Source organism: Diadema antillarum, unplaced genomic scaffold (assembly GCF_040938485.1).
Source record: "Diadema antillarum isolate AM-2024a unplaced genomic scaffold, OU_Dant_1.0 scf00000226, whole genome shotgun sequence".
NCBI classification, from domain to species: Eukaryota; Metazoa; Echinodermata; class Echinoidea; order Diadematoida; family Diadematidae; genus Diadema; species Diadema antillarum.
Window position 1 is genome coordinate 560,498 of NW_027271115.1, and position 72,089 is coordinate 632,586.

General features: G+C 40.2%; 1 protein-coding gene across 1 annotated transcript; it reads right to left on the reverse strand.

Annotated features, from left to right (window-relative positions):
• Positions 1-2,203: 2,203 nt before the first annotated feature.
• LOC139724732 (phosphatidylinositol 3,4,5-trisphosphate 3-phosphatase and dual-specificity protein phosphatase PTEN-like) lies at positions 2,204-46,930 on the reverse strand. The gene is made up of 9 exons (XM_071635854.1): positions 46,797-46,930; positions 24,721-24,805; positions 24,069-24,113; positions 19,614-19,788; positions 13,500-13,607; positions 9,483-9,683; positions 8,319-8,426; positions 4,268-4,489; positions 2,204-2,638 (listed from the first exon to the last, which is right to left on the reverse strand). The coding sequence occupies exons 1-9, from the start codon at positions 46,873-46,875 to the stop codon at positions 2,468-2,470; spliced, it is 1,194 nt and encodes a 397-aa protein (XP_071491955.1). The 5' UTR covers positions 46,876-46,930; the 3' UTR covers positions 2,204-2,467.
• Positions 46,931-72,089: the final 25,159 nt, after the last annotated feature.

The following is a 72,089-nucleotide window of genomic DNA, read 5'->3' on the forward strand; positions in this document are numbered from 1 at the left end:
ACAAAACCACCAAAATTTGCAAATTTTTTTTACAAACTATTTGGCAAGTTGTGAAGCGTTAACAGCATCCGCTTACTCATTCGTATATTCATGTTAACTGTTCAAGAACTGTTCAGTGAAAATTAGCAAAATTTCACAATTTTACAACTTCCATAATTTTAATCAAAGTTGATCAAATTTTCACTCTTGCACTCATTTTACTCTTTCTTATCAGACTAACTTTTAACTGGTCCAAATTTCCCCTGTAAACCACTTTCAGGATTTTTCTGAAAATGTATGTATGAAGATTTACACAAAGTAGACTCAAACAGACACATAATTCTGAGGAAATGGGAATTACAAAGAACATTGTGGCATTATAAAGATGATCACTTGCAATGTCATGACACAATGTTCCACAACGAACCAAGCAAAATCAACACAAAATTAAATAAACTGGCACCCAGCTAATCACATATGAGTATCACACTGCTCCCTTTGATTGTCCAGCATACAGATAAAAAAGATTCACTTTCATGAGTTGTTCAATACAGAGGTCGGTTTGGCAATCTACGTACCACACAACTGCAGACACAGGTCTGCGTGTTGGGCACACTGTTCTTCCAATTGTACAGTGATAAAAGCCTTCGCACTTCCATGCAGGTATAATCATTTTCATTAACGCACTACTACTGAACGAAGTGCAAAACTCCCAAATGTCCCCGTGACCTCGAACTATCATCACTACATTTGGCATTGCATTCATGTGTTCCCTCAAGCCCCCATCAAGATGGTGAAGAGTGATTACTATGTCCATTCAGGTAAGAACGCTTCTCATATAAACCTAGACGGACACCTAAATGCTGTCGTGACCTAATGGCGTACAATCTGTTTAGAATAAAAAGCAAGGGGGTTGAAAATCGTGCACACCTTATACTGCGGAGTATATGCCCTTATTACACAAGCTGTGAAACTGGCTAATATTATCCCATCTAAATTCAGAGCGTGGTAAAAAAAAAAAGATTTCCATCTTCCCTTCTTTGAATTTAGTTTATTCTTTAAGAAGGAAATAAATCAAAAGAGAAGAAAAATTAACAATAACAAAGGATCAAATTAAAATAAAATGACTCATTAAAAACAAAAAATCAATTGTAACTTCACTGCTAGTGAAAGAAGTCTTTTCACATCGAGACATTTTCACCCATCCATCTTGTGTGAAGAGTCCACAGCTATTGCCAAAATTGTGTCTGTCACAAGGTTAGACCTTCCACTTTCTTTATGGGGCAGCAATCAGTATTTAAAAACATCTAGAGTCCATTTATATGCACCAGTTTATCTCATTTCCCTCTCCTCATAAGGAAATTGATTTTGGATCATTGCACTGAGAGGGGGGCAGGGAGGAAACTGCTTTTGATGTTTTATGTCATTTACTATTGATATTATTATTTTTTTTTTTTGCCAACAGGCAAATCTAATGACCATGATTCAGAGTTTAATATCATACTGATTTTGTCAACACCTTCTTGCTCCATTTTTCAACATCAGAATGTCAACTATGTAATTGCCAACTATGGAAATTACTGTCACACTGAACGTCTTCCAGTCCCTTCTTTTGTTGAATATTGCGGCAGGAAGGGAGTAGAAAATCTGGAACATTGAAAAGGCTCTGCTTTTCCCCTTATTTGGTTTCTTCAGCGAAATTTGTTGAATACAAAAACTATAAGCCCTTGTGAGCATCAGGAAACCAAACCCCTACAGTGTCTTTGACGAATTCCTAACAGAGATTTATTGATTGGAACAGCCAGTGGAGGGCATAGTTTCATCTTCTGGCGTCCTTTCGGTTTCCTCTGAATTGCAGACCTCGACAACAAGAGTGTTGGGGGTTCTGTGAGCTACAGCTGCAGCCTCTGCAGTCAACTGCAGCAATTCGCAGCAGCTGTGATGAGGCGTGGTGTCGTCTCTCGAGATGAGATGCTCCCTCCAGAGCAGCATTGTCCAAGCTCTCTTTACGAGGGGAGAATCCCCCACCCTTCACCACCCGCACCCGAGTTATCCGTCCCCCACTCATCTTTGGATTTCAATTATTGGAGGGTACAACCGGTTCCTCTCGATCGCTAGGCACACCAAAACTGCTCCCTCTCCTCGAGATGATAACATCCCATGCAAACCAACCTCATTCGAACAGGCACAATTCGAGTCTGTGGCTCTGCGATGGCCGGCAACGTCAAGTTCACACCAAAAAAGAATTTTTTTTTGTTTTGACTGGATGTCACACGATGGCATCGCTGTCCCTGATTGGTCGACACGAATGCATGCTGGAGGACGGGTCGCGGATCTGTCGTTGTGGGGAGACGCAGCACTACCTACTCAGTCAAAAAGATTAGTATGAACATGCAAAGGCAGGCGTGCAATCCGCAGAGTTGCCTTGTACGTTCTCCAAAACCGCACATTGTCCTTGAGATGTCCCGGCGCTGTGGCGAGCGCTGCGTCATACACGCGTGATTTCCATCTGATCCCATTCTGACTCGGAGTCTGTGTCTGATATGTCCTCGCCATCGCTATTTTCATGGTCGCTGCTCGTGCCTGACGACCGATCGTTGCTATCGCCTGATGGTCTCCGCGACTTTTCGCTCTCGACCCGCTTGAAGTAACACTTCACCTGTAAAAACAGAAGGGATGTAATATTGCTAAACATACGCATAGATGTACATCAACGACATATGTCATTATACATTTTTCTTATAAATAAAGAATGAGGCAACAGAGATTCAAAGTAATCGAATGAAATTTGCTCATTTGGATTCACACTACACGTTTTGTCATCAGTCTTGCAAAGAAAGGCGCAAGTGGGACCAGTGAAGCTTTATGGTTAAAATAAATTTGTAAATGAAAACTAAACTGTCTTCTGTCATTTCCCTTGTGTGGACTCACATAAGGGAGATGGAATTTATTTTTTCTTGCACCTGACTGACAAAAATAGATGATTGTCATTCCTCAACATAAATAACTATTTATGTCCGTTGCAACAGAGACATGTTGCGCAACAACTGAATAAGAAGGCACGTGTGAGCAAAAACATTTCGCTACCTGTTAATTTTCTTTTTCATAAGGGGATATCATGTTACACAACAAATTCATGTTGAGCTGTTACGTATGGTTCTTTTGTTTTTAACTGAATTCATCCAGTAGAATTCTTCCCTGAGCATTGATCCTCCTCCATGAATAGACCTACTCGGTTTTCAAACACTGTAACTTGACTCGGCCATGACTGGGAGGGCTTCCAAAGAAGAAGAAAAATGATTCAATGGGTAATGCAATGAGTCAGGCGCATTGCTACAGTATGTCAGTGTATAAATACGGCTAAAATAGACATTAACTTTAGAAAACAGAACCCAAAATGAACAGGTCTAATCATAAAGCATTCTCCTATGTAAGGTCAACAGAGCAACAAGTACTTCATGAAGAAGGCAACAGCACACAGGTGTCTGAACAGCACCCAGTTGCTGCGGTGTGGGGAAGTTCTGTCCCTTAAGGGTTGATGGAGCTAGCCAAAGCCCTAGTGTCAGAAACTCTCCATTTGACAAACCTTCCTGTAGTATGGGAATCAAATGGTTCCTGCGCTAAATTATAATATCTGAGATGACAAGTTTCCCTAAACACTTTGCTTTTATGTGTGGATTTTGGGATACGTGGTTGTTTTGAGGAGGTAAGAGTATCAACTTTCACAACATTGCATTCTCAAGAGTGGAAAACGAAGCTCAGGGTATTCAGCAGCACCGTCCATGATATGCACCACAGTAGTGATTGTGAGGACATGCTTTGTTTGTTTTTTATATCCAGAGCATCGCCCTCTCAGGTGACTGAGGCAAAGTTGTGTTTTCGTAGCCGAGGAGTCTGGGGCATGTGGATGATTAACAGCCGGCAAGTTTCTGTTTCATTCAGTTTCATAAACCTTCAAACAATGTTGAAGAGTTAGCAAATGTGCACTGCAGACAGGTACGCTCGAGACGGACAATGCAAAGCATAGAGAAATCAGATTGCTCTCTGTTATGCATTCACTTTCAGGATGAAATAAAGAGATCTAGATAAATGGATAGACAAACCTGTTCATTTTGATCCAGGGACCAGAAGGCAAATGGGGGAGGGGGGGAGGGGGGAGATGGTCCAGATAGAAGATGAAAGAGAAAGTTAGAAGCATATTGATGAAACAAAAAAGAAAGTAACAACTTCCCTTTGTAGGAAGTGCTTATGAAAGACAAATATTGGGGATTGAAAAAAGCTTACTTACCTTGAAGTTGGGTGAATACAACTTGTTGGTTTTGTCCTTGTTGGCGCGGTCGAGTTCGTCCTTGTTGAGTCGGAGGACGATGCAATCCGAGTCGAGGACTTCCAGGTCCTCGCTACACTGCGATGAGTTGTCGGACCCGTTGGCAAGACGCTGGTGGGGGGCGGAGTTGCTGGGTGAGTTGGCCACGAAAAACGTGTTGAACCAGAAGTGGAACATCCGGTCCTATTCCAGGAGAGAAGAAGAACATGAACAAGAATAGCCGAATGTTTACTAAAAATACATATCTCTCATTTTAATATCTCAGGTTCAGGTCATGGGTGCCTATAGAAATCATGCCCCTACGTCACACATGTCTGAGTCAGACCTACGTCCTACTGGTCCCCCCGTCCGTGTCCTCAACGAGATGTCATTGATCACTTCACTGTCAGTCCATGCATTATCCGTCGTGTTAATCTGCGACCTATCGCTCCACTCAATCTGGACGGCACATTGTCTTCACTCTGACCTTTCGGTCAAGGCATGGAAAACAGCTGCCCAATGATGAGAAATGGGGAGAGACAGACAGACAGACAGGCACACAGACACACACACACACATACATATACACACACATACAGAGAGAAAGAGAGAGAGAGAGAGAGAGATGGAAGCAGGGGAAGAAGGCGGCATTCACAGCTGAAGCAATCTGGTGTCATCGACTTCTGACCGAGGTTCGATGCCGTGACTCAAGGTGGATTCCGAGAAAGAAGGCTCTCCTGTCAAGGCTGTCGTTCGACAGATGACAGACGTGTTGAGGGGCCACTGTCATGCGACAGACAGACCATGTATGCTCATCTGAAGCTCCCTCTTCCCGATCTCGCCCCACAACACTACTAAATGGAATACAGTCCAACCTCCATTATGCGGCCATCTCTTATCATCCGGACGCGTTCAGTGAACACGAAAAATAAAGCGATTTCAAACTCAATCAAACCTCCTACAAAACTCACAGGATTTACCTGTTAATTCCCAACAGAAACATAATATGAATTTTACATTGAAATGTTTCAATTTCCGCTAAAAAAAAGGCGGACTACAATTTCAAGAAGTTTAGCCTAGATTACACCACTGTTATGATGTATGCTACCTACCTAGCTACCACTGGGTCTGCAGTTACATGCTGCATACAGCACATGAACATTGTTTCTCCCATGTCTAGCCAAACTGTTTATCCAATGCCAATGGGCGCCAGCCCCAACATGGCCAGACAACGGAGGTTGAACTGTATTGGGTGCTGCTTATGTATAAGTGTGGGGGAGGGGCGGGTGGAGGGTAAGGGAAGGTCTGGAATAGAAACTACCTCATTATCTCACAAATGGACAAAGAAAGAGACCTGACAATTCTGATCAAATTTACATAAAGGTACATGAAATCGCTTTTGCCTTATTTTGTGATACAACATCTATGCAGGGAATCAGATTCAATGCTTCATCGTCAAAGTGACAGTAAGATGCCTTTGGGATTTGTAAAAGGAATCATGTGATGTGGCAACACACAATGCGGCATGCCACTTTCCCTTGTCAAGATAGCTACACACGAAATCAACTTACACATCAACCAAAGCAGAGAGCCTAGGGGAACCCAAACAACCCCCTGCCATCCCCTACAAAACAAAAAACAACTAGAAATGTCGCTACAGCGACTGGTTATACCCCCGCCAAACAACATTTCATAAGCTTTGGTCAAAACAACATTTCATAAGCTTTGGTCAAAAAACTGAGGAAGTAGTTAAATCCGCAAGATCTTTCCTTGATCTTCTGCCATTAATATGCCGTTACCATGGCAACGTACTTTCGGGTACTGTCAAAAAATGCATCTTGCACATCTACAACCAAAGGCACACATCTATACCAAGTTTCATGGAAATTGGGCAAAAACTGAGGAAGTAGTTTGCAACACAAAATTTTCCATCATTTTGGCTCATAATATGTGAGCTGTTACCATGGCAACATACTTTTTGTCACTGTCAAGAAATGTGTCATGCTGACCTATATCCTAAGACAAACATTCAATATGAATTCCATGAGAATTGGAAGAACACTGATGAAGCAGTTTTGCCATGAAGCATTTTGCCCTATATTTTACCAATAACATGCCGTTACCATGGCAACGCACTTTTTGCCACTGCGGAAATATGTGTCTTGCACATTAACATATTCAGATGAACATCTGTACCTAATTTCATAAAAATTGATCAAAAACTGGGAGGAGTTCGCTACGCAAGATTTGTACCCATTTTTGCCCATAATATGCCGTTACCATGGCAACGTACTTTTGGGTAGTGTCAAAAAATATGTCTTGCACATCTACAACCCAAGGCACACATCTGTGCCAAGTTTTATGGGAATCGGTTGAAAACTGAGGAAGTAGTTCGCGACGCAAGATTTGCAACGGACCGACCGCCCGACCGCCCGACCGCCCGACCGACCGCCCGACCGACCGTCCGCTGATTCCTATATACCCCCTTCAAACTTCGTTTGGCGGGGGTATAAAAATCAAAAAACAAATATTAATAATAATAATGATAATAGGGCCCACACATGCAAATGTATGAGGTCATTGCCCTCTGATATCTTGCAATCTAAGCATAGGGGCGTTTCCCATGACTGGGACGGACACACAAAACAAAACCTTGAATAACTTTCAATTCGTGACCGCAGGGAGGTCAAGCGAGAGAATGCTCAGGGAGGGGTCCCTAAATAACTTCATCTGTAAAGATGACTTTAACAGAAGATGAAGAATGACCATGAAATGTACCATGTCACTGACCACGCTCAGTGTGCCTAGACAAGAACGATGATCACAACGAACAGCGTGCCAAGTCAGTGGTTATTCACAGAAGGGATGTGGGTATTTCTAGAGGCAGGCATACAGAACATGCTAAATCACGGGGACAGAATTTTATTGTTCCTATTGTCCTAAGAAAAGATTTTGTACCGCCCGAGCAGATGATCAGGTGGCGTCACATCAGTGACGTGCCACCGTGTGCCATTCTTGAAGCAACAATAGGGTGTGTTTCTTGCGAAGGTCAAGAGTAAACTAGCACTCCATGTGCTCCAGTGACTAACATGTCCATGACATTCCCGCTTCGAACATGTTCTACGTCATGAACGCATAAATCACAGCACCTCGTGAAACTGAAACCGAAAGTTTGGGGCGAGTCGGTAACAGCCTAACAGGACTTGCTCCCTTGGTTCAGGATCATTTGCAGGAAGTGACCATCGTGGAGGACTTGGTAGTGTGGGATAGATGATCGTACTTGGCTCGTTCAAAATTGCTTCAGTTTTCATGTAGTTGTACTTTGTGTAGATCTACAAGGTTTCCAAGTAGGGCAATCTACTCATATAGCATCATATTGGCCCATTCAAGAAGATTGATTCTGAGGACACCCGGAACTTTTTTTTTTTTTGAGCTTCATCTTACAGAAAAGTTGCCCCACACAAGTATTTTGGTGTTGTACATGTTGTGCAATTCTGTAGAGTTCAATATTCAGATGCCAGCTGCTATGTTCTACTCTCTGCATGGCTCACTGAAATATTGCAATTTACGATCCTATTTTTATTTTGAATCTTCAAAATGGCATTTTTGATGAACCCAATCCCATGACAATATGCACAATAGCTGAAGTGGTCTCTTTCCAATTTCAGTCAAAAAAGCACAACATTGTGATAGAATTTACTCCCATAGTCCACTGCAAAATGGGAGAAACGATGGAATCCATTGCTAAACCAAATATGTCATATGATACAGAACCAACTAATCAGAATTTGCGATTATGAGATTTTTATTATACACTTATATACACTTATTTAACATATCATCTGTGTGCAAAAAAAAAATAAAAAATGTGTATTAGGAAATTTGACTTTACAACCATTTTTGCTCAGGTTGGTCAGTCTGGTAAAACTGGGGGGGGGGGGGAGAAGTTTGGGAGATAGTGATTGAGGGGCCAAATGGGGAACTCCTTTACCAAGTGCCATCTGATGGATGGGGGTGGGGGGGTGATGTTTACCTTTTTCAGCTTGTTCGGTTTGTTGAAGAACTCTATTTTGATGTCCCCGCATATTGGCACTGGCAGGGGCACCTCGCACCGCACAAACTTCTCCCTCCGTTTTGACACCTGCAACGGGGATCAACGATGGAGGGGAGTGGATTACTTAATTCAATTCAGTTCACTTTATTGATAATCATAAAAACAGAATATGTATGTACAGTGTAACATGTGTCAGGGGAAAAAAAAGCCAAAGGCTAGAGGCAAATGTGATCAGTAGTGGGTATAAGCAGACAGCACAATACATTGTGACATTGTGCTACAGGACATTTTGCTTTCAAATTACTCACAATGATAATTTCTCAAATGGCCCCTGTACAGTCAAGGATAAATGTCACATAATTAAATCCTTTAATGCTTCAGGAAGAAAGAAAACAACACATGAACTCATGTCATGTACAAAGTACAAGTTGTGACGCCATTACAAATTGTTACAGTGGCAGCTTCATTATAGCGCTCTGTACACTAATAATATGAGAAAAATTCCAATGTTAACTTTTGCTTTCGCAGTTATAATCACTCTTGGTTTTGCCAGAAGCCGCTCTGCAAGACACATTCGTCGAACAGTAGTTCATTTTTGCACGGATATATATGACATCTAATAGAATGACACTTTTGCTTCTCCCTTTGTTGTCTTTTCTAGTGAAGGAAAATCTTTACACAATGCAGCAAATGGCATCCCAAAGGAGTCTAAAGTGCCCCACGTGAGAACTCAGCTGGCAGTGCACAAAGGCAAAAGACGAAAGCAGTACAATGTTGCGGGTCATCGAACTCGGGGCAGAGGAATATTGTGAAACCATAAGAGGGGAGTCTCTGCTCATATGCCATTTGAAAAGAAGGTTGAAAATGAAACCCACAGCATGCGTCTTCTCTGTGCTCAAATACCCGTATCATTTTTGTCAAAGAGAATGTAAGTAGCTGCACGTGCATGTTGTGCAATTGAAGTGCATCCATGATTTTTTTTTTTTAGCCGTTACTACTGGTGTAAAATTTCAAACATGGCAACAAGGCATCGGATAACTTTGGGGCGTGGGCTCTTGCAAAGGAAAGTTGACACACCCCTGAGAAGAGCAATTAATCGACAAGTTGTGTTGGCTTTTCGTTCGACAGAACCGACACCATTACCTCGTAGGCTTGTGAGGAGAAGATCTTGACCTTCTGCTGGTAGATGACAAACGCCGGCGCGCACGAGCCGCTGTTGAACAAGGGCACGGTCTCGAGGTCGATGCGCGTGAGGAGGAGCGTCGTGGGCTTGTACTCCAGCTCCTTGACGATGAGGTCGCCGTAGTACTCCACGTACCGCCTCTGGGACGGTATCGTCACACCCTGCAGGGCGGAGAACAGAAGTGAAACATGCTTGAAAGAGGGTTGTTCAGCCTTTTCTCTGATAGTGTCTTCAAGTGCTTAATAGATTAAACATAGCTTCCATATGCCTGCGGAAACTGTTGATTTTTGTTCTTAAATGGACACATATGCATAAAGAAATCTGTAAAATAATACTGTGATCACACAATTTCAGTTGGTTAATGATAAAAAGTGATGTAATAGGCAAAATGGTACACTGACTGTATTGCAATCTGAAAATATTTCTGATAGTGGTTGCTACATAACTTTTCAAAATCTATAATTGATAACTGACAAATCAGCCCAAAGCAATATCCATCGATCTTCTGAGCGAGAGTGAACCAATTGACCTTGTTGGGAAATACAACTGCCAGAGCATGATCAATCATGATGTAACGTTCTACCTATCCACCACTAAAAGGGGAGGGCTCTTAAGGAATTGAAGATGTACAGTGTATACTATGATCTAAATCATTTTACACACTTGGTCTCAAAATACTCCAAAACAATTCATTATCCTGCCAAATCGCGTCAGCCAGACAAGTTTCTTGGTAGACCCTTTCAATGGCATAATCACCAGCAAATTCCAAATGGTGAAAGATGAATTTTGAGCCCTCCTGAAAACTACGCTTCATCTTCACATAGTGTACATGTATCTTTGAACATTCAGGATGACTTCAATGTCACAGGGCAAAATCAAATATACAGAGTGGCAAAAGTCTTATCAGAATGAGACATGGCAGGAGAAATGAACAAAATTTCACAGTTTTATGAATCCTTGGTATTGATGACACCACATATACATATGCAACAAAGCTGAGGAGATGACATCACCACCTTCCAACTCTTCCTCCAGTCTGGATACAAAACAATTCATAGAATTACATTTTTTGGTCCTTACTTAAAGGAGGCACTATCCCTTTGCCTAAAAGTCACTATAATTGGGTTATTACAACACAACAGCCTTCTGATACAACATTTCTAATTTCATGCCAAAAGAGGATATTTTGATAGTAACATTTTTGAAGGTAGGTCAATGGGGTGCTTGTAAAGTGGTGACTTCATTACCCCATCTCATTTGGAGAGGGGAAGGTTGTCTCCAGGTATTGTCACCTTTCTTTTATTGTGTCATCGCATACACATACAGATTGGGAGAAAGAGAGAATTGCACAGATGTACATCAAACATGAAATTAGCTGGCAACCCTACATCAATGAGCACACAATCTATTGCAAAAATGGCAATAATGCATACTGTCTCGCTTTGACATCTGAAAGAGCCATTGCGACAGTCAACGTTTGAGAGGTTGGAGAGTGTTAATGAGGTCGGACACCATTTCAAACGGTACATCTCTCTGCGATGCATCATCAGTAGAGAACTGAAGGACTCTATTTCATTCAGGTTTAATTCAAGTTCCACAAAGACACACACACACCAACAAACACACAGAGAGGCCTGCTTAGACACACACATACACACATAATGAACACCCCGTACGGTTCTCTAGATGACAAGCTTGCGACTGTACGGGCGTTCAACTCTACCAGGCACTGCTAACAAAGTGAGGTCACTAATACAAGCTTGTGGTCATCGGGGTAGATTATAGCTGGGACTAATGGATATGGGATACAATCCTTGGACGTGGGCCAACACAACGGCAGGATGTCGACAATCATCTTGCCCTATTTCAGCACACTCGCTCGCTCTTAATTTCGCTCGTCTGCAGCAAACTGCCGGCAGTAAACAAACCATTGACAATGAAAGCTACTATTCGCTGATCCCACTACAAATGCAACATGGCCTAAATGCTTCCAGTAATTTAATGGAGGTATGTGAGAGGGAGTTTAATCTAAATCTGCGCCTTTGCAACAAACAGGCAAAGACGGGAACACGTTTTAAAGTAACGAAGTCTTTCCAAGCATATTTCGTCAGTTTCGCAAAGTGCAGCACATAGTCCTTTGAATGTGGGCCAGAATAACAGATTTTTAAATATTATTTCCATGGCACAAGCACAGGCTTTCATATGCATGGCCAAAGCACGAGGCAAAAGCACTACCACTTTCCTTCCCGTTACTACGGTTCAAATTTCCTAAAAATATATGTGAAACAGTTTTTGACGAATCAAGCATTCATTCTCAATGACTGAGGTGCAATTGTGAACAATAAGATGATTAAAGGCATCCATCCACCCATCCTTGGGTCTGTTCCGTACTGGCAACTTGGTTGATCATGGAAAGCAGAAACTCATTCAACTGGCATTCATGGCTTCCATGATCTTATTAATGGGGGGGGGGGGGGGGGAGGAGGGGGAAGGGGGAAGGGGAGGGGGTTTCACCACTTGGCATATGACCATTACCACTGGCTCCACCCACAGTGGGAAGGGCCAATAGACTCGCTCTTTGTGTCATTCACAGTGATTGATGGCCGACATGATGTCGATGACTCATTGCAAAGCAGACCGAATCTGTGATTTCCTCGCGAGAATCTGCCACAAAAATCTAGATCAGACGAACCTTTGCCACCCATACTGAAGGAACCAGGTACACTGTAAAACCGGAAATGATCTCGCCCATTTCAATTTTGCAAATTTCGAAAGAGCTAATATTCGAAAAATTAAAATGCACACAAATGTTCTTGTCTACACTATATGCATTGAATGCCAGTGGCAATTCGCGGAAATTTCATGCCGCGAAAAAGGCAGTTCTGAATGTATTTTTTCCCCCTTGTACATGTGAATGCAAGAATTGTCCTTTTCCTGTATATGATCGAGGAAATGGAATAATATTTGGATACTATTGTATGAATAAAGTAGAAAAATAGATCTTCTGTTATCAACAACAACAAAAAACAGATACATTTGTGAGCACATTTTATATACACATATATCTGTGCCTGCTGTTTATGATGTACAAGTTTTGTTATGGTTTTGCTTTCCACACAGTCATTAATATACGAGGGATGGCAACATTAAAGTGTTATTCCACTCTTGTTCACACTTAATGTTATTAAGAGAGTGAAATTAGACGAAACCTCACCAAAATGGCACACGAAATGTGAAAGCGGGTAAAGTTACACACGCATACAGCGAGCAATGATACAGTCACCACCAGAAGTGTGATTCGGAAGAGGAAAATGTGAAACTTCAGATTCCATCATTTCCTCACTTTCAGTCCAGATTCAGCAAAGCTTTTACCTTTCCATTGACCTAATTTCACTCTGACTTCTTGATTTAACACGAGTAAAAATGTAATAATGCTCTTTACCCGTCAAGAAGAAAATGCCGCCAGTTTCTCTTTCAACAAAATCTCTCTCCCAAAAACACCATATCCAGGCTACGACAGGATCTGAAATTTGATAGGTTTCAATTGTTGAGCAATTGCACCCAAGAAGAAGATGAAAACGAAGTACAAGCGATCTAAGTATCATTCTGTACGCGCTCAAGCTTCCGGTTTCACATTTCAGATTTTCACTAATGTCTCCAAAATGACTTGCAATTTCGGTGAGCACTTTTGATCTGTATAGTAGGGATCACTTTGTTATTTGTAATGGAAGAGATGCCAGCCATCCCTGACAATGAGAGACTACTTTCCTTTTTCCTGGAAGACTGTCTAGAATTACCCTGCAAATGAACAGGACCTGATGGCTATGCCCATTTTTTATTTCACTCTGAACTTCTTGGCTTTTTTGCTCCACCATACATACATACACACATACAAATATACATACATACATACATACATAAATACATAGATACATACAAGTGTATGTACAGACATACAGACATACATACATACACACCTTCCTATTCTTGGTCCGCTTTGAGGCGTAGAAGTCCAGGGCTTCGTTTGCAGACTGGTAGAGCCGCCGGTGCAGCATGTACGCGCAGATCATCACCCCGGTCCTCCCCTGGAAGTGGAAGATATCGTGAGATTGAGAACAATGAATCCCCGTGTGGCACAGCAACACCTACATACAAGTACATTTAATACCCCTATAAAGACCGCCGCATTAAAGTTTTCATCGAGTTTTCTGAGCTTGTAGGGCTTCGACGAGGGGCCCATCTCGCGGAGCTTGGCGTCCACGCCGAGCTGCAGCAATGTAACCATGGCAACAGAAAAGGGAGAGACTTGTGAAAGGCAGGCAGATGAATGAGAATGATCTGGCCACTGGGGGTAAATTTGTAAAATTCACAGCAGTAAATGCTTTTGTTTCACTGCATATATCATAGAAACAATCTATTCTAGCCACCTCATAGTCATTGATGTTTCTGTCCTTTGTGTTTGGGTGAATGTTCATGATTCAAATGCTCTTTTAACAGCTGAACAGACAGCTTTGCCAGCTATTACCTAAACCCGTATGAAGGAGGGTTTGCAAGCTTGCTATCGGCCGACAACATTAAACCAATCATGGTAAAAATTCAAATCAAATGCATTCAATCTTCATAGCTCTGTATTGGGATACACTGTAGGTAATATGACCACAAATAAGCATGATTGTCAATTACAAACAACAACAACAACTAAACATATGCACATGATAGCCATAATGGTAACTGGTCAATATCAAGATTACAGTTAAAGTTGAACAAATTTTACAGAAATATGATGGGACCTACATAAAAGCAAGTTCGAAACTTGGTAGTCTAGCAGATATGACGCCTGTCTCCAGCAATTGGGTTATTGGTTCAAGCCCAACCCAAGTATGTAAAGCCCATAACTTTCTATCATGGCTGTTACTAAACACTGAACAATCAGTGTTTATTTACATTGATGAAGGGTAATTTTTCAATCCATTGCAACTAAATTGTGGTTTGCCTAATTATGATTTCATTCATAGATCACAGAAGTCTATGGGAGGTGGTGGCATTTTTTTTTTTTTGTTCACTATAGATCTACAGCTCTATGAATTGAAAATACTTGTGAGGATTTGCTATCCCTCGAGTTGCTGGATTTCAGAATCGACTCGACATCTTTGTCCATTATTAAAACTGTAATGCATTTATCGTCCCCCTCCCTCCACACTTAATGACACCTCCGACAGCACCCTTCTCAACAACTTTCAAACTCTTATAGAGGTTGCTGTGATTAATGAGCATTTCCCATTAGTCTTATAGGTGATTTTATGTTCTTGTAGATGATTCTAATGATAGCCTCCCTAGAGCCTTTATGGGTGGAGTAGATTCTCTTGGGTTAAGGCAGCACGTTCATGAACCCATCCATCGAGCCGGCCACACTCTCAACTCTCTACTGATCAGAGTCTTGGATGACATTCACCCTACTGATCTGTTGTCGTCTTCCAATCATGCTGCTAGCGTTCCCCCAGTCGAGCTCGCGAAGCCGCAAAGCCCTAAAAGAGCTGAAAGTTTTAGGAAATTTCGCAGCATTGAGTTGGACTCTCTGCTCTGCGACACGAGACTGATGTTCCAGTCTCTTCCTAGGCCAACATGTCCCTGCGAAGCTGCAGGTCAGTACTTTACAACTCATGTTTCGAGTTCTTCGATCAACAAGCAGGCTCCTCGGCGAGTTAAAACCATCACTATTTGACCTGAAGCACCATGGGTCACCAATGACACCCGCAGTCAAAAAGACGCTGGCGCAGTGCGAGGCATTATATGACCTAGTTAGGACTTTGTATCAATGGGTGGGGGGCTGTACCAAAGAGAATGCAAACCTCATTACAAACAATGAGATACTATGATCAAGCTTTTTCTGCAATGGCCCGTCTGTTCTAAAATGAATTATTGAATTCCTTGCAAACATTCAATTTCTAGGTGAGTTCAAGTCATGACCTAGTTGTCAGTCAAAGGAGGTGTTCTTTTGGTGTCAGTTTGAAACTCACAAGTGTATGGGTGTTTTTTTTCTTACTCTTTATCTATCAATGTAAACCCTGGTTTATTTTGTAATTCAGAAAATGGTGCACTTAGAAACACCAGTATTGAGTACGTTACTAGTATTAAATCTAATTGTTAATTATCATTGTTTTTTAATTGTTATCATTATTATTATTATCATCATAATTATTATTACTATTGTTATTATTATTATCATTAACTTGCTTCATTTATGAAATGCCACCGACTGCCATTACTGGGCCCTGTCTTATGAAGAGTTGTAATTGATTATATAGTTGATTTCAATCATAAGTCTATGGCAGCCTGTGTGTTAAGGACATTTCAAATCAATTATATTTTCTGATAAAAATGGGGCCCTGATTAATCAGCTGAATAAGGTTGAACAAGGCTTGCCCAAATATGAGAATGTTGCTACCGTATCTGGGCCCCGTTTTATCGAAAGATAAAATCGATTTTAAATTTCCTTACCACACATGCTGCCATAGACTACAGCTGAAATCAACTATAAATCAATTTTAACTCTTCATAAAACAGGGCCCTGATGCCACTTTGTCTCCTGAGCTCCCATCAGCAGGTGCAGATATGTCAAACTGGCTGCAGAGTGCAACATTACATTCATTCCTTTTGATAGATACTTTTTACACACATTCCCGCTCCTGACGAATCCCTGTGGCGAAAATGGTGAACTTTTCGCTGCAAGTAATGCCAAATTTGCTTAAACGCCATGAGATTAAATTAAGTAATGCAAAGCGATTCAGCGGAAGGGAAAAAAATGTGGAATAGAATGATGTCTGTGACTTACTCTTTGCTAGGACCAACAAATGGTCTCCTGCAAAACTGAAGATCATTTCTTTGACAAGTGGAATTACAGGCAAGCTGCCACACAATTGTAATACATGATGTTAATGACCTTTACTATATAGTTCCTATTCTATTTTTTTAAATAATAATTTCATCAACATTATTAGTTCTTGACATAACATATGATTCTATGAACTAATATATCATTTCGCTGACACATTCAAATAATCCTCTCCTTTGCTTTTTAAATACATACTACCAATATCTTCTTTCAACATACAATATCTTTACGAGGAATTTGATTGGCATGCCTGTCAATGATATGGCTGGTCTTTGGCACACCCCAAGCATGTTTGAGGGTCATACTGAATAAACCTGCAAAGAAAACTATAGAGCAAATTCAAATATATAGTGTACAGGTGGTCTGTTGAATCTATTTTTCATATGCATACATTTCATTACACTTGTGTACACTGCTTAATTGAAAGCCAAGTGGAAAGCGGGAGTAAGTTTAGAGACCTTCATACGGTGTTAAATCAGGCTTCTGCTTTCTAAAATTATGACATCGCAACGTCTACTGTGTTGTGGTTTGTTTTGTTTTCGCGTCTGTTTCTGCTCTTCCTGGGCGAGGTCTGTGAACGCTGCTCGGCCAAGTAGCACAGGTGTACTCACGACGACGCACGCAGGCAAAGGGCAAACCGAACAGTGGGGGCATGGAGCTGGTTTGTGACTGCCGTGAATCACGAGAGTGACGCTCACGTCAGCGTTTCCCCCGCAGGGTTGCCTTCCTCACCGTAGCCGGCGCAAAATACGGGGCTAAAAATATTGCCGGGGAGCAGGGGGGCACTGTGCCAAAAGAGAGATGAGTAAGTCGACAGGTTGCGGGCACACTTGCCAGAGCTCCCTCACTATTCTATGTGCCTCCCCCCCCCCCCCTCCCAAAAAAAGGGAAGATCTCTACTGAGTGGGGCGCATTGCTGACTCCCAAGGTATGCCGCATAGTTTACACAATGGGGCGAGATGGAGGGAAGGGGGTTTGGAGCATAACCTCCTATTTTTCTCGTCCAATAATGACAGTAACACTCAAAAGTTGCACATCATCTGTGTTCCTCTTCTTGAATGTGAAGAAAGAGCAATGCATGTTCTCACTTACGATGACATCAAATCAACTCATCTTCAACGGATGTTTCAAAGAAAAAAAAAATAGTCCTCAGTGATGATGTGTATGCCTCATAAGATAGACAATACACAAGCAAGCACCTTACAAGCAAGCACCTTACGCTTAGATCATTGTTTTTTCCCGGTAGATAAACTTTAGTGTCCTCCATGCATGAATGACAAATTACTAAAACAAAAACAAATGCAAATAGATATAAATTTTTATTTTCATTCATGCCCTTACAAAGAATAGATTTTACAGCCATATACCTGTATTTACATTTATCTGAATTCTGCTTATTCCCTTTCCTCTTTTATATAAAAAACCCACTAAAGTGAGCACAAATCAGGTTAACTGCTCATTTTGAAGGGATAACATTATCTTGCAAACAAACACAATAGTTGGATACTGATAGATGGTCTCCATAACTTAAGAATTTATAATGAACATAAGATTAACAACTCCTGGAAAAAAAAAGGACTCGTATCCATTACTGAGAATCAATAAAAAAAAAAATGATACAGCATTATATAAACAATTGACACTAAAATCTGATCAGAACCATAATAAAAACTGAATGCCCATAGAGTATGTTCCTCAAGTTCTAATTCCTAATGATCAATTTGACCCAGTTCTGATATGCCGGTATGACGGTCTGCCAGAAGAAAACAACAAGTACAATACTGGTAATGAAGATAACAAAGAGAGTATAGACCAGTGCTACAGTAATGCTTCTACCAGTAAAATAATGGTAACGCACACCAGACATGAGGGCAAATCTCGCGCAGGACAGCTTGGGCATGATCTAATTGCAAGCTTTCTTCTCATTTTTTTTTTTCATGTCAGGAGTTGATAGGTGTCTCAGGGCACAATGGGATATTGAATCTCTTCCTATCCACCAGATCAAGGTTCGGGGTGACTCAAGCAATCATCCTCACTCGCCCCAGCGCGCCATTCACGGTTTTTAATGACCTCCAAGAGCTCAACATCACAGTCAGAGAGTGTAAACCATACCAACACTGCTTTTTTTTTTTTCTCTCTCTCTCTCTCTCTCTTTCAAGTTGTACCTGTTGCGCGCTCCGTGCCATTTGACGGACCGCACGGGAAGGAGGGGTGAATTGAGGAGAGCTGAGGGAGAAATGCTCTGCTCTGATCCAAGCTGAAGATACCACCAGAGTCGACTGAGAAGTTGACGCCATTCCACGCAAATATCCAACTAGCACAAGGGTAGCCCAGAGTAGCAGGAGGCTTTCTCTTCAGTACTGATTGATTTGTAGTTACTTAATGGTTTGAGTTTCCTTTTACTTTCTCTCAACATTCGATTAAAAAACACGAGAAAATATTGAGGTATGTGCCCAAAGCAAAAGTACAATCTTTTACATCAGGTCCTTATCTTTAAATATCTATATCTGCCATTTGATGCAACGCTCTCATTTTGTGCTCTATGATTTTTCCATTGTTGTAGTGGTGTGTGTGTGTGTGCATATTTTTTTCTTCTGAAATTTTACCTCAAAGCTGCTTAATAGACTCTTCAAAAGGTAAAATCTTTGCTTTCAAGGACAGGTTTCTTCTTTTTCAGTGGTAAGAAAAAAGACAGAAACTACTTAAACCAATGCAGTCACCTTCAGCTGCAACTGTATACTGTGAGAAGGCCCAAGCCTGGATACCTTCAGTATAAGGGAGACAGCCACCCTTAAAAGGATCGTGCGTTTTCGTTCGAGACCTAACGTCAGGTTTACAACATTTTCTGGTGAGATGAGAAACCTCTTATGAAATATCAAAGAGCATGTAATTCCAAGAAGGATTCAGCGTTTATTTGATGAAATTTGGTCTTGAAATGGCTGAGATATCCAAAACAGCTTATATCCTATCCTATCATAATAAAATTGACAGGCCACGACTTTCATTAGTATGTTTCTGTTTTACTTTGTCTTTGGATATCTCAGTCATTTCAAAACCGATTTTCATCAAATAAACTTTTGATTCCCCTTAGAATTGTATGCTCTTTGACATTTCATAGAGTGGTTTCTAAATATCTCGCAAAACGTCACAAGCTGAATCCTCACCTCAACCAGTACTGTACAGTCCCTTTAAGACTCACCTTGCCCGCTTTGCAGTGTATCGCGGCCACGTTGGCCCCATCGGCCCCCAGCCAGTTGTCCAGGTCCTCGCAGAAGGGCCGGATGAGCTCTAACCTGGGCGGGTTGTGGTCGTCGAATGGGTAGTGGGCCACCCTGTTGTAGAACTTTGTGGTGTCGTAATTACGTTCGCTGCATCTGGAGATAGAGGAAGGGGGGGGGGGGGGGGGGGGAGGGAAGCAATGGATGCCAAGACAGATCCTAAGGAACAATTTGAGTGATATATACATGTACATACATATTCGCACATTCCTATTCTGACATTGTGATACAAGACATATCATACCAAAGAAATATAGCTAATATTCAATATTTCATCCAGCAGGTATACATACTGATAAAGGATACATGAATACAGTTGTACATGATACCAATGTCAACAGTTTATCTGTCCATTCTGGGCATAATAATACAACCCACATAATAGAGAGATACTCTTTAATTGCTATCAACCCCATGTGTGCATGTGCATTGGCGGGGGGGGGGGGGGGGGGGGTGATAAATGGGCAATTTTTTTTTCCATACCAATGACATACAATGATACAGTTCATTGTGTGACAGTGCCTGTTCTGTGTGATCTACTGCCATAATCATCATCAGGTTTTAAATCTTGTTCCCCTCCCCCAAGAAATGGCATAATATTTCCGTCGTACAGTCACTGAATGACGACATAGTCACACATGACAACTCCTCGTTCCCGAGCATTAGGATAGGCACTCCATAACTGGCTTGGGGGGGGGGGGGGGGTAACAGAAATGAAGGGGTTTGACTTTTGATTTGCTCCTTTTCAATTCACCTACTCAACAAAGGGAATGAACTGTGCCACATTCTCTTTTTCTGTTTTTTTTTTTTTTTAACACACACATTTGCAATTACCAAACTGCCACTTTCGATATCCCACGTAACTGGAAGAATGAAACCAGGGGGGTATACTGTTCTATGCATTCATGACTGTTGTAGCACCCAATGTGCAATGTCTGAAAGTTTCTATTGCGCTTTTCTACGGGGTCATCATCTTTGAATGTGTTGTGTGCACAGTTAATGATTGTATGTTTATATAAAGCTACTTGACACTTTGAGTGTGATCTGCAAAAACAACTTAATGTACTACCAAAAAACTTTATATCATATCATCTTTCATTCATCAGTCTTTCATCTCAGGCACTATTCTGAGTAGCAGTGAACAAATATGATTGGCCTCCTTTGGAAATCCCCACGAGGGATACAATGTACCTCACCTGGCTTATCATTTACCATTCCAAAGAATGTATACACCCAAACAAACCAAAAGTAATTATTATACATCACAACTATCCATGGTGGTGTTCCTTGATCATTATTATCTACATTCATACTGTGAGCACAACAATTTTTCCAACCTGGAACAACAAAGACAAAATGATCGGAGTTAACTTTGAATGCAAATATAATGGAGCCACAATCATTAGCATCAAGGATGTGTTTCAGCGACGTCCTCCCCCTCCCCCACTCCCACGCAGAGACACTGCCACCAGAAGCATTATTACCAGGGTATTGCTGTTGCATGTTCATGTGTTTGAGTTTCATATCCCTGGACAAAGATGAATCCATACCTGACTATAACTCAATGCATTTGTGGGAGATCCAAGGTAAGTGTAGCAGGAGGAAGCCGAGTCAATCGCAGCTGCAAGCAGCATGGGATACTTCCCACGCACATTTACATGTAACACACACACACACACATACACAAGATGCACAGTAACAAATGAAAGCTAAGCAGCATCTTGATACGACACACAAAAGCTTTCGCTCACAGAGCATCGCCTCGCAACTCACGACCCAATACTAACGCCCACGCAAGTTTTGATTTGCTGCCACAAGAAGACGACCAAGTCAAGCAGCGCTGCTTCTCTCCCCTAGTCTCACATTTGTTGCAATTCCACCCTCCACCCCCCCCCCCCCAATACACATACACATATCTCATACACATTGACAGCAACACTTTTACAGCTCTCTGAAGTTAACACCCATGAGAGATTTAATGTGTTTCATGTTGAGTTCTCAACTTGTTTCACTTCTGCCCTCGTGTTGTAAAAGTCCGGAAGAGAAGGCTTCCCTTGCACAACTCCACACCAAAGGCTCTGCCATAGTCCGACAATTCTATTTGATCCAGCTTTCAATTCACAAATTGCTGGTGACCTATGAAGCAAGCTACATAGTAACATAGATGGTCTCTCCTTCTTTTAGGTATGGAAAGAAATCTTCTCAGGCTTCTGGTTGAGGTTGGTCTGTGTAGAGGAATTTGTCTTCCTTTAATACTCAGAAGCTGCTCAATAGTTTCTAAATTGCATTCTTCTTCATTGTAAGGACTGATTTTCATTTTACAGTCATAAAGTATCACTGTAGAACAGTTTTATGATTTGTGATAACCAGAAAAGTTTTATGATCTGTGATAACCAGAACGATTTGTCATATATTCAAGTGTATACGGCCCCATTATGTTAGATGAGACTAGAAACATGTCAATCACTGGCCACATTTTTCATTTGGCGTCTGTATTGAAAAGTTATTTCTTCATATAAGTTCTTGTGGTCTACAGGGCTGCGAGGCACAATGGACTTTTTATGCCCATTTTCTCTCTCTCTCTCTCTCTCTTTTTTTTTTTACAACTGGCTGGTGATTCTGCATATTTCATTCTTACCCACCCACTCCAGACCTTGCCCAACACACAGCCCTGAATGCCACCTATGACAATTTTTACCTGAACATTGCTAAAGGTATGCTGAGCACGGCACAACAAATGGAACATCGTGACCATGGCAACAAAGGAAATGCAAAAGGGACAGGCCTCGCTTTGCTCTCTGTATGTGACGTTTATGGCCAGTGGGCATCACATCTACAGTTGTGTACGTTGCTATCTTGGTCAGGCTGAAAGATCTTATTCGCTGATATATCTTGCATAATTTCTCTTGGAGTTCTGTCTGCACTATAAATGACGAAAGTTTCACTACAGCGTGTTCTTTCAAATAAGGTCATAGGTCAAGTGATGAAAGCATGTCATCAGCAGCTTTTGACTTTTTTTTTTCATTTGTTCCTGGTATTTAAGCTGCAGAATATTTGTGGTCTTGACACTTGACAATGTGAGTGCTGTTTTTACTCCAAATACTGTACTCTATGCTAAATATTTTGTGGGCACATATTAAGCAAATCAGGGGTTGCAAGATAATTTCAGTATAGGCGTTCATATAGACAGGCATGTCAATATTTTCATGGGTTGATAATCTTAATTAACAATCTTTTTTTTTTTACTCGCAAAAATTTGCGAAAATAAAATCCTTTAAAAAATATTCAGCACCTACAGCATTATGTGATCAAGATTAAAATGAGTCTATAAAGGGCCCACTGGGAGAAAAAAAAAAACATCCTGCAGTGATGTACAACCTCTCTATGTACAATATCTAGAGTGAAGAAAATGAACACAAATAGTTGATACAGGGATGATATTGAGGTTTGTAGAAAAAAAAATCGGATATAAAAATTTTCAGGTGATTTTGATACATGGAAAAAAGCAAAATGTGTGTAGACATGAGAAAAAAAAAATCTGAAATCAGATTGAAATCTACAGAATATCATGCCTGTGATAATTTGCTTCCAAAGTGAAAGGGAGTCCTCTACAATACGAATGTAAGCTAACACAGCACGCCTCATCTTTATCTTTGTGCACTGGTGCAATACTGTATACGCCGAATATTTCACCAGGTTTTTATTTTTGCAAATTTCGTGTGTCAGGTGCATTCGCGAAAATTAATGACACGCGAAAATACTGTCTCTGATCCCGATGTGGATTTGACGTATGCGTGTACATTTCTCCGTTCAGTACAGGACTCCATGATCACGAATTTAACCACTCGCGAAATCGTCGGGAATTCCCGATTCGTGAAAATTTAGACTCGCGAAATATATGGCGTACACAGTAAACCCTGGAAGCAGATCACAATCTTCACATGGTTGCTGTCATAGGAGAGGCAAGTCGTTACAGGCAGTCCTACATGTTCATATCTATGCCTGCATTCTGTAAAAGTACTGTTTCTTTATCAGGGACATTTTCCACATATTTGACAAGATCTTCACATACCCTTTTTTTTTAATCCTCCTTAATAGACATCAGTATATAATCAGTTCTTGACATCACTGTTTGCTTCAGTTTGTAATTCTCATACTGACCACTTCATCTTTCAACACAGTTTCTTTAGCACATTCATATAATGGATATTCATCCAACAAAATGGACAGAAAAGTCTTGACTTAAGGTTGTATTGTTGTTGTTATTGATGTTGTTAGTTAAGTTTAGAACTAGGACACTACTAGATCATTCCATGCGTAAATACATGTATGTATTCTACAATAAGTCACATAGTTAATGAATATTATATACTTACAAATTGTATACTTTGTATCGCTCTCCATGCTTTTCATTGAAAAACCTGCGATCAGAAACAAGAACAAAATTGACACGAGAACAGTTTATCTTTATCCACTTCCTGCTGAAAATGAGGGAGAAAAAAAAGTTCACTTAATATGGACGCTATCAATGTTTCCTCATGAAATATACATGCTTTTTTTCCCAGTTGATTTTGAAATAAAGAATTATTCACTAAAATGTTGGATTATAAAGTCCCTTGAATTTTAACATTTTTGTCTACACCACCAATTAACAAAAAGTGGAAGATGGTAGCTGTTGAAACACTTTCCATACACACACATTAAATGCCACATCAAGAATAACAACTTAAATGCATGCATACATTATATGTATACAGTCATGCAACATTTGTATAATTAGATATAATAATTTCTTTATTTTTTTTCTAGGAATCATAAACAAAAGATGTCATAGTACCATGCAGATTTGAGGCAACCAATGTGGACCAACTGCACGCTGAATTCAAATCCGAAAATGACTGAGCAATTCTACGACAATCGTAGATGGATTAGTCTGAATGTGCAGGAAAAGCGAAGAAACAAGTGTGCCTGAAATTTGCTCTGTTCACCCGTTTTCCTCCCTCACACCCACTCTTATTCAATGCTTACTTGACGACGTCCTCAAGCTTATTCCTGTACACGCCTTCGAGGTTTTCAGCTGGGAAGCCCATCGCTATAATGTTCGGGTAAATGTCTGTTGGAGGCCATTGCATTAAGGAAAAAAAGCCAGTCGTATAAAGAGGAAAAATGCTTGCCATGACATGCTGTAAATGATACTGCACACTCACAGTAGGAAATTACATTCATCACAACCACTGTACAAATATTTATTTTGCAGGATATCGCATCTCCGCTGTCAGCAGGAAGAACAATAGTGGTTTTAATAGGCACTCATAACAGTTGATATGGTCACATACACATACATCTGAATATTAACCGAGAGCAATGTGATTTGTGGGACAAGATTTATGAGAATCTTCACAACTATTAAAGGTACCATTAATACTGATTACTTCTGATCTAATTCAAATCACAGCATATTGACGTAGCACACACACATGAACATAACAACTTTGTGATTAACATACAATTATCATAATTCTATTCACCATCCCCCACCTTGCAGTTAAACTGTCATTGACATCAAAACCATTCAGGCAAGAAGACTACACAGTGGACTTTGACAGCTCACCGCTGCATGACCCATTTTGTAGCAATGGTATCCGGGGAGGCATTTCACACTGTTCTTTCTTTTCATCACTCCATGAGGTGGCTAACAAACCACATTACTTTACGCAACTCTGAATCAGAAGGGGAGGGCGCACATCTGGGGCATTTCGAGGTTCTGTGGCGGTCTCTACTTTCATCGTACAAACAAAAACAAAAAAGAAACAAAAAAAAAACAAAGGAGGGGGAGACAGAGGACTCAATGTAAATGTCACATCCCGAAATTGGCTCCAGGGTTGGAAGTGTTTGGTCTGTGAGGAACACAGAAAAGGCAGAAGAGGACTCGTGCAATGGTGTACTTGGGGTTGGGCCAGGGGGGTTGGGCTGGGGGGGGGGGGGGGGGGAGAGAGAGAAGGGGGGTGGGGACAAGAGTGTGCGGCACACACATGAGAGATGTACGGATCATAAGATTACATCATCCAATACCAACACCATCACCATTCTCAGCAGAAAAAAAAAATAAAAAATCATATCTCGAGCATGTGGCGCCTGAATTGGAGAGGGGAAACACAATCTGAATTTAACCATTTTGACGGTAATGAACGCAGTGCGAATGAGTTGGAACTGCCTTGGCAAATGTCAACTAGCGCAGTAGTCTCGTTGGCACCAAGGCTGTATCTGCAGAGTGTGCTGTCTCTCGAATGCAAGAAATTTTGTCTACAGCAGTAACGCAAATCCCTCTGGGCATGTTTCTTTCCAACCTCCCCCCCCCCCCCCCCCACCTCATTTCTTTTTCTCATCCCTTTCCCCATTCTCTGCTCAATTATTCCGGTCCAGTAAAAAAAAAGCAAAAAAAAAAAAGAGAAAAAAGGCAGTGACGTGCGAGCCGACAAAGTCGACTTTTGACATATTGAAAGTCCGTCATCACATAGAAGTCCTTTACAATGCGATGGCCTCCTACACTTCTCTCTCTCTATCCCTCTCTCCCTACACCGTATCTGTCTATCAATCAGCATCAAAGCAAAAGAAAGGCTTTCACCTGTACAAGTGGCGGTCCTTCTTCTCTTCTTTTGCTTTGTTTTGAATGTCCCTTCCCTTTTCCATTTGGTCAAATTGATCCTCAACAGATTCTGCACTCTAGAATCTTTGATGCAATGACCTTCAGAGGTAGTTGTACTGCTACAAAAAAAAAAAAAAAAATTGCATTTGTGATGCAGTGTTGTATTCAATATCTGTGGGAAGAATTCCTTTTAAGCCACTTGCCTTTGTGGCCATGACTGTGATATTCACTACTTCTTCTTCCTCTTTTCAGCCTTGAACCACAGACTTTTTTTTTTTCTTCCTTCCCTTTCTTTTCCCTGCACAATGTTACATTATAGGAGTAACCTTTTCCGCCTTTCAAGTTCACACTGGTCTTTCTCTACAGACAATTTCGATCATTTCTGTGTTGTCGTTATCATTTCTACTCAAGATTTTGGTACGAAAAGTGCATCATGGAGCGAGCATCACCTCAAAAACTTTTCTCCTCTCGACTCACGGATAGACCGCTGAACAGAATCCTCCAGCATTCAGAGTGAGGGTTCACTTGCGAGTTACCTTGAGTAGAATGAAACCAAAGTATGCATGCGAGCTCAACATAAGTGCAATGCATACGTGGCCGGGATAAGTGACAGAGCCTTACATTTGCTGCAAGTGGGGGAAAAAAAATGGAAAACCGAGATTAAAACCTCTTTATCATTTCAGGTAGAGCCCTGCTAGCAGTGTTCCTGAGCCTGCGTAAACTAAATTACCATCATCGTACTGTTTCTCAGGGACATAAGTTGCTACTCATCATACACAAACGACCTCAAGTCTGTTTCCTGCTTGCACTTTTAAACATGTAAGCATTGAATAATGATGGAAGGAGCAAGAATAATGACAATGATGAAAGTGATGATTTGCATAATTTTTCTCTCTATCATTTTTTTATCAGATTACTATATCAAGGCTGGTTTGAGATGTATCAATGAACACCTTCATACACTGAAAATGACAGATGCTTCTACTTCACAAAACAAAGCACAAACAGAGCATCACTGATTCTGTTTCAAAGAAACAAACCCGACATACCAAATGTAGCAGGTGACTTCATTTGTCTAATTCATCACAACTTTCTTTATCCCCCCCCCCCCCCCCCCCCGCTTTCCTATGTAGTTACTCTCATCATTGTTCAAGAAACAGTTTCTGTGTCAAGTGAAGTTGACACAGAAGAAAGTGTACCTGGTACTTCTGCACACCAAAAGACTATGTGGTATGCACGCAAAATCACATGCATAAAGCTATCATGACCAAATCCCATTAAGCAATGAGACATTTCAAGTTAACCTGGCAAATTTCTGACGAAGCAAGAGTGATCCGTTTTGGCTGAAACTTGCACTCCAAGCTAGAAACTGGCTTGCTGGAGGAATATTATTTGTTTGTTTATTTTTTGTTTAATGCAGTGTCATGTAATGAAGGTGTGTGCATGTCATTCTATCAAATTATAAAGTGTAAACACAAACCTGAAAATACATGTGGTTTAGTGTGTGTAGTCGAAATGCATTTTCATGTGGCTAAATGTGAATAATTTGCGCCGTGTTTGCTGTCCACCCCCCTCCCCCCACCCCAAATGCTGGCTACTAACATGATGACAGGAGGGGACACTCACTCCTTACAAGAACACTTTAATTTATCAACGAAAAAAACTGTCCATCAGTTGAATATTACAGAGTATCACACACACTTTACCCACACTGCTATTACTGTAAATCCTCAATTCCTGTCCTACCCCCACCACCAACCCCCTCCCTTCTCCCTACAGAGCGCTCCCCCCCCCCCCCCCAATTTCTCCCTCAACCAAACTTTCCTGAGAGCAAGGTATTTGACAACCTGGGAAATGAGGAAATATTAGTAATTGCTCACTGCTGGCTGACTCACCAATAAAGGTGACCCAGTAGACACACTGAGACAGACCATCGTGAATAGAGTGCCCACATCCTACGGGTAACCCTTTTATGCCGGCTGTGCCTTGATGTTCGATGGCATCCTATTAAACCAGACGGGACATGATATGAGGAAGGGGGAGGGTATGATGAGTGTATGCTTCCTTGTATTGTAGATTTCACACCACGCTCACTTGTACGCCTATCAAGTCTTGATCGGGCTGACTGCCTTGCAGTGTAGCAAGTGGACGGAGCCTTGCAAGATTTAAAGGAAACCAAAACCCCCAATATCTTATGTGGATTGAGTGAAAGCAGCAACATTAGTAGAACACGTCAGTATACAAATGACGCACAGGTCTGAGTGCGTCAGTTGGAATTGTGTGCATAAGGTAACTACGGAATGTTTAACCCACGAGGCAAAGCCGAGTGGGTTTAGGCTCAATTCCATAGTTACAGCATGCACACTATATTCCGACTGACGCACGAAAAGACATGTGCGTCATCTGTTTTATAGAATGGGTAATTTTCTTGCCGAAAACCCATTTTTCTATCGTGTTACCCGATGACAAATTTACTGGATGCATTACCTTTTGGCTTGCCATAGACGAGAGCCCGAAAACCTTGCATCAGTTTTTACTGGACGCATGGTTTCTCCTCAGAACCATGCATCAGTTTTTAGCCAATAGGCGTCTTGTACTGAGTGCGCGAACGCTTGCTTAATGCACGAACCTTTGTTACTAGTACGCATAGTCTTGCTACAAGTGCGCGATAACATGCTTACCACTGTGACTCAGCGTGCCGCCAGTATAAATAAACACATAGCATTCGACCAATGAGATCGCAGGATTCTCGCTACCCATTCTATAATGAAATTTTGAGGAAAATCAGACAATCGATTCCAAGGTTATGAATTTTTAAAGTATCAGTGCCTTAATCGCTGGATAAGGAGACTACTACAGTTCACGGATGTCATTATGGACTTGTAACAATATAATGAAGATATAAGGAGCATTCCACAAAATTTCACTTTTCACGATAAGTACACATTCCACTGATTTGTTACTGACATATTTTAACATTAATACTATTCCCCTGCTTTCTGGAAGAGGAGAGTCAAGTGCTCTTTCATTATGCTAGTAAAGTGAAAATATGTTGAATTTGATGAGTATGATGAGGAAAAAAGGCAATGTCCCATAGTTTTTGTCTCATGCCATCAAAAGCACATACATTGTCGTAGCACAACCCACACTACACTACTCAGCACGGTTAACACAGGAAACTGTCATCACCAACCAAGTTGGAGTGGCATGGCAGTCTCGATGAGTATATATAACAAAGGGGAAAAAAAAGCAGCACGTATTGAATATCAATCTGAAGGCAACAGGATGGTATACCTTGAAAGCACTCAGCAAAAGTGGCAGAAAGTTGCCATTTCTCTTTACAAAGTGGGACGCAGTTCACACTGTGTGCAGTTCACAATACTACAGTAATGTAGGCCTGTGGCTCTTAAAGGTCATGGGATAGACAACACAATACAAGCATGATATAGCACGTATAAAATGAGTATAATGTACCTCTTGACAGTCAGTGTCTACAGAGCCGATGCACAACGCCAGATACTCGAAGAAGATTGAAACAAAAATTTGGTCTTCGAGGAAGGCGAGTGCCGATGGAGGACATGACACCTTTAAGACCAGTGATGGAGCACTGATAAGAATCGCTCTCTGCAAGTGATGCCAAGGCGATGCCAAATTTAGGCCCACGGATGGTTGCCGTGACGACATCGATATGCACTTGATATCCCATCTGGGAATGCGAAAGAACAATGAGGGCTCCGGGAGGCAAATCTTGGTTGCAATAATTAAAGGGACATGCCACCCGCGTCCTCTTGTCCTATATACAGTGTATGTTGTAGCACTGAGCAGTCTCAAAACCTGAACCCATTTGAATTTCAGAGGCTGAGCTACACGTAACTTTGCTTTGAGGAAAACTGATGCAGGAGTTATGTTTTGAACAGATATTTCTGTGTAATGTTATAATCTACATCTCGTTGTCTAGTTTCTACAACATTTCCATATACAGTAAGAATGTGCTTTATTGTGGTTCTAGTTTATTCCCATTTCGTACCCCTTCTCATACCCCTTCATATCTGGTTCTAGCATGCCTTGCATTACTGCAAATCAATACAGTATATTTCTGAAAGCTGAGAGAGAGATTCGTATGACAACAGTTGATCAATTTCGATCCATATAATATGGATGACGCTCAAGCATGTAGTTGTAGAATGCACATGCTTGGTTTAAAGACTCGGTTACTTCTTCGGTCAGAAGAGACACGTCAGCGAAAAAAAAAAAACTTGAAAATCCATGTCCATAACAACAAACTTATAGCTTGGTTGAAAAATCACTATTGTGTGCACCCCTGTAATGACAAACTACTTTTGCTGAAAGTGGTAAAATTTATTGATTATGAAATCACACAATTTGTTTAGTATGTAGGCCTACAGTATACTGCTTGATTGGAAACAAACCTTTGCACATTGGGGGAAAAAAATTGATTAATACAAATCCAAAGCTATTCATTTGTCGTTATTTGCGAAATACCTTGACATCGGGTACAACATAGCAATGCTTTATGTTCAATGTTTGTCCCTTTACAATCAAGGTCTCTCACAGTGTTAAAGGGATAGTACAGTTTTGGTTGAGATGAGAATTAGGCTTTCAAATTTTTGCAAGATACCAAGAAAACACTTATGATATAGCACAGAGCATACCATTTTAAGAGGAATTCAAAGTTTATTTGATGAAAATCGGGTTTGGAATAACTGAAACATCCAAAAACAAAGTAAAACAAAGCAATCGTTACAAAGTGTGGGTCCCACACTTTATCAGAATCATTCTTTTTTGGATATCTCAGCCATTTCAAAACCAATTTTTATCAAATAAACGTTGAATTCCTCATAAAATGGCATGCTCTTTCATATTTCATATGAGATTTCTCATTATATCACCTAAAAATGATAGAAACCTGAAATTAGGTCTCAACCAGAACTGTACGATCCCTTTAACAGGCATGTACAGGTGGGTCGGAGGAATGAATCAAAGAAAATACAATGTACAATGAGGACTATGACACACTGTATATTGTAGGTCTACATAGTGTACAAGGTTGTGTTTTGCTTCATTGTTATGTTACAGTCGACACAATGTAAGATGCATTGCATGTGTGGATGCAGCATCATACGCATCTACACGTACATGTACATCTGTAGGCCCTTGAATTTCACGTTTGGCACATCGACAGCACAGACGATACTATCAACAATAAGACGCTTTTTGTGGCCACTCTTTCTGTCAGGTCCAGACACACCAAGAGTGGCACAGCATCAATCAAAGAGCCTTGCCCATCACAGACAGGCTGCTAATGACAGAGCCTTCTAGAAATTGGTAGAGTTTTTTACATAATTGAGGACATCCTCCTACAAGTAAAAGCGTTTGAAATACATCTATGATCTAGTTTCTCTATTACCCCTTTCAGGTAATCGTGGATGCGGATAACAGGAGCAATAAGTCGTAAAATTTTGATTACATGAATGGGAGAGGAGTAAAAAAGTGTGCATTATTTTTATGCTGCTATTATGCGCATTATTGCAGCATGAGGAGTTGATCGAGAATACATGAACGCGTTTTACGACTTATGCGCACTAACATTCCACAGTTCGGTCAAAGGTCACTCGATTTCCCGCACAACCGCTGATTGCTGAGCTTGAGCGGCGAGAGCTGTGCATACACGTGAGTATATATCACCGGAAACATTACGTCATTATAGAGGCGTGCGCAGTAACCATGACAAATACTCCCGTCTTTCGCACCGTTATATGAACGGGCGCTCGTAAAAGTAGTGCGCACTTCATGGGATATATGAACGCGATTTTGATTACTTCATCCGCATTATTTGGATGCGGATAATTGAACCGCGATTACCTGAAAGGGGTATATGTCCCCTCCCTCTCTCCCTCCTTCCCCCCCCCCCCCCCCAACCAACTTGAAGACAGGCAATTGAGATTTGCGAAGAAAAGTCTAGATGAGGACTTCAAGGACAATGGGAGTTTCTGGTCTCATTTTTCTCTCGATTCTCAATCATCACTTCATGCACTCCAAGAACCAAGTTGGTAGCTCTGTTCAAATCTCAACCACAAACAAGCAGAAAGATAAATACAGGCCTTCCTGCATTCACTCAAGTACAATTGTGGCTAGTTCCGAAGCTGAATTAAAGGACTTGTTCACCTTCAAAGACATGTGGGTTGAGTGAATGCAGCAATATTAGTAAAACACACCATTGAGAGTTTGAGGAAAATCGGACAATCCGTTCAAAAGTTATGAATTCTTGAAGTTTCTGCTCACTCAAGGCTGGATGAGAAGACTACTATAGCTGGTGATGTCACATGAGTACAACGATATAAAGAAAGAATAAAGAAAATTCAACGTATTTTCACTTTTCTCACATAGCAAAAAGAGTAAATTTACTTGACTTCTCTCTTTCAGAAGGAAGGGGGAATAATATTAACCTTAACGTATGTCAGTAACAAGTCAAAGTAATGTGCTCTTTATTCAAACAGTAAAGTTTTGTGAAATTCTCTTTTTATTTTCTTTATATGGTTGTACGCATATGACATCAGACACTGTAATAGTCTTCTCATCCAGCAGTGACTGAGCAGAAACTTCAAAAATTCAAAACTTTTGAACGGGTTGTCCAATTTTCCTCAAACTCTCACTGATGTGTTCTAGTAATATTGCTGCATTCACTCAATCCTCATGTCTATGAAGGTGGACTTGTCCTTTAAAGTATGGTAAATTTACCACGCTGATTCCCCCACACAAGAATTTGTGGTTATGGTGTATAATCTGTGCACAGTGGTAACATAGAGTCTGATCAAATAATGTATGTGCTGCATATTCCAGTGTTACTATACACTGCATCACTAGTCTGGAAAGCATCTCTCCAGTATCTAGCTATTAAACTGGCTAGTTGGAAGAATGGGCATTTCACAGACAAGTGTCCTATTTAGGCAGCATGTGCCCGTTCACTAATAGTAAAGCTACACATAAATTCAATAGGAACAGAGTAGGCCTATTCTATACCATCATATCCATAGTAGTGCAAACTGCTAAAATCTGGCTGACCTACATGAAACATTTATTTCGGTGTATTCAGTTTTAGATTGAGCTGAGAGAAAACAACTAAAGTAAAAAAGGATATGAGGAAATCTCAAAACCGTCTCGAGATAACTGAAACTTGGGCATCACATTGTATCAGTGGATGGAAGAACTTATACGCCATTGACATTGTATGTCAGTGTCTTTTTTGTTTTTTTCTTTGTTCTTTTTATTGTCGTAAAGGGTTCCAAGGGATGTGAAATGTGAGGTGTGACATGCCTGCAGGGAAGGGCACGGCACATCTACTCCTGGTCCAAGGGCAAAAAGCTGGTGAATAGCCGCAATGCAAATTCAAATTAATTAAAGAGATTAGCAGTTAGTCACGCGGACAGGTAATGGTTCATTTTCCACTCAGAACTGATTCATTTCACATCGTCTCTTCACGCGGCAGTTTGTCCCCCTTGGCCAATCAGGACCCTGCCTCCTGACCGAGCGACCCAGTCACACCAGCTTGCCAGCATGTCAATCGTTTGCTGGTGAGTACAAAAAAGTGGAGGTACAGGGTAAATCTTTTTTCTTTTTCTTTTCTTTCCTTTATCTTTTTTTTTCTGGGGGGGGGGGTTGGGGTGGGGGGAAGGAGGGGAAGAGGGATCTAAATATTGTGCAGAGAATTGTGACACATACATACACATACTGGTATGTACCAGTACAACTATGTAGTTTCAATTTTCCCTGCCCCTAACTTACTGCTGCAACATACAGCGTGCAGCTCTCAGCTCACTACACTGTATACTAGAGAGTCCAATATAATATAAATTGGCACAGAACTCGGAAGTACAGCTGTAGGCCCTACATGAGTTCAGCCCCACGTTTCACACCAATCAAGTATCTATCTCTGCAAGTGACAATCTCAATGCAGACATAAAACATATTTCTCCAGCATGCATTTTTCCAAAATCACAGTTGGCCAATCACAATCAGGCAGTGGTTTCCCTTCCCGGTGCATATTTTGTAAAATCAAACTGATTTTGACTTCCGCAACACAATCAAGAAGGTGGGGCTTAGCTTGACCTTGCATTCACATTATCCAGTGTTGTTGTACATACAATCCTGTATTATAAAGATAAAAACCCCAATGAGACATTAACACAAATTATATATTTTGAATAAAAATACAACGTACATGAACATTTAATAGGTCTCACCAGGAAAAATTAGAACAAAAGAAAAATTACGGAAAATGGCAAAAAATTTCAATAAAAAATGTTATACTTTGTCATCATCTGTCCTATTGTGTGAACTTGCTCTTAATTACTCACTTAAAAAAAAATAAGCAGTTTCATTCATCACATTCTATTTTGAACAGTTTTGAAAAGTTACACCCTACAATTACAGGGCAGCAGCTCCTTGAGAAAATGACCCCAGCATGGCATGTTAACATGTAGGAGATACTAGGTGTTACAAAAAACATTTCCCACTTTTGATCTTTAATAGTTCAAAAACTATCAGATAACACTAACATTGATATGAGCAATAGCTGAATAGTGTACAATTTTGTTGGAGGTAATTTAAAAATGATAGCATAAATCAGTTTCATTAAATTCAAGATTTATTTTTCAGTTAGGTTTCAGATTCTGCTCTGTTTTCAACCCTCTGTATAAAATTTTAATTTTGCACAGGGGTCAACTGGTGTGTATGGGAGTGTGCGGTTAATACCCTGACAATTGTCCTGAACAATGGCCAGGATTAGAATGCTCTATAAATTGTATTCATGAGAAATTCCACTATCACAGCTAGTCTTTATTCATCCTGAAATGTACTGTATGCAAGCACATGAAAACATGTGCTTTTTTATTTTCACCCACGCCGATGAAAATCGGCAGGGGGTTATGTAAAGGGTTCCGAATGCTTGTTTGTTTGTTTGTTTGTTTGTTTGTTTGTTTGTGTGTTTGTTTGTTTGTTTGTTTGTTTGTTTGTTTGTTTGTTTGTTTGTGTACAAGATAACAAGAGAACGGGTAAACGGATTTGCACGAAATGTTCAGGGGATGTCTGGATAGTGACAGGAAAGAATCGATTAGATTTTGGTGATAATCGGTTGACCCTTGCAAATTCTGTGCGACCTTTAAGTTTTGACCCCATGGTATAGTGACCACTCCGAAAATTTCCCGTTTCTCACTTTGCGATTTTCCGCTACCATACGAAAACATAAACTCCCAAACGATCGGACTTCGCTGCTCAAATGTTCGTAAGAATTCCGAAATTTACGTTTAGGCCTATTTGAAGGACTATGTCCTTCTGGATTTATGAAAGTTCGTTCTCCGTCGTCACAAACTGGCCCGTATTTTGATGATTTTTCAAATTAAAATTGATTGTTTTTTTCGTTGGAGGAGCATTTGCTCGGTCGCAGTCACACTGCACGATATGCGCGCTCAATGTACAATGTCAATGCGTGTGCAAGGCCGCTGAAAATGCATCGCGCTCTACCCTGTTGGTGCAAAATAGCATCGGGGACGTTGCGGCGCTCTTTGGTGACCGAATACTGGTGCAGTAGACATTTGCATTTAACCCTTGCATTGAATAATTCCCGTAGACACTAATCATAGGGGTAATTGCCTAGGGGGTACATAAATTTTGTTTTTCTTTTGCGCTTTTGTGGATACCATCAAAGATCGTACACTCATACGACCTTTGATATCAACACACTCTCGGCTTGCTATAAGCAAAATATCCCGCAAGAAAACGGCGTATTTCTCGATTTTTAGCGCTTTTTCGGCGACCCGTCGCGTAGACAATACTCTTAAAACTGGACTTAATTCGCGCGCGCTTGGAAAAGTTCCGAATCTGCACTTTTGACAGTGGAATTTGGGATTTTCGATGGATTTTTGGAGGAGACTAAAGGACTTTCCTGTGGTGAATGAGTGTTACCGTATGTGAAATGATGTGATTTGCGTGTGATGTGACTGTAGAACCAAAGATCGTACACTTCAGTGTACGATCTTTGGTAGAACGCACTGGCTGGTGATAAAGGACACTGGCAATTAAGTGACCGAATTCTGGTAGATGACCGAATGCACAGTATGTTTACCCCGACTTTGTACAAGGCGTGGGTCTGCCGCCTTTGACGGCCCCTCTCTAGTTTTCATGTGCATGCATTTTACCCTTTACCATGAATTCAGACTAGCAGTGCCCATGGCAATCCATAATGAATTATTAATAAAGCATTCACGTGCCTCGGAGTCCAGAAGCCTAGTCAGCAGAGCTTTGAAAAGGTGGTATTCTTGGTATTCATGTCCATTGTTCAGGGTCATTGTAAGCACACACTCACATACTGTATGCACATCACTGGTTCTTGTGTAAAGTTCAATTTTGTACAGAGGGTTCAAATTTGACCAAAATCTGGAACTTTCTTTAAAATCAATCATGATTTAACAAAACTGATTCATGCTCTCATATTCAAATCACCTCCCACTAAATTGCACACTATTCAGCAATATACTCATATCAATAACAGTGTTATCTGATGTATAGTTTTCGAACTATTAAGGATCAGAAGTGGGAAATGTTTTTTGTAACACCTAGTACCTCCAGGTATAACACACACACCAAAAAAAAAAAAAAAAAAAAAAAAAAACCTGTTACTAAATTTGATCTCTTTTAATAAGTGATGATGCTTTGTTATGCTACGTCACGATGTGCACAGTACAAAGGCCACTGCTAAACTACATTGATTGTGTGATACATTCCAGGCATATCACTCAGAGTAATAAAGACACCAAATGATCAGTCTTCATCAAAGGTACACCCATAGTCACTGCACATGATGTACAGGTCATGGTTCTAAATTAGGCAACTGGGCGATCCCCCCTTGCAAAATAAACCATCTGTCATGCACATTGCGCCAGAGCATGCATGCTCATCAGCTATCAGAAGTTTCACTCCACTTCCTGTCACAGGCACAGACTAAAGTGATACAAGTCTGCGTTACCGCTCGTGGTACCGCACCACGCTGCCTGTCATAAAGGTCTGTTCCCATGGCAATAGTCCCAACACACTGCACCGTTGTGACGTCCGCTTTTATTCCGTATACTATAGTTACAGGTGTGTGTCTGGTTTCATATCCCAGAGAATGGTCATTTGTCAATTTAGCAGAAATTGTCCTCAAGGAACAGTGACGCTGTAACCAATCAAACAATCACAACGAAACAAGACATGCCCTATTGTTGTGTGCGCCCACTTGCGTCAGCACACCAGTGATTCATCATGGATGCATGTCTTATCATAGAAGGGATATTTCATTCTCTCTTGCACTTAACATACATGTATTGTACCAGCACACGCCCATGTCACTAATAAGCGAGTTAATGAAATCTCCAAAAAGAAAGAGCAAATCCTACGAACAAACACGGTGTTATATTATTAATCTCTCTTTCTTGCTCAATCATTTTTCCAGAGAATGACAACTTGTATGTTATCATGTCAGGATTAAATCCATTTAATTCTTGTATGGCAACTACAAACCAAATACTGTAAAACATGATATATTCGCGGCATGAATTTTTCATGAATTGGAGCCAACGGCCTTTTTTGCGGCATGAAATTTTCGCGAACTGCCACTGGCATTCAATGCATAGCGTAGACAAGAAATTTCGTGTGCATTTTAATTTCGCGAATCTTGGCAATTCGCGAAATTAAAATGCATTCGAAAATTCCTCGTTTTACAGTATTTGCAAAGTGCATATAATGTCTTCACATACAACATGCCATATAGACTCATGTGGCAAGCAGAGAGAAATTTGATACGGTCACAGTGCCAGCCACTGAAGTAGAATTCTACATGTACCTATAGCTGCGGTGCTGATGGCATACCTTTTTTTGTGTGCGAAATCTGACTCGCACCTCAGGAAATAGAATATGACTTATGCTCGGATTACGAGAAGTGCAACCCGCTGCACTGTGCACATCTACACATCACATGGGCCCCCTTCTTCATTTGTAGTAGAGCACCTTACGGCAATTAGCGATTAAATGAACTGTAGCTGACATGGCAGCAGCTGGGCATTTTAAGAATGAAATCAGGTTGTAGCTATGGTAACTGATATTTTGGTGAGCTTTTTTTTTTTCTGATTTACAATGATTGCCTTCTACAACCAAGTCTTTATGGCACACAAACCTCAGAATATATAGTTCTTAAGTAAAAAGAAAACGAATAACTCCATTTTCGCCTCATTTTTACAAGGAAATTTGAGACTAACTGTGATTTACAATGATTAAATTTACCAGAGCAACAATTCTTAAAGCTGACTGTCCAGCTGCCGCCAAGTGTTGGCAGTCGGCATAAAGCTGAAATGAATTGTATCGTATTTTATCACAAGGCCTTGGCGTATCATGTAACTGATACTGATACTACCTGGAATGTAAGAACTTTGCTCACACACACACACACACACACACACACACTCACACACACATATACAATGTACCTTGTATCGCTAGACCATGTATTTCCTCATTATTAAAAAAGAAATGCATTGATCATCTTCTCTTGTGCTGTCACTTCCCAGTGGCACATGGTGTACATACAAACGTTGTACTGTGTGAAAGTACATGTACCATGATTCATCTTTCCAAGAGCATGGCATTATGGATTGAAAGACGGTGAGTTTAGCAGCCTTGAGCTCGCTATTGAAGAATATAATGCTGTTGCTATTATGAACAATGACTTGCAACTATGGCAAACACCACAGCGAGAGTTAGAAAGTTACTGACACAAACTGATCGCAGCAATTTGATTTACAATCATTCCGTACCCACTTGCAATGAAACTAAGCTTCTATTTGGACATGTGTGTGCAAGGTAACCAGGACAAGACGTCAACACACGTTGTAACTCTCTATAGCCCACCATTACAACTACGACACTGAACGAACATACACTTTAGGTTGCCAATGAGAATAGAAGAATTGACACAGGATTGGGCTGTGGATCCTTCACAGACAGAAAAGGACGAAAAGCTGTATCACAGTCTTCCTTGAGCTATCAAACATGTACAAAGTACAGTGTATGTTCCAAAAAAGGATGATGAACCAGCAAATTAATATACCATACCTTCTTGCAAAAGTCTATAATCCACCCTCACACCTCTCCCTCCCCCACCCCCCCCCCCACACACACACACAAGGAGACTAATGAGAGCTCTATAATCACACTTCTTTGCAGTGTATGACTCTGAATAGGATCATACAGATGAGTGCCTATGCACAATATACACATAACCTTCACCCCACATACAATATACGACAAATCATGTGTACATTGTATATACATTGTACAAGAATAAACCTGCAAACCTACAACACCGGCTACTACTTCAAGTTCAACCCTGTACCTCCAAGGAATTGGTTCACTGTCTGGAAATTGGTCTCATCCCCCCTCCCCCATCTAGCCAACCAAATTCAATTTCCATCCCTTGATAAAAAAGAATGGAGTATTTTACATGCGCGCAACTTGGTACAACATCCTTTTAGGGATGTCTGTACAAATAACAATGAGGCACTTTTGTCACATATTAAATTTCAATTTACAATCCCGAACAAAAAAAAAAAGAAGTAATTTTCGCAGCAACCAGAAAACAACATGCATCCATGTCCTCTGTGGCAAGCAATGGAAAAATGGATCAGGCACAGGTTGAAAAAAAAAAAGTCACAAAGCAGGTGAAAAAACTACGAACTCACCTACTCATAAATAATATCATGCTGTAGAAATATGAATACATTATCTGCCATCATCAAGCTCTGAGCTTACGTTTCATGCTTTTTGCACATTCTTTTTATAGTAGACTGGTTTCCAAGATACAGTTGTACATGCTTATAAATTATATCAAACTGTAATGCTTATAAATTATATCAAACTATAATACATTTGTAGATACTGTATCTTTACTACAACGAAGGTTGTTCTTGACAACAAGAAAAGCTAGCCTGACAAATAATACAGGCAAATGAGGCTCACGCTTTATTAATTCGTGTGAAAGAGGAAAATGTGCAACCCTTTGCACATTTCCGAGGGGTAGTAAAATATTACCAGCACTAGGTTTTACTGCAAGAGCAAAGCTGCCTATCTTCATCCCAGTCTTTGATGATTTTCCAATGACAATGCCTGAAAAATCACATCACTTCAATAATAAAAGATGGAAAAAAATAGGAATGCATGTTTTGCTATAATGTTGTCTTTAATACATTTCCAAGAATGTAATCCCCGACGATTGTCAAAGTTCATTTCAAGTCCATTATTATGACTTGTGCACGTAGACAATAATTGAGTTTGACTATCACACTCAATATGTACATGTTATCTATGTACCTGGGAAAGACACTTTCAATGAAATGCAGTGTACATATTTTATACCTCATGATTCAACAATGAATGCTGATCTGAATCCCAAAAAAATGGATACTAATCACTGCACATCATTCGTTGAAAGGGGATAGATCTCTCTTTTGGCTTTTCTAAGAGTGTTTCTACATGTATGTTCTCAAGAATAAAGTTTTCGATTATTATAAAGATTATTTTCCTGAGAATCACATACTCCTCCATTCACCTGTGTGTGATATTGCCAGCCTATATTATTCTTTCTTTCTTCTTCATTTTTTTTGAAACAATACTACACTATAACAAATTCCTTACCTACACCTGTACATAGCAAAATATCAAGTACCTGTTTTTCCTATCACTTCTAACCAGATTTTTATGCAACCATCCCTCTATAAACATTACACATGCCTGCATTGTAGACGGGGTGCTGCAAAACCAGAACACTCACTAGCCTGTGGCAATTCATTGCATTTTTGGGCTAATGGAAAGTAAGGAAACTGCCTCAGTAGACAACCGTCACTTCTTTTCCATCTCTTGAATTGTGCAGATGATTTAAAAATTGGGAAGTATAATGAGGTCATAGAAAAGAAAGCAAGACAAAGAAAACATGAATATGGATCAAATACCTGTACTCAGTATCAGGCAAAATCATTTCACCAAGGTATAATTCTTCTCATGTAAAATTCATAATATCCATGAAATTCCTTGCTGTAATTTGGGTAAGTCACTTTTCGCTTCTGGCATTCATTTCGAAAGCCCCCCTCCCAACTGGGTATGTGGGACAAATGACTGCAGTAACACCTTCATTAGGAGCAATTAGTCAATCTAATCTATTAGCAGTTGCCAGGCATCAATTGAATATGAAGGAATCTGCCTACAGACATGCATATACACAAAACACACATACATTACATACATACACACTCACAGTTGGCACACAAACTGTCAGGAATTAATATTGGGAGCTGACAGCATGAACGACGGAAATGATTCAACCAAAACGAATACATGGAGAGAGAGAGAAAGAGTGGGAGAGATGAAGGGGAGAGGGAGGGGAGAGAGAGAGATAGGGTAGGAGAGGGAGTGAGATAGATAGAAAGAGAAGGGTAAGGAAGGGGGGAGGGGGATAAAGGGAGTAGGGGAGGGGGATGACAGGGGAAAGCAAAAGATGAGATACCAAACTGTCAGAAAGAAAAAAAGTGATATGAGAAGGACTCAGGAAACAGAAAATGGGAGAAGATAAGAGATAAAATGGAAGAGGAGCAAACAGAGATGGGTGAGAGAGATGGGGGAGACAAAGAAATAGCTAGCTGGGACTACACCGGCCAAAAAAAAGGGAGAGGAACAGCAAGAAAAGGTGTCCTCGCAGCAGCGAGTCGCTATCTTTTTGGCTGCTTGCTGACGCGGAAGCGCTAACGTAAGGGCTTACGACACTGATGACGTAGCCACTCAGTCCAGGGTTCTAAATATATCCTAATCAATTGTTCAGATGCATCGGGCATTGGCACAGACAATGTCATCTTGTCCCCCGTTTCACCTAGGCACTTTGATGGGGGGAGCTCTGACGGTGAAGTGGAGCTGCCTAAGAGGCGTTATCTCTACGAGGGAGCGCTGAGAGAGAGAGACGACTGCAAGGATGGGACTACGGCAGGATAGCGTTGAGATTCCGCGGAGCATCCTTGCGGTTAGCTACAGTATCCTCCACGTATCTGACATGATGAGACACTGTAGTCACTCTCAAACGGACTTTGGGGCTCTGTGAAGAGATGAGATGTAGGCTGAAGTACCTTGTGTTGTGGTGTGTTGTGTTGTGGTGTGTTGCTTTGTGTGTGTGTGTGTGTGTGTGTGTGTAAGGTCACATTGTGTTGTCTAGAATCCTACAGGTAGGGACAGCTCAAGATTAAAGGACAAGTTCACCTTCATAAACATAAGGACTGAGAGAATGCAACAATATTAGTAGAACACATCAGTGAAATTTTGAGGAAAATTGGACAATCGATGCAAAAGTTATGAATTTTTAAAATTTTTGTGTTGGAACCGCTGGATGAGGAGACTACTACAGCTTGTGAGTCATTTGCGTACAACAGTATAAAGAAAATGTATAAGAAAATTCAACATATTTTCACTTTTTTCGCATAATAAAAGAGCACTTGACTTGCCTCTTTCTAAAGGCAGGGGGAATAATATTACCCATAACATTTGTCGGTAACGAGTCAGGGGAATGTGTACTTTTTTCAAAAGATAGAATTTTGTGAAATTCTCTTTATATTTTCCTTATATTGTTGTACGCATGTGACATCGTACACTGCAGTAGTCTTCTCATCCAGCGGTTACTGCACAAAAACTTCAAAAATTCATAACTTTTGAACGGATTGTCTGATTTTCCTCAAACTTTCAATGATGTGTTCTACTAATATTGCTACTTTCTCTCAAACCTTATGTTTATTAAGGTGAACTTGTCCTTTAAGGATGGACACATAGTCAATGCCTGCATAAATCATGTACAAGTACTGTATACGCTATATATTTCGCGGGGGTTTTATTTTCGCGAATTTCGCGAATCGGGAGCTATTCGCGAAATTAACAACACGCGAAAATATTACCTTCCAAAATGAATCCCTTGCTTTGATGATACGAACATTTCAGTACTAGTATACCATGTCACGGCTTACCGAACAGACCATACTGGCTAAGCTTGTTTACGCTCGTCCACGTCTACTTACGAATACTGTAGAGAGCCAATCTATTATCGCAAGGGGACCACTCGTCAGAAATCTAGCGCGATGGACTTAACCACTTCAAAAATGTTGAATTCTAACTTACTAGTTTGCAGAGTTTGGTAAGTTTTATTCATGCAGTGTATAACTAGTATCATTCTTATTTGCTAGTAAGTTGAAAATTCACACTTTCTTTGCCACTTCATATTTTCTCTGGTCCCCCAATCGCGAATTTAACCACTCGCGAAAATGTGTGACAGCGGCAATTCGCGAAAATTTATGTACGCGAAAATTATAGCGTATACAGTAATACAATGATAGAGTGCCTGGAAATATTATGCTATTTAATGACAATAACAATAGTACTGAACAGTCAAGTGTTAAACATGGAACAAAATAAACTAATTAATTTTCCCTTTTGAATCATTTTGTCAGGCGATGAAAATGGGCCAAAACACATTTTCTCTCAATGTTACTCTTCAACTCCTCTGACTTCAAGATTTCACCATTTTTATAGATTTTTCAGTTATTGCTACTGCAAGAAAAAAAAAAATCATTATCAATTTAGTTGAATCAGACACAGGTATAACTTACTGACTCTCACTTCAAAAGCAATGGCAGATTTTGGTTCAACATGTGAGGCAGACTGTGTAGAGTTTGTGTTTGGTGAATACTTTTCCCGTGCAAATAAATTCCTATGAAGTGCAGGTTTTGTTGAACAAGCCATTTACAAACAAAACAACCACACAAACTATGTGATAACTACACACCAAATCTTTTAAGGTTTTGACAGGATAGTGGTGACAATGCCTTTGGAACAAATATATAGGCCTACTGGAGTGAAATTTGTTGGTATCTCTGATCACTTTATACACATGTCACTTCCTTTGCATGACTGTGAAATTTCATGTAAAATATTTGTGCACCAGTTTGCATCCATGTACATGCTGTACACTATCCTGAATGACAAGAGTTTCAGTCTATGCACAACTTATTTTGATACCATCGAATGCACCTGTACCATGCACTGTAATGATACTTTATGCTTGTCATTTGAATTTCCATCACACTGACACTACGGTACGTTAGTAAATGATCAGTCCGGGAAGTGCCAATGCACTCACATGCTGATACACACACACACACACACACACACACATGTTCATGAGCCAACACTGAAAGCCCTGTAGGCATACATTGTGGTTCGGTTATAACTTCCTTTCTGATACAGACCTTCAACTCTTGTCTACAGTTTCAACCTTTATGCTAATACTATCACAGTACGCATTTATATCAGTGCGTCAAATATGTCACAGAACCCATACTATACAGCATACAATAATTGTACCTGTAGCTTGCTAGTCTTGCCCCGACAAGTATGCACGAGAGTGAACTATATAGTCCCACAGACTTCTGCCAACAGGTGAGACTTGGTCTGCAGCAGAACAAGGAACTGAATGCTGGCCATGTTCAAACAAATCACCCGCCCTGATCACACATAATAAAGTGTTCACCTCGGGTGGGCTGAAGACGGCAAAGGTGTAAAGAGTTGAAGGAGGAACATGACAATCTACATTGTACATGTACCTTGAACAGCCCAATTACTGCACTGAAAACATACTAGAGATAGCACTGCAAATTACACCTGATATGCATGCCCATATTACATCAATGAGAGTAAACCAGTGTCAACTAAAACAGACATCACAGAGCATCGGTCTTCATGTATTCTAGTCTGAGACGCCCTTCAATCAATCTCCCACCCACAATGCCCTACGCACTGCAGTAATATTATTCAGGGAAGTACCTGTAGCCCTATATAATATGATTTGGTTGTTACACTACGATATCATGTACAGCATTGCATGTAACTGGCCATCACACACAAAGATACACATGCCATGAGAGAAGAAATACTCCTCCTAACTTGCACATCAATACCATGAGTACTGACATAGATGTAAATTACACTGACATTTGTACTGGTTACTGCTATAGACACGTAGTGCAACATGATCGCAATTCGTCATCAACTTATGACCATGAGGCTTTACTCATATAACTGTGTGTGACCCAGTTACCTATGAAAGTAAAGTTGGGCAAGCCCACTCAACCCATCCACCATGGATGAGATAGAATGAATGGCACATGCTCATACATAATGCATACAATGTTCCTCTCACCTGCCTATGTGGACAAGGGCTACACTCAGTGTTGTTCACTTGATTTGGATGGATGGTTTCAGAGAAAACAAATGGTATCTATCACAAAATCAATCAAGACTACCACAGTAGCCTCTGCAAGACGTATGATGAATCGGAGATAATATTGAAATGCGTATCTAGAGGGAAATTCCACAAAATTACTTTTTTTTTTCTTAAAAAATGACAAGTACACATTAACTCAACTTAATATGTCAGTAACAATTGTTATAAAGGATATTATTTCCCCTTGTTCTGAAAGAGGTATTGAAGTCAAGTGTTCATTTATCATGCTAGAAAAATTAAAATATATGTTGAAATTCTCTTCATATTTTCTTCATGTATCATTGTCCTGCAGTGACACCACGAACTGTTGTGTTAAGAGTTTCCTTATCCAGCAATTTCAGCACCAAAACTTTTTTTTTAAATTATAATTTTGGAACGGATTGTCTGATTTTCCTCAAACTTCATTAATGTTGCTACATTCACTCAATCCACATATTATATATATTTGGGTATCATTATCCTTTAAGAAACAAGTAATAAGCAAGAAAGACACACAATATTCTTCTTAGAGCAGGTTCAGTTGTCAAATTACAGGTAGGTGATTCTACTATTAAAGGACAAGTTCATCTTATGTGGATTGAGTGAATACAGAAATATCAGTAGAATACATCGGTGAAAGTTTGAGGAAAATCGGACAATCCGTTAACAAGTTATGAATTATTAAAGTTTCTGTGCAGTCACTGCTGGATGAGAAGACTACGACAGTTTATGATGTCACATGCATAGAATTCCACAAATCCCCAAAGAAACTAAAGTATGACAAAAATACAATTCTGCAAAAAATTGTATCAAATCAGTGTCTTGTGTTTCGAATTGATTTTTAAATAAAGTAGTATGTAACTTGTTTCATGTCAGTCCTTAAATTTGCAAAGGGTTTTCCTACTCACATTCCACTAAGAGATCAATAAAGGAAGAAACAGCTTCAACTAAATGTCCACAAGCAATATCAGAATGTCCACAAACACACATCCGTCACACCACAACTTCAATGATCTACATTGTACTCCACAGGCACCCACTGTACAACTCGCTTCATTGAAAGGATACAACTCAGGTCCAGGTCAAAACTTCCATCGATGAACCTCCTTTTCTTCTTGGACACCATGTTCCTCAGTCTCGAGGCCATCCTTCCCGACGGGAGTCCCAGGCGCGGTACAAGTGGTGGTGGTGGTGAAGGTGATGTCTCTGGGTCTCTGCAATCAGCCTGCGATTGACACATATGCAGCAGTGAGTGGCTCAAGAGTCGCTAAGAATCGCTACGTCACGATATAATACAGACAAGGCACGGACGTAAATCACTGGATTCTGACGGGTGGTGATAAGCACAATAATTTTTGTTGTGACAGGTTTGGGATCTGGACTGTTCAAGCTGGTGCTCAGGTGATGACTGATGTACATTATACAACTTTCAACACCAGAGGCCCAATCACTAGCCCCAACAAGAACAAAGCGACGTCAAAAACCTATTTACTGACTCTGGACATCAGACCCCACAGCACGGGGATTCCCGGGTAGCCCAATTTGAGTCACTTCCCACCACATACGATGAAAGTGGAAATTTTTGTGGAGTTGAAATTTCGCGCAATTTGCACAACCAGAAAGTAGCGGAAAATAAAAGCACAAGAATATTTTTGCTTGTTATACGTTCCAGCAGTTAATGTCTTGTTTCCACCGAATTAAAAACAAGCGAAACTCATCTCGCCCAGTGAGAAACATTACTCGAGCAAAAATATACTCTTTTATCATACATTGAAAAACCACAAATTGCACCAGTCAGTGAATATGTACATCACTGCATAATGCTCATCAGTAACAGTTGACTCCAGTCAAGATTCTTTGGCTGTGTGTACCATATTTGCCAGTGATAAGGCCGCTGTATTTTCTACAAAAATAAAGCAGTAAAGTCGGGGTGAGGCCTATATGCCAGCACAAGCAAATTATTGTCTTTCCAACTCAGATAATCACCTGCCCAACCAACATACATAACCATGCATGAAACTATGCAAAGTGCCAATAAGCAACACGATATCAACCATTGAATTAATCAATCTTACAGACAATGTAATGTTCTGCAGTTAAGTGACAACATTTCTATTTTCACCACCTACTTAAATCACTGTCGCCGGTGCCAATTCAACAAAAGTGTAAAAAAGAAAGCACAGCGTGATTGTAAGTTGGTGCGCATAGCCATTACAGCAATTGCAATCCTGCTCAGTCATTCTTCACATAAAGGTTCTACACACAGAAATAATAATCAAAATTCCGACACAGAGTTTGCATCAACGGGAAAAAGCCTAATATAAAACAAATAGAAATTATTGTTAGAAAGCCCATGGATGGATGGAGAATTAACAAAATTTCTCAGCAATATAATGTAGAGAAGTAATGAAATATTGACCAGACCAGAACCCCTCAGATATTTTTTTCTCTGGGTTTCTCATCACCGAAGTTGGGGTGCGACTTATCCGGCGCTGCAGCCTCATCGCTGGCGAATATCTTGTATTTGCACAGAGATCAGTGCTAAAGCTGTACACAATTACAGTGATTTTCAAATATATCTGACTTTTGATTTTGGGACCTCCAACTCCCCATCCAAAAATAAAGAAATAAAAAGGACTACTTTGACTGTTATCTTTGATTACATTTACAAGCTGCCAGGTTAATAACATGCATGCAATGTGTAGACATGAACACTGTGATAGACTGGTACTGACACAAATTTATCATTTTGATTAATCAAATGGTGCCATCATCACATCAGTGGAAACATTTTGATGTCAGACTGTAAACACAAGTATCATGCTTTAATCACTCCACACATATACAGTACGTCCCAAAAAAATTACAATGGGATTTTTGCATTGATAACACCCAATATGATTAAACCGTCTAAATGCTACATTCACGGTCTTAAAACATAACATCTAAGCTGTATTTTGCAAAAAAAACCCATTCAATTTGGTTAAGCGGTCACAGAGAAATGTGGATTGTTGTAAAGCATGTCATGAGTCTGATTCTTCCACGTTAAGCACTTGGATGATCTGCATATTAATGTGTAAACACAATAGACAGAACTTGGAGTGAAGAGATTCCTGACATGCTCTACAAAAATCCTCATTTCTCTTTGACCACTGAAGCAAATTGAGTAGGGTTTTCTGTAAGATGTTGGCATATGAGTTATAGTTTCATACTCTGAAATCGTGTTTCGATTGATTCACTATTTTTGAAGTTATCGTTGCGGAGGGCACCGTTGTAATTTTTTTGGGGGGACATATGGTAAATTGTTAAGATCAAATATTCCTTAATATCCACATTTACATATTCATGGCCCTAGAGATTCATTGGTGAAGGGTTATTCATATTTTTGTTCATCAGTTTCTTCTTCACTCCTTGAGTTTATTCAGCCTGATTGTACAGTTCTTGTTTTTTTTTTTAATGACAGGTAAGGTTGGGGACAGTTTTGAGCATTGTCATGGATACACTCTAAAAATGAAGAACAAGGAGCTTTACTTACTCAGATGCAGTGATACATCACATCAGTTTCACTATGAAACATTATCTTAATATTGTTTGCCACCTTTGGCTTGAGCATTTATCCCCTGTCGGACAGCATCATGGAGTTAGAGAAGACAAGAGAGGGAAGAGTTGTAGTTGGTTTCATTCCCCCCCCCCCCCCTTCATTGATCGTACTGTACATGTTGTCTGAATAAGAATTACTCTCACTCGTGGATTTCACACAGCCACACACAAAAAAAGGGGGTAGGTTGCTGGTCACAGTGCGGTGCTAATTAGCAATGCATACTTTTTCTTTTACCTTTAATACACAGTGAAGAACCAAGAAGTTTCGAACACTGTGTAAAACCAGGACCTTACAGGCATGAACAAATACAGTACTGTACTGATGCATAACAGGCAACCACTTACTAGGTGTTTAAAAAAAAAAAACATATACCACTTTTGACCCTTACTCAAAAACTATACTAGTACAATCATCAGATAACACTGACATTGATACGTGTATGAGCAATAGCTGGATAGTATACCACTTTATTGGAGGCAATTCAAAATGAAAGCATTTAAATCAGCTTCATTAAATTCAAGATTGAGTTCTAAGTTATGGTTCAGGTTTTGCTCTATTTTCAACCCTCTGTACAAACTTAAATTTGCACAGGGGTCAATTGGTGTACACATACATATGAGAGCGTGTGGTTAACATTAAGACAATGGTCACAATGGCCAGGATTTGAACACTTTATTATTAATTCATGAGGAATTCCACTATCAAAGCTAGTCTTTATTCATCCTGAAATGTATTGTCATGCAAGCACATGGAAACATGTGCTTACTTTTTCATATGCATGCATTTTATCCTTTGGCATGAATTCAGACTAGCAGTGCCCAGGGCAATCCAGCATGAAATATTAATTAAGCATTCATGAGGCAGCAAGAGACCACAAGCCTAGTCAGCAGAGCTCTGAAAAGGTGGTAATCATGTCCATTTCAGGGTCATTGTAAGCACACACTCAAATACACATCATTGGTTTGTCACAAATGTACACACTAGTAGTTATGTACATGTATGATGTACTGTATGCATGGTTGTTTTAATGTGTATGTACACAGGTTGACCAGATTAATGGAGAACATTCTATGTGGTATAGATATAGTACATACAGGCTGACCAGATAAGTGGAGAATTTTCTAGGTGGTATACAATGTAGCTATACAGTACATGCATGTAACAGGAAATACATTATAGCTCACTCAATCTAGAATGATTTCACCCATTCCAGAAAGTTCTGGGAAGTGCTTACATGTTTGGCTGAGTGAGGCACTGTCCCTGTAGCCCAATGTGATTGGTAGTTATTCTTGGTAATGATGTTTTGTACATAGTTAGGCAGTGAGTCATCCAGGTTTCCTGGAACTTGGACTGGCTAGTAGGTTGGAGAGAGTTATAGAATGTGCTAGAAGGGGGTGAATGGATAGTATATAAGCCAGAGAAATTCTGCAGTAGGCAGAGTACCCAACACCTCTGCTCTGAGAGTTACGTCACTTCTGGCTCTGAAGCGACTTGTTATAGTCAGTCCTGTGTTACCTGCTGACCTGTTATGTTTGTGGAGATAAGGTCTGGGAGACATTTTGCCTGCAGATAATTAATTTGCCTACATTGAAGATAGACTCCATATTTTTATGTCAATGGACATTGCTACGGAAAAGCTGTGACGGGCTGGATTCCTAGCTGGACAATATTAAGTGAATCATCATTCAACGCATCAACTGGACGTGGTCGTCACAACATTTGGACTCTGCACGTTTCGCCGTGGACGTATATCGTGGATTTTACCCCGGATCTATACCGTGGACTATCGTAACCTGAGCCTCTGGAGTTACGTCAGAGGAATCATTCATCGGTGCATCGCGGATCATTCGTTTGTGCATCAAGCATCGTATTTGGACATTTCCAGGAATATTGCGTGTAATGCGTACGTAAGTGATTCCATTACTGACTTATATTTGTTTCTATTGATCATTATTGTACTGATGTGAAACCGATTACCAGTCTGTACCTACAATATCACTGTTAATAAACCGCCTGAACATCAGTTGATTGTTTCTTTTGTGCGATCATTCTCGGAGTGATTTTGGTCGTAACAAAATTGGGGGCTTGTCCGGGAAGTGAATTTAAGCCAAAACTTAGAATTTGGAACGTTCCGGAATCCAGAATATTGGTACAGACAAAATACCAGTTGAGTTGATTGTTCAATTGTATATTGTGTGTATTACAGTGTGATAATGTCAATCAGTACAATGGATGTTCAGGCATTTGTTCAGAGGACAGATTTGTCCCTCAAAGATTTGCAAAGGTTACGCAAATGTGATTTGACTGCTATTGCACAGCATTTGAATGTTGATGTTCCACAAGGTGCAAGAAAGGCAGAGATTCTTGACTTGGTAGCTGGTCACATGGAGCTCAAAGAAGAAATTGACACGCCAGATCGAGCTCAAATTTCAGATCAAACACGGCTTGAGCTTGCTAAATTGCAACTGAAGGAGAAAGAAATGGAAATGAAGGAAAGAGAAAGAGAAAGAGAAATTGAAATGAGGAAACTTGAAATTGAAGAGAAGAAAATGGAGCAACAACTGAAATTGCGTGAGATGGAATTGACTCATGCACAGACTGTTGGAAATCATGAAAGGGCTCCCTCTGAATTTGATTTGGCCAAGAACATTCGATTGGTGCCAAAGTTTGAAGAAAACAGAGTCGATGCATATTTTGTGTCATTTGAGAAGGTGGCTAACAGTTTGAACTGGCCACAGGAACTTTGGCCCTTGCTCCTTCAAAGTGTGTTTGTCGGCAAAGCAGCTGATGTGTACTCATCTCTCTCTGAAGAGCAATCACGTGACTATGCTACAGTCAAGAAAGCAGTGTTGAATGCTTATGAGTTGGTGCCAGAGGCGTACAGACATAAGTTCAGAAATTCGTACCGTAAACCAGGCCAGACACATGTTGAGTTTGCTCGTGAAAAAGAAATGATGTTTGATAGGTGGTACAGGTCCCTGAAAGTGGATCAGGACTTTGATAACCTACGTGAGGTTGTTCTCTTGGAAGAATTCAAAAAGAGTGTTGCTTTCAGTGTGAGGTCACATTTGGATGATCACAAAGTGACAAGTTTGCATAAAGCAGCCTTGATGGCTGATGAGTATGAGCTGACCCACAGAAATGACAACAGACCACCTTTCAGGAATTTCTCTGGAAACAAGAGAGACAAAATTCAGTCGAGCAATCCAAAGAATGCTGGTTCTGAAAAAGGCACGAGTTCTGAAACTTCATCGGCACCAAAGCCTCAATCTGACAAAGGGTCCAGTACAAGTGCAAATGTCATCAAATGTTTTCACTGTAACAAGACAGGGCATGTAAAGTCACAATGTTGGAAGTTGCAAAACAAAACAAAGAAGGACTTGGGATTTGTCATGTCAAAAAGTGTCCTACCCGAAAACAGTGTCCCGTTCAGTGAAACACAGGCCATTGAAAGTCAATCTCCCAAATTCAAAGATAGGCTGAAGCAGGTGGATGAGAGCTATCGTAGCTTTTTGTTTGATGGTGAGGTGACCCCATGTACTTCTGGTGAGGCAGGTAAGCCAGTAGTCATCCTGCGGGATACGGGGGCCTCTCAGTCGTTGATGGTGGATGGTGGTATGACTTTTCCACCAGATAGTGCAGTGAATGCAAAAGTCTTGATTCAGACTGTTGATGGCAGTTATATGTCAGTGCCACTGTATAGAGTGGATTTGAAGTGTGACCTAGTTTCTGGTCCTGTCACTGTTGGAGTTGTTCCTGAGTTGCCCATGGCAGGCATTGACTTCTTGTTGGGGAATGACTTGGCTGGGGACAAGGTGGTTGCGTCTCCAGTTGTTTCGGATAAACCAGTGGTGGTTGTTGAAACTGAGCAGTTGCAGGAGGAGTTTCCTGGGATTTTCCCAGATTGTGTTGTGACTAGGTCTCAGGCTCGTAGAGCTGTTCAAGATGATGCGGATTCTGTTGATGTGGAGGAGAATTCCGGTGTTTGGTTGGCAGAAACCTTTTTCAAGGATTTGAATGATGGGGTTGCTGTATTAGGCTCCGAGGCTAACAGTGATGGACTGTTTAGCAAGTCTTCCTTGGTTGAAGCACAGCAGGCAGACTCTGAGTTGAAAGGCTTGTCTCAGACGGCGTGTTCTGAGGCTGAGGCTGAAAAGGTCCCTGAGTGCTATTATGTCAAAGATGGCATTTTGATGAGGAAGTGGAGACCTCCCCATAGGCCAGCTGATGAGGATTGGACGGTGGTCCGTCAAGTTGTTGTCCCTCCTAGTTACCGCGGTGAGATCTTGAGGATTGCTCACGAGTTACCTGTTGGCGGCCATTTAGGCGTCAGAAAGACAAAGGATCGGATCATGAGGCATTTTTATTGGCCAGGGCTGAATGTGGATGTGGCTGAGTTTTGCAAGACTTGTCACACATGTCAGGTGGCTGGTAAACCACAGCATTCAGTGAAGCCGGCGCCATTGATTCCGATACCTGCGTTTGAAGAACCATTCAGTCGGGTTCTAGTTGACTGTGTTGGACCTTTGCCTAGGACTAGGTCGGGTCATAAGTACCTCTTGACAATCATGGATATGTCTACACGGTTTCCAGAGGCTATTCCATTGCGAAATATCACTGCTAAGACTGTGGTAGATGCTCTAGTGCAGTTTTTCACTAGGTATGGGTTGCCCAAGGAAGTGCAGTCTGACCAAGGGTCAAATTTCATGTCAGGCATATTTCAAGAGGTGATGTATCGTTTGGGTGTGAAGCAGCTGAAGTCGTCAGCTTATCATCCCCAATCCCAAGGTGCGTTGGAGCGCTACCACCAGACCCTAAAGACAATGATTAGGGCATTTTGTGAGGAGTATCCCGAGGATTGGGATAAGGGCATCCCTTTCCTGCTGTTTGCAACGAGAGACTCCCCAAATGAGTCGACGGGTTTCAGCCCATTTGAGTTGGTGTACGGTCATGAAGTTAGGGGCCCACTGAAGCTCATCAAAGAGAAATTCATGACTGAGGATGATGAGGTCCACCTACTTGACTATGTGTCAAAGTTCCGTGAAAGGCTTTCAAAGGCTTGTGAGGTAGCTAGGGAACACTTGAAAGTGTCACAAGACTCTATGAAGAGAAAGGCAGACAAAAATGCCAAAGCCCGAACTTTCAACCCAGGTGACAAAGTTCTTGTACTGCTGCCCATACAAGGTGAACCACTGAAAGCCAAGTTCAGTGGCCCGTACTATGTCAAAAAGAAACTCAATGATGTGAACTATGTGATCAGTACGCCAGACAGACGAAAAGATCAGAGGGTGTGTCACATAAACATGCTGAAAGAGTACTATGAGAGAAGGACTAGTCAGCCGGTAGGCGTAGCTCAGGTGGTAGAAGAGGAAGTAGAGGAAGTGGGGGAAGCTCAAGATGAGCATGGAAGTGAGCCCTCTAGTGCCAGGTTGTCTAACTCAGAGATGTTAGGGAAAGTAGATGAGGCACTGAACTACCTACCTGAAAATCAGAGGAAAGATGTGACTAGTCTGTTACACGAGTACGAAGAATTGTGTAAGGACAAGCCAGGCTGCACCCCTCTGGCTGTACATGATGTCGATGTAGGAGATGCTGACCCTATCAAGCAAAACCCTTACAGACTAAACCCAAGCAAACTGCAAAAAGTAAGGGAAGAGGTTCAATACATGCTAGACAATGACATAATAGAACCTAGTAAAAGCAGTTGGAGCTCCCCAATCGTCATGGTGCCCAAACCGGATGGGTCTCAAAGATTCTGTATAGATTACCGCAAGGTAAACGCCGTGACGAAAACAGATTCTTTCCCCATTCCCAGACTAGAAGACTGCATTGACAGGGTCGGAAATTCTGCATATGTCAGTAAAATAGACCTTCTAAAGGGATACTGCAGGTGCCCTTGACCGACAAAGCCAGAGAGATTTCTGCCTTTGCTACACCAGATGGCTTGTTCCAATGCAAAGTAATGCCATTCGGCATGAAAAATGCTCCAGCCACCTTCCAACGGCTGACAAACCAAATCATTGCCGGACTTGACAACTGTGTAGTATACATTGATGACATCCTAGTGTATAGTGACACGTGGGAGGAGCACATTACACACTTGCCGGCAACTTTTTTAATCGACTCAGGAGGCCGGATTGGTGATTAATCTGGCAAAGAGTGAATTTGCAAAGGCCAAAGTGGTGTATATCGGGCATGTAGTCGGTCAGGGACAAGTATTTGCCAAGAGAAGCCAAGGTAGAGGCTATACTAGGCTTTCCCATCCCCCAATCCAAGAAGGAGTTGCTCAGATTTCTGGGCATGGCTGGTTTCTACAGGAAATTTGTACCGAATTTCAGCACTGTAGTCACCCCCCTAACAAACCTGCTGAAGGGCAAGGCAAGTACACCTGGACTGATGAGTGTCAAAGAGCCTTCGAGAAACTAAAGGCAGTCCTTGCTAATGAGCCTGTTTTGGCAGCTCCTGACTTCGCAAAGCCATTCAAGGTGGCATTAGATGCTAGCGATGTAGGAGTGGGGAGCGGTTTTGCTCCAAGAAGATGAAGAAGGCACTGAACGACCAGTTAGCTACTTCTCCAAAAATTGAACACATACCAGAAGAAGTACTCACAATTGAGAAGGAGGCTTTCAGTCTCATCTTGCCCTCCAGCAATACGAAGTGTACTTGACAAATAGCAAAGGGGAGATCACGGTCTATACTGACCACAACCCCTTGGTCTTTTTAGACCGGTTCAAAATGAAGAACAACAGGTTGTTCAGATGGAGCATGAGACGCAGCCATATGCACTCAAATCAAACATGTGGCAGGCAAAAACAATGTAATTGCCGACGCTCTGTCAAGAGTGTAACATGAAGAGAGTATCAAAGGTGAACGGGTTTTCACCGCATATCATTTCAGTGTATGTGTTTAGCATATTCATTAATGTGTGCAAAACAGTTTGATATGATTGTATAAGCTCCGAGAATCCATGCAATATCATTGTAAATGGTATCCATGAAAAGAGAACATGAATGAATACAGCTATCCAAAAGACATGTGATAGTATGTGATTATTGTTGCTTGACTTGGACTTTACCTCACATTCGTTGCAAATAACAATGAGAAATTGTGAAGGTAAAAGAAACCCTTGCTACAGCAAGGCTTTCTTTTTCCCATGGGGGATGGTGTCACAAATGTACACACTAGTTAGTTATGTACATGTATGATGTACTGTATGCATGGTTGTTTTAATGTGTATGTACACAGGTTGACCAGATTAATGGAGAACATTCTATGTGGTATAGATATAGTACATACAGGCTGACCAGATAAGTGGAGAATTTTCTAGGTGGTATACAATGTAGCTATACAGTACATGCATGTAACAGGAAATACATTATAGCTCACTCAATCTAGAATGATTTCACCCATTCCAGAAAGTTCTGGAAGTGCTTACATGTTTGGCTGAGTGAGGCACTGTCCCCTGTAGCCCAATGTGATTGGTAGTTATTCTTGGTAATGATGTTTTGTACATAGTTAGGCAGTGAGTCATCCAGGTTTCCTGGAACTTGGACTGGCTAGTAGGGTTGGAGAGAGTTATAGAATGTGCTAGAAGGGGGTGAATGGATAGTATATAAGCCAGAGAAATTCTGCAGTAGGCAGAGTACCCAACACCTCTGCTCTGAGAGTTACGTCACTTTGGCTCTGAAGCGACTTGTTATAGTCAGTCCTGTGTTACCCTGCTGACCTGTTATGTTTGTGGAGATAAGGTCTGGGAGGACATTTTGCCTGCAGATAATTAATTTGCCTACATTGAAGATAGACTCCATATTTTTATGTCAATGGACATTGCTACGGAAAAGCTGTGACGGGCTGGATTCCTAGCTGGACAATATTAAGTGAATCATCATTCAACGCATCAACTGGACGTGGTCGTCACAACATTTGGACTCTGCACGTTTCGCCGTGGACGTATATCGTGGATTTTACCCCGGATCTATACCGTGGGACTATCGTAACCTGAGCCTCTGGAGTTACGTCAGAGGAATCATTCATCGGTGCATCGCGGATCATTCGTTTGTGCATCAAGCATCGTATTTGGACATTTCCCTTATATGCACAGAGCGTGGGGGGGGGGGGGGGGGGGGGGCAAACAGGGAGAAAGCGTGGGAGAGTGCTATCCCCCCTTCCCGTATACGAGGTAGCTTTTGCCTTTTTGTCCCCGCCGAACGAGTTCGAGCAGGGGACTATGAAACGGGCTCCGTACGTGTGTGTGTCCGTGTGTCCGTCCGTGTGTCCGTCCGTCCGTCCGTGTGTGCGTCCGTGTGTGATCAAAATCTTCAATTTGCTACTTCTCTGTCATTTTTGAGCCAATTTTGATTCTGTTTGCTTTATATGATAGCAGTACATGGGAGCTTTGAAACTCTACACAGAAATTCAGTCGTGACCTTTGACCTTGACCTTTGACCTATATTGTACATTTTGCTACAAAATGCTACTCCTTCGCCATTTCTAACCCGATTTCGATTCCGTTTGCTTTATGTGATGGCACTAGGTGAGGGCTTCACAACTTCTACACAGAATTTTGACCTTTGACTTCTTTGACCTTTGACCTTGATTTTTGACCTGTATTGTACATTTTGCTACAAAATGCTACTCCTTCGCCATTTCTTACCCGATTTCGATTCCGTTTGCTTTATGTGATGGCACTAGGTGAGGGCTTCAAAACTTCTACACAGAATTTTGACCTTTGACTTCTTTGACCTTTGACCTTGATTTTTGACCCATATTGTACATTGGCTACAAACTGCTACTCCTTCGCCATTTCTTCCCCGATTTCGATTCTGTTTGCTTTATGTGATGACACTAGGTGAGGGCTTCACAACTTCTACACAGAATTTTGACCTTTGACGTATTTGACCTTTGACCTTGATTTTTGACCTGTATTGTACATTTTGCTACAAAATGCTACTCCTTCGCCATTTCTTACCCGATTTCGATTCCGTTTGCTTTATGTGATGGCACTAGGTGAGGGCTTCAAAACTTCTACACAGAATTTTGACCTTTGACTTCTTTGACCTTTGACCTTGATTTTTGACCCATATTGTACATTGGCTACAAAATGCTACTCCTTCGCCATTTCTTCTCCGATTTCTATTCTGTTTGCTTTATGTGATGGCACTAGGTGAGGGCTTCAAAACTTCTACACAGAATTTTGACCTTTGACTTCTTTGACCTTTGACCTGAATTTTTGACCAACATTTTGTTGTACATTTTGCTACAAAATGCTACTCCTTCGCCATTTCTAACCCGATTTCGATTCCGTTTGCTTTATGTGATGGCACTAGGTGAGGGCTTCAAAACTTCACAGAATTTTGACCTTTGACTTCTTTGACCTTTGACCTTGATTTTTTACCTATATTGTACATTTTGCTACAAAATGCTACTTTCGGCGGGGACATATATTACGCACCGCGTAATTTCTACTTTTCCTTGTTAAAGTTGAAATTGAGATATCTCGTATACGCATATTAAATTTTGATGAAATATTTGGGAAATTATCCCCAAAAAAAAAATGATCGGGGGAGCTGAGAGAGGAAAGGGTTCATTAAAAGTGGATATTCCCCCTGTACATGAGGGAACTATCGATTTTTCGGAATGTAAGTGATAAGCCTTGTGCACTCCCATTGCCCCCCCCCCCGTCCTTTTTTTTCTTTTTTTTTTTTTTGCTACGCCCGTGCTTAGACGTTAACTTTATGTAAGGGCGGAATATTTGGAAATTCAAATTCATGGGTGTTGTGATTCTTTCCCCGATTTTTCCCCCTTTTTTTTTCCTTTTTTTCACGAACCAAAAGTGTGTGTGTGTGGGGGGGGGGGTAGTCCCCCCCCCCCTTCCCGGTTCCGCGGCCCCTGTCTAATAATCTAACAATTTCGTTCTTTCGAGTGGAAAGTATGCAGTAATTCATAAGCAGCTCTTGACTGGCATATTGGTCATGTGTTATAGAGAGTGTCATGCATTAGATGTAGAAATAGTAACATGTGACTTTTTTGGGGGGGGGGGGGTCTGTATGTAGGGTACATGCAGGTAATATGAGACTATTAAGCTCATTTGCATAAATGGCATGAAGATGCATACAGAGAAACCCATCAAACTTTGTTTTTGGGAATTAGCAACTATTCATCCTTCCTTTTATATAGCATTTGCACCAATCAAATATTTTTGTTGACAGTTAATATGCAAATTATGACATCATCGCAGAAGTCTCATATTACCTGCATGTGCAGGTAATATGAGACTGTGCATGGTAGACATTGTGTCAATGTTAAAATGACAATCTTATGTCTTAAATTCATGAGTTTTTTCTATTGGTGTTGTATGACTATTTAATTTTAATAGATATCATATGAATATTATCTAAAACTGAGACAAATAACACAATTTTAAGCCAAAAATTGATTTTAAGCATGAAACGCAATTTTCCGTGTGTTTGTACACAAATCTCAGAAATTCTCAAATTTGACGCCGACATGAGATTTCATTACCGACATGAGATTATTACGTAAAGGTCTTTTACTTTTATTTTTACAAAATAGGTATCAAATGTTGCACAAAAGTTCAAAGAAAAAAAGATAATCCTGATGGGCATTTTATTATATTTTATTATTCTTCTTTTTTTTGCAACTGAGCTAGGCCTGGCCTAGCTCAGTTGCAAAAAGAAAATTGATGAAAAATAATAAAAACCGCGGAAATATCACACAAAACGTTGAGACCCCAGTCTTTTATCGTTAAAACTATGAAAATTGTGAATTCAAATGTTTGAAGTAATCGTGTACAGTATCTAACACATAAAATAACACTTAAACTGAAGATTATAGCACACCAAATTAATTGTGGCATTAATTTGGAAGCACCCTATCTAAAGTAAACAAATATTAATTTACATACATGTTCATATAGCTGTGTGTTGTACTTTGTGATACATTTTTTATATACTTTGAATATAAAAAACTGTCAGAGAAGAAAATGAAGTATTTTGATGTTGGCTTCTATCTAATTAGGCAAGTCACTTGAAATCAGAGATGTCAATAAAACCTGTCCGCCATATTGACGTCTCATATTACCTGCAGCTTGTTGGGTCTTGTTGGTCCCCTTTGAAGCCATATAACACATATTTAGTACAGTACATAGACCAAAACACACTTTCTTTGGTTAAACCAATCAATGAGCTTACGTAAAATGCAAAGAATTGATTTCACACACAATAACTTTACTTACACCAGTGTAATTGGTGAAATGTCAAATCTTATATCAAGGCTAAAAAATACTGTAATTTTTACATATCTTTTCAGTATTTGGTGATATTCTCACCAAACTTTCAGTCAGCGAGCAGGAAAATCATCAAGAACTAAGCACAGTGATGATATCAAACTATAGATGGCGTTATATGCATTTAGGAAGTGGTTCAGGTGGAGTAATAAGGGTTTTTAAGTCACGCGTGCCATATTACCTGCAGTCTCATATTACCTGCATGTACCCTAGTCAAACATGTGTTTTATATGTTTATATATGTGTTTTACAGTCTGTCTGTCAATGCCTTGCGCTTACAGCACTGACAGTAAAGGGCAGACGCTACGTAAGACTCATATTTTGCAGTTCGACGTGGGCCCCTTGGGCCCCAGGGGGAGCATGGTGGCATTTGAAAAAAAAAATGCGGTCCTCATATCCCCCTATAGGGATGATACCTGCCAAGTTTGGTGAAAATCCATTGTGGGGTTCTCAAGAAGATGAACATGTACAATTTAGGCTCCAAGACACCTCCCACTCTCTCCCCTTGGTACCAATGGGGCACCCCTGATTCCGCCACGAACAAACTTGGAATTATAGTAATCAATGTGGACTAAGGTATTAACTTATAGCTTTATCACTCATGGCTCTAGCGAATAAGTTTTTTTAAGATTCCTTAATTTTTCGGGGGGAGGGTTGGTGGGGACCCCCTGGGGCACCCCAGGTAGGGCATGGTGCCCATTTAAACAATTCAAGATCTTATCCCCGTTAGAGATGCTACCTCCCAAGTTTGATGAAAATCGGTTTTCAAGAAGAAGACGAAAATGTAAAATTTTCACCCCCATTAGGACCCCAGGGTCACAAGGAGGCACCCCTGATTCCGCCATGAACAAACTTGAAACTACTGTCATTAATGCATTAATTCATAGTATTAACTTAGCTCTTTCACTTCTGGTTCTAGAGAAGAAGATTTTCTAAGATAAGGGGGCCCCCAGGTGGGGCATGGTTCATGCCCCTTTTGGATAAACCTAGATCATATCCCCCTAGGGCTGCTACCTGCCAAGTTTGGTGAAAATCAGTGATGGGGATTTCAAAAAGAAGATGAAAATGTAAAAAGTTAAGGCACGACGTACGACGGACGCCGAACGAAGGTCGATCGCAATAGCTCACTTGAGCCTTTGGCTCAGGTGAGCTAAAAAGTGAGTTTATCTACCATCTTTATATAATATCGGTGAAGTAAATGATTTGCACATTTAACGAAAAATGGAACGTTTGCACATTTTACCGGTGTTTGGACATTGCCCGCCGGCAAGGCGTTTGCACATTTCCCGGCGTTTGCACATTTCCCGGCTCCATAGACCTCCACCACTAGCTATTTGTTTTTGTTTTTTAATTTTGGGTGTTGTGTGTGTGTGTGTGTGTGTGTGTGTGTGTGTAATCATAGGTGTACTCGTAAACACATCGTTTATACGTACTGTATAACTGTCTGCACGCAGGTGGTTGTTTGCACCAACCACGATGTGAATTTGAAGAAATAGATATAAGATGGTCCTCGGCAACTATTACAGAAATTGTTATGGGGCAAATAGCAATTAGTCTGGCATACACCGAACACCAAACACCAAACACCAAACACCGAACACCAAAGAGTAGCACTAGCCATAACCCTATAGCCCTAACCCAGCCCTAACCCTAGCCATAACCTTAACTCACCCTAACCCTAACCAACCCTAAGCCTAACACCAAACACCCAACTGTAACCCTAGCCCTAACCCTAACAATAACCCTATATAAAACCCACCCTAACCCTCACCCTACCCTTACCCCCCAACCCTAACTCACCCAAACCCAACCCCAACCCCAACCCCCAACACCCGACCCCCGAAGGCGACCCCGACCCCAACCCCAACACCCCAACCTCTAACCCCCGACCCCAACCCCAACACCCCAACCTCTAACCCCCGACCCCAACCCCAACACCCCAACCTCTAACCCCCAACCTCCAATCCCCAACACAACACCCAAACCCCTAATCCAAACCCCAACCCCAAACCCCCTATTTGTATACGCTGAGACATGCAATTGCTAATTCTTAATGCTCTCGGATTTAACGTGGTTCACTGCATCAGGCAAGATGTTTCATTAAAGAACTAGAAATGTCGCTGTGGCGACTGGTATGCCTCCGCCATAATGCATGGGTCTCCTATAAAATACAATGTCTTGACAATGTGGGATGACATTTTCAATATTGAAAAGACAGGTTTGTCACAAATGTGTTGAATATTCACTTTCCTTGAACTAGGTTTGCTATATTGTGACTATGAGTACAAGTATTTGGGGATTTGAGGATTTTTACTTGACTTTTGACCCTTTTATAAATGTATGCATTGAGTAATTTTCAAGGTATGGAGGAAAAAGTGTAATTTCAGTACTAAATAGTAAATCATTTGCATTTTAGCCTGGCCTTTGACCATAATGACCCTGAGATTCCCAAGAGAATCACTGTCACTTAGAAAATGCATTAATACTTCCCATGTACCAAGTTTCATGATGATACCTTGAGTCGCTTTTGAGATATGGAGGAAGAAGTGAAATGCAGCGCTTCCACTTGAGCTGTGACCTTTTGACCTTTGACCTTTTGACAAGAACTTCGCAGAGAATTTTTATTGATATATCATGTATACATCAAGTTTGAAGACCAATATTGGCCCTAACGAGTGCAATATTCCATGGTATTCCACGAATTAATGCCATCCATTATGATTATTATCATCTACAATCAAGTAGATCAAGCATAAACTGCACAAAAATGCCGGGCTTCTACTCGTCTTTGAAGTTAACTCGACAGTCACATCCCAGCGCTGAAAAGGGGAAGCTCCTAAAACTGCATAATATGAAGCAATAAAGCAACTAGCAAGATTATTTGCGCGCTTAAAGTGATGTAACCAAGGGCGTGTTTATGCTCAATTTGCGATGGCAAAATCAGCGTTCTGAAACGCTGATTCAAAACGCTGATTCAAAACGCTGATTCAAAACGCCGTTCACGGGAGCACTGTTTATGCTCACTTTCTTCGAGCCTTGGAAAGAGCGTTTGCGATTGCTTCGCTGACCTCAGCAGAGGCAGGTCAAATTGGGGCGCGCGCTGCGATCGGTGGCCTGGCCTGAGAGAGCTACTCTAGCAGCCAGAAAGGGTCCCCGCCGTGCACCCCCCCCCCCCCCCCCCACCCCCTTAAACAAAATTCTACGATATGTTCGAAGATCGTCAGAACCTGTATTTTCCGAATCCGGTTGTCGCCAGCGGAAAAAAAGGGTTGCGCGCGTGTCTAATTTGCATATTTCTAAGATGGCCGGCGCCCGTTGCTAGGAGACAGATTATTTTTGAATAACTTTAGTTAGGAATAACAAATTACCACAAAAATGGTATCAGTTTGAAGAGAATTAAATTTCCTAAAAGTTAATACCCCATCTGATGGGATACATAGTTGTTGTCATGAAATATTAAGAAAGGAATTATGTTTTTTAACATTTTTTAAAAGAATACGGAATTTGGTTATAATGTTCTTTTCCATACATTTCATATGCATTTACAAATAACATTTGAATTTTCTTAAAACTATCCCCCAAACATAGCTATTATCATGTGAAAACGGCTTTCCAATACACCAATTCCTTACACGACATTAAAGGGGATATGGTTCAATAGGTTTTACAGCAATATCTAAGGATTATAATGTCTCCGCGCGCAATTGCGTAGGTTCTGTATGTGGGGTTTGTTGTAGATCACTGCTATCTATTGATCAAATCTCATCGAAATCGGCGAAGAAAGAAAGAAAAATTACACTTTCTATTCCTTACATGAAATAAAAATGTTTTTTTCTATTCTGTGTTACCGAACTCAATCCATTCAGCTCCCCATATCAACAGTTTCTTGTCTTTTTGGATTCCCTCCAAGAACGTGGAAATAATCACGACTTATCTGATATCAAAAAGTTAAAGAAAAAAATTAGACATGACACACTCTTAAAACACCCGAGTCAGAACTGACCCGGAACTGGGTCCGTTGGGGTCACACACCGTTCCGGGTCAGAAATGACAAGGAATGGGGTTAGATTTGACCCCATTCAGAGTCATGAATTGGGTCAGGATGACCCCATTCGGGGTCTTCATGACCAAATTCCAAGTCATTTTTTACCCGGAACGGTGTGTGACCCCAACGGACCCAGTTCCGGGTCAGTTCTGACCCGGATTTTTTTAGAGTGCAGTTTCCTCTTATTGGAAGATTGAAGTGAAAAAAAGAAGAATCTTATGTTGAAAGCGCTAAGAAATAAAGAACTTGCTAAATGGCCTTTCAGAGTTTAAAATGAAACATGGCTATCTTATATTTTTTCGTAACAAAATGAAGGGAAGTATCTGTGTAGTTCATGTCGGCCCATACTGGGTTACATCATAGATTCTTCAGAAATGGTCCCCGTGCAACCCCCCCCCCCAAAAAAAAAAAATAATAATAATAATAAATGAATAAATGAATCTACGATATGTTCGAAGATCGTCAGAACCTGTATTTTCCGAATCTGGTTGTCGCCAGCGGAAAAAAGGGTTGCGCGTGCGTCTAATTTGCATACTTCTAAGATGGCCGCCGCCCGTTGCTAGGAGACGGATTATTTTTGAATAACTTTAGTTAAGAATATCAAATTACCATAAAAATGGTATCATAATATTAAAGAGAACTAGATTTCCGACAAGTTAATACCCCGTTTTATGTAATAAATAGTTGTTGTCATGAAATACTCAGGAAGGATTTTTTTTTTTACATTTTTCCCAAGAAATACGGATTTCAGTAATATTTTTTCCATACATTTAATTTCTGCTTACAAATAACATTGGAATTTTCCTCAAGTTAAACCCCATAAATAAGTATTATCATGTGAAAGCGGCTATTCAATACAGCAATTCCTTTAAAAGTTACACAATTCAATTCAATTCAATCATAGTTTATTTCCAATCATCGAAAATCAAAGAACATAGTACAAAGTATACATGTGATGAAATATTGTTCAAACGTTTGCAAAAGATTCATGTAATATATAAACGAGACAAATTATAGAACAACATATAACATGTACAATATTTAGGAAAAACACTGTATAAATACTTCGTGGGCGAGCGGAAAATAAATTCGATTATGGAAAATAGTGATCCACTAAAAAGTAAAGCTTGTCGGACGTGGATCGCTAGATAAATAATGAGTAAATTATATACTATTCTATAACAATATACATGTAATTATTTTGAGATACACCGGTTGAGAAAAAAATATAGAATGCCAATGCTAGTGCCCGGACACTGCTCACTGAACCACGTGTACCGGGAAAATATGACAAGGACAACACGTTCGTACACACATTCGATTACCCACACGTATATACACTGTAAGACGCGAGACAGTACCGAGAGGAGAGAAGACGGTAACAATACAAGTCTACGAAGAACAAAAGACAGGAAAGGAAGAGGAGAGAAGAAAGAAGAGAAGTCTGCACACAGAACACGCCAAGTGCTGCGACATCAGGACAGGTGAAGGCACAAGCATGAATCAAAACAATTTAAATTATCTAAGATTATAAGTAGAAAGTAAATATTTCCTGAGTTTGTATTTAAATGTAGCAAATTTGGGGGAATCTTTTAAACTATTGTATTATCTAAATTATTCCAAAGTCTGGGTCCGGTATAAAGAAATGTATTTTGGGCATGTGCGGTTCTCATTAAGAAATTCGTCGGATCGTCGCGTGGGATAGTTATGAACATGACTGTTTCGATGAAATGAATCGTGGAATATTTTAGGTAAAAAGTTACTGTTGTAATTAAACATGAACTGGCCAAGTTGAAACACATACAAATCATTTACTTTTAATATTTTATGGCCGAAAAACAAAGCATCTGTGTGTTCTCGGGTATGTAAATCAAAAACAATTCTAAGCGCTTTCTTTTGCAATAAAAGAAGTTTATCAAGTAACATCTGATATGTATTGCCCCAAGCAAGAATCCCGTAGTTTAAGGTAGTATCAAACTAAAATAAAGAGTTAATAATGCAGATGAAGGAAGATAATATTTCAATCTATTCATTACGCCAATGTTACGTGATATAATTTTACATATGTTATCAATATGATTCCTCCATGAAAGCTTATTATCGACGCAAACACCAAGAAATTTAAAGGAAGAAACTTCTTCTAAGGGAATAGTATCAAATGTTATTTTGCCTGGGAGGCTATCTAAAGAATTACTAAAAAGCATAACTTTTGTTTTTTGAATATTTAATGACAATTTATTTGCGTATATCCATTGTATAACCTTTTTCAGTTCTTCATTGACTGTTCTTATTAAAATGTTTGGGTCAGGGTGAGAAAAAAAAAAGGTTAGAGTCATCCGCGAATAATATGAATGATAGTTTCTCCGAGGATCTATGGAAATCATTAATATAAATAATGAATAACAATGGGCCTAACAAACTCCCTTGTGGAACACCACATGCAATTGTTTTACTTTGAGAGTCAAAGCCGTTGACATGTACAAATTGGGATCTTTCTGATAGGTAACTCGTGAACCACTCCAAGGCCTTTCCACGTATTCCATAATGAGACAGTTTGGCGAGAAGTATTCCGTGGTTAATCGTGTCAAAGGCCTTGGAGAAGTCCAAGAAGATACCTATTGTGTGTGAAAGTGTGTCGAGTGCGTGTGTGACTTTGTCGATGAGGGCAAGTATTGCGTGTGTTGTGCTGTGATTTTCCCTGAATCCAAATTGAAAGTTTGAGAATATGTCGCAGGTTTTAAGAAAACGTACTGTCCTGATATAAACTATTCTTTCAAGAATCTTAGATATGTAGCTTAGTAGCCCCTAGTCATTTCATACGTTTCGGAAAGTTGTAATTTTCCTCATGGAAAACAAGAGCAAAGAGACAAACTAAAATACAGCTAACTGAGACGCAACTTGGTATATTGAAATTAACCTAGGGATAAATACCAGTCGAACACCTCATAAGAGGTGAGCACCCTCTGAAAGGGTGAAACTTTGCAGCCCCATGTGCAAAAGATTGAACTGAGCAGCTTTGAATAGTAAGGCAACGACCAGCCAACCATAAATGAATAACAATGATGTGTTTTACGTAAGACTTCGTTGCCAAAAGATATACCGTATGAAATATGTTGGGCACGTTGACTCTCACTTTTCGAATAGATTTGTAAATGGCGAGAGTCATTGATTTGAGCTTTTCTATGGAATCCAGGATGTTACGTACATAATGCCCCAAACGAAAACTGGCCTGTTACACGTGATGTGACAAAGATGATAAAATGTTTCGTGTCGACGTGTGTTCGGAGTAGCAAAAGAATAATATAATATAACAGCTAAAACCAGGGAGCTGGCCAAACAACCTGTTAGCTATCAAACAACAATGCTTTGTTACGTAATATTACGATGACACGTGTCCCCATTTTAGCACACAATAGTAATGTTACAATAAACGAAATTCACGTTTGAATCGCAAACGTTTCGCTTTTGGAGCCGGGGTAGCAAAACTCAAAAGAGTGTTACGTAAAAGACTCTTCGTGGTGTTCAAGCCAGTTTTTACACGTTTCAGAACGAATAAACAGCATTGAAATTAACGAGGGAAGTGGAGTAATAACCCGTCAACTCTAAGTCATTGAGTCTATCAATTTTACGTAAATTACAGTGAGCGTCTTTATAATGTTTGTGGAAGAATAGCCAACAGCTTTTACAGCTTAGAGGCTATTATTTATGAGTGGCGGGAAATGAAAATAAAGGGATCAGATGAGAAAAAACAAACAAAACAAAACAACGACTTCAAGGAACGTGTGTTAAGGTCTTAAAGTGTAACCCGGTCTTAAAGTGTAACTCGGTGCCTAGGCTTCTGAAAATGTGTCTCGCATAAGTTTATAGGCCAGTTCTTTCTGTCGTCTGCTCACACACCATCCGTGGTTTTGAGTATACGTTATCAGCCAGTTCTTTCCGTCTTTCGCTCGCTTGCTATAAGAATTGCACTTTGAAAGTTTCGAAAATGAATTGCAGAGTATTGCTATTGTGGTGTTTGTTCCTGTTTACATCGCTATTTGAGTGTCAGTGTCAACCACGTCCAGGCAGAAAATCAGATGATGATGGCGAAGAAAGGCTCGGCGAATGGCAAGAAGATGGACAGTCATTTGCGTGTCGAGGCAGTGGTGATGCTGGCATTCCAGCTGCAGTATTTCAAATCCAACCTACTCGGCGTTAGCATTCCAGACTCATTTTTTGTACTTGTTGTAAGTAGTGTGTGATGATATAAAAAGCAATGGATTGTACATAGGACTATAATCATATCGATGATTGTTCAACTTGAGTTGTTTTCAGTTGCCAAATAACCTCTGTGACTTGGAAGTCATTCTGACTGGGACTGTAACAAGTCTCCCAATCTTGCCATTTCTGATGTATACATGCATGTACGTGATTATGTTAATTACATTCCAGCTATTCCACTGCCAGTTGACCTATTCAGCATTCTGGTATTCCAAGCTGTAGTATTGTATTTGTTGTAGTAGTGTGTGACGGTATCTAAATAAACTAATAATCTGTACATATTCTATGATCGTCAATATTTACAATGTAAGTTGCATTCAGTTGCCAAAGTATCCTCTATGAAAAGTTTTCTATCTAAACATTTGTTACATAAGTTGCATTCATGCCGTTGCCAAAGTATCCTCTTAGAAAAGTTTTCTATTTAAACATTTGTTAAATATCTACTTTGGAGAGTCATTGGGAGTGTGACAAGGTTTCAATCTTGCCATTTCTATAGTCATTTATTTCACGATTTTACGGGTATTTCAGCTTTTTATAAGCAAGTATTTGTTTATACATATAATTCCTGTTTTATTTGATGCATTACTGTGCAAAAATATTGTATGTAAATGTTCACTGTTACCATTAGACACAAGCAAATTCGGAATTTGTAATAGTTTGAGTTTTGGCTCTTTTTGTTCTCAGTGTCTTAATAAGATTAATATTCGCTAAAGATATTTTCTCAGCTTTTGAGTAATCATAATGGAATCTTACACATTAGAGCCTTTGAGGGCAGATTTAGAAACATTATCATAATATGCATTGCATTGTCGAAAAGGGCATTATCAGTGATGGCATATGACGCAATACTGTCGATGTGTAATTCAAAAGAATAATAATCCTCCCCTCCCAAACAGTGCTCAGGAGGGGACTGTGAAATGGGCTCCATAACATACGTGTGTGCAATGTTTCCCTTGAACTATCAATGTAGATTATTGCACACTGTATAACGTACATATTGTCACTCTGAGATGACCAACCTTATTTATGTATGATGCACGTCATGTCAAGATACATTTTAATAATTGTATTGCTCGGAAAGGATTTGGTATACTGTGCACTGTGTATAAGCGACTGTCAGCAGAATCACGTTATATTTTCATAGCTTACCAACTCATTTATATCAGAACTTTTATATTTGCTATGGTTTTAGAATAGAAAAAGTACATTTATTTTGCATGCCTATATTTCAACATGCCATAAATAAAGAAATATTATAATTTTCTTCCCTACTTACAAGATTCCATCATTATATGAAGTGCGCTTATTTCTTAAGAGGCGTTATAGATGAAGAGGTGGATGACAGATGAGGAGATGACGGATTAAATAGTACTGAAAGGGGGGGGGGGGGGAATGACAGGTATGTGTGCAAACCATCATACTGGCAACCTAAATTTAAGGAGTGAAAATTGCCATCTTTTCACAATTTGGTTTGGTAGCTAATCTATGTATAACTTAATTATGTGAGTGTCTCGTGTCAATGTGTTGTTAACGCGTGATGTGCGAGTGTCTTGTATGACTTTAAGCAGCAATATGATACGTGTAGATGTTAAAACCTCTACAATAGTATTTGTTATACCAAGCAACTTTTCCTTATCATAGTGACTTGTAAAATGTTTGTACACTTAATAATCACAATATGGATGATCATTTCTGTATGCAGGATATTTTGTGGGGTGTTTTCGAGAACAATCATGTGCAATAAACCGCACATTACGTGGAGCAGATACCAATATGTAGGCCTACACGTCAGGTCCTATGTGAGCAGTTCTTTTCATTATTATCATTTATTGTTGTTTCTGTTTGGTATAATGTATCAACAAACACCTTCGAAAACATACTTATTTGTTCACCATTAATCTTGGCTAACTTTGCAAATGAGAAATAAGGAAATCATCAAGAAAGAAAGCAGAGATAAAATAAAAAGAAAAGTGAAAGCATGGGGAATGAAGTTTGCATTTCCAGATAAAATTGTGGATTTTACCATACAAGCAGTAGATATCTCACCGATCAGAAAAAAAAGAAAGACAATAAAAATGATGAAATTACTTTCCTTCGCTGCATCAGTGGCCACCATCTGGGGTTTTAAAGTGAAAAACCACAGAGGACCTTCCTCGTCTTGGGATGTAAAACAGTCAGAAATGTATAGGCACAAATTGAGCAAATAAAAGTCCACAAAAAAAAAGAGTTACAAGCCAGCAAAACCGTTACATTGTTTATGTAACAATACAGTGTTAGGTGTTGAATTACTCTTAGGATGCTACCTGTCATGTAAAGTAAAAATCTTTTTCAAGAAGATGTAAAAAATATGAACAATACGCCGCCCTCCTCCCCCCCCCCCCCATTCGACATAGCAAATAAAAAGAAATCATTCATACATTCACCTTCTAATATAGCATTGCATCAGCTCTGTTACTTCTGGTTCTGGATAAGATTTGGGTGTATTTTGTTCAAACAGTCCCGTATATGTTGAGATCTTTGGATTTGGTGCCCCTTCAAACAAAGTGGGATTCCTTTACCCAGGGATGCTATCTCCCAAATTTAAGTTTAGTGGAGATGTATATGTCATAATTATATTTTTCAAGAAGATGCTGGAAATGTGAAAATTCCACCTCCCTACCATGGACACGCCTGGATACCGCCATAATCTAACATGAAGCTTCTAACTTAACTATACTATTTGCCTATAGCTCTATCATTTGGTTCTTATTATTGAAGAAGGTATACAAAAAAATCCATAATTTCTTATGTAATTATTTGCACATTAATTTTGGTAATGCAATATATTTTGATAATAGAATTATTGTGCACATTCATTCTTTTTTTCCTTTAAATCATGTACATAGTAATAATCTGATATTTTCTGAGATTTCGCTGAACGCTGAAAATGTTTTTGATTAATAATAGCAAAATATGTTGAAGAAAAATTAATAAATCTTACGAACAAAATAAGAAATATATTATGAAAAAAAAATCGTAATTGTTCTATTTATCGTTGATTTTGCTCTTTTTTCTTCATTTTGTTCTTTTTCTTTTAATGTATCAAACCTATAGCTCATGTCTGCATCCCCCTTCCTATTATAATAATTATTCTGAAGAACAGGCATCTTG

Coding starts and splice junctions, on each gene's coding strand:
- LOC139724732 (XM_071635854.1), bottom strand. CDS start 46,875: ATGGCCTCGAGACTGAGGAACATGGTGTCCAAGAAGAAAAGGAGGTTC. Junction 19,789..24,068: donor CGATACAAAGTATACAATTT/GTAAGTATATAA, acceptor CTCTATCTCCAG/ATGCAGCGAACGTAATTACG. Junction 9,684..13,499: donor AGCGGACCAAGAATAGGAAG/GTGTGTATGTAT, acceptor TCCGCCCTGCAG/GGTGTGACGATACCGTCCCA.